The sequence below is a fragment of the Macaca mulatta genome, chromosome 14 (genome assembly GCF_049350105.2).
Source record: "Macaca mulatta isolate MMU2019108-1 chromosome 14, T2T-MMU8v2.0, whole genome shotgun sequence".
NCBI classification, from domain to species: domain Eukaryota; kingdom Metazoa; phylum Chordata; class Mammalia; order Primates; family Cercopithecidae; genus Macaca; species Macaca mulatta.
In genome coordinates, this window is record NC_133419.1 from 1,118,658 (window position 1) to 1,188,705 (window position 70,048).

Genomic DNA, 70,048 nt, shown 5'->3' on the forward strand with positions numbered 1-70,048 from the left:
TTCTCGGAGCAACCAGAGATCCAGGGCACCTGCCTGGCCCAGGCGCAGAGAGATGGACGCTGCAGTGTCAGGGATGCCAGCTGAAGCCCTGGGAACAGAGAGACCTGAGGATGATTTTAAGGAGGCTGGGGCCAGCGTGGAGAAGCAAGGCAGCTGCCCCGGGGCTGGCCACTCACCTGGGCACAGCTCCTGCTGGACGCTGGACACGCATCCTGCCCCCAGGTGTGCCTGAGTTCAGGACGGGTACCGACTGTGTGCCTGAATGTCCCTAGGCAGGACCCGGAACGTGTCTGACCCAGGGGCAGCCTTGTGGGGGACAAAAGACTGCAGAAGAGATAACCCCCTATGTAGAGAATCCAATTGAACCAACAGAGGAGCCTCGGGCGCCGACGGGACAGCCCCACAGAGCCCTGGCTAGAGCGGCCGGAAGTCAGCGCCGCTCTTCCACACGCTGGACCACCACCGGAAAACGACCACGTCCCCGGCTGTGTTGAAGCTGCGCGGTGAATACCCACGTCTCCAGCAGCGGGCTGGAGGGATGCAGAGGAGGACTCAGAGAGGGAAGGGGCGTTGCACACACAGGCGTGGCTCCCCCAGGCTGACGGCAGCTGGTGAGAGCTTTAGAGGAAGTTGGCAAACTCATTGTAGAATCTACCCGGAGTGAAAAAGGTCCTCAAATATCCAGGTGGATTTGGAAAGGGATGAGCAAAGAGTGCAGTGCCCTGCCACCCAGGAGGGCTTGCCAGCAACCATCGCAGGGAAAGCACCCCTCCCCCCAGGTCACAGTGGCTTCCGGCCGCCGTGCTGTGTGGACCGGCCCACGCAGGCCAAAGAGACCCACTGAGGGGCCGGTGAGGTGCCCGTGTCCCTGGGGCCTCGCCGTGTTGCAGGAGCAGTGTGCAGGGCTGTCGACGCCTGAGCATCTGCCGGGAGGCCTGCAGGGTTTGGGGGCTGATTGTTCACGCCCAGAGCCCAGGGATGGAGCCCGGCCCTCACAGTGAGCAGAGCAGAGGAGATTACCTGGTGGAAGGCACAAGCAGAAAAGGAGAGTTCAAGATATTGGGGCTAGAACCGTGGGTGTGCTGACCAGAGGCCGCGGGAGCCCGGGGTGCGTGTGGGGCCGGGGATGACGGGACAGACAGTCCCGCTGGGCGCGGGGCTGCGAGGGAGCCTCCGGCCAGGGTGGCTGGACCAAGGTGGGCCAGCAGGGGCGGATGGAAAGGTGGCCGGGCCAGGCTGCGTGCGGGGGGCTTTGGAGGTCCCGGCAGAGGCACCTCGAGGTCTGCCTCAAATCCTGCTGCCTCTCACTCACCCTGGGGCTTTCTCAACGCTCATAAAACCCAGCCGGAGGTCACACCCAGGCGGCTGCATTTTTACAGAATAGAATAAAAAATAAAACGTCAGAGGTGACCGTGAGAGAGTGTGTGCGTCCTGGGCCCTGGAGAGACGTTTTATGACCGAGGTTCTGGGAGGCGCAGACGCGGCAGCCCGAGGACGTGGAGAGCCGCAAGTCCGGGTCAGAAAGAAGGTGCCTGCAGGCGGGACTGCGTGGCTGGGAGGCTGCGGCGTGTCCGGCGGCCCCGACACAGGCCCGGTGGGAAGGACGCACCGGTGCTGCACTCTCTGCTCTCATCCACCATTGTCGTCCGGACTGTTTACCCGAAGGTGACATGCACCCCTCACGGCACTCACCCCACTCCCTTCCTTGCACAACCATCCCTGCCCAGCCCGCCCACTTCTCCAAATGTGGGGCTCCTCAGCCCTCGGAGCCCACCCCTGGGATCCCCCAGCCTCGGGGCCTTAGTGGGGACTGTGGGGTGGGGGCTCCTGTGCTGGCCCTGCCCTCACCAGATGAAGGTAGACAATGAAGACTGAGCCAGCTGAGCTGTGGGGCCTGGGGGACTCAGAAGCTCCTGGCTGGGCCCCTGCCAATGGTGGGGGCGGCTCTGTCACTTCCGGGAGCTCGCCCTGCTCACGACCCACCACATGCCACCCTAGTCCCAGACCCTGCAGGGGCCCCGAGGGCAGTGCTTACCAAACCAGAGGCAGAGGTCCTGCACCCCAAACCATCCAGACCCGTCCCAGGCCAGCGCCCACTGGCTCCTCCCTGGCTGGGCTAAGCCAGAGGCTCATTCCCACCCGGGCAGGGTTGGGGACTGCTCCTCTGACCGTCCTGCCCAGAAGGGGGCCCAGCCCTGATGCACCACCCCTGCAGGCCCCGGGGCTCAGGACCCTGCCTCGCCCAGCACCCACCCGGGGGGCCTCAGAGGCCAAGCAGAGGCTGCCTGGGCGGGGGCTGGCAGGAGGGTGCCGGGGAAGGGACCCCAAGCTGATGTCCCCAGCCAGTGGCTCTCAAGCTTCCACCCTCCCACAAAAGGATGGTTCAGAATTGAGTGAAAACCGAGAACCCACGTCCTGCCGGGAGGGGCCCTGGCAGGCCGGCTCCAGCTCACAGGGTCCAGGAAGAAGCCCCTGGGGGCAAGGAGGTCACCAGGCCACACCCTGCTGGCAGGATGTGCCTTAGGTCCCCAGAGCCAAGAGGCACGATGGCCTTGCTCCCGGCACCCCACTCCCCTGCCGTGGACCTGTGCACCTGTGCCCAGCTCAGGAAGCCACTGGTAGCTCCACTGAGACCAGCCTCCTCGCCCGGGGTGTCTCAGCTGTCCCCAGGGCCATGTCCCCCACCCCATACTTGGGTCTCCACAGCAGTGCTGGCCGGGCTGGTTTGCAGACTCTGCTTCTGGAGAATCGTGCGGTGGCTCCTGTTTGCCTACGTGATGCTGCACGGACAGAGCTGCAAGGCCCTGGGCGGACATGCGGACATACGGATATGGACACACAGAGGCTTGGAAATGCCTCCTTCATCCCTGCTAAGAGCTGGGCCTGGGGCTTCGCCCCTACCCTGGAAGCAGAGGGTGGGTCTGCTCAGCTGGGCAGAAGCCTGTCCATCCAGAGGCTCAGTAACTTCAGGGTAATGCCCCTGCCAACCCCAAGCCAGTCTCACCACCCTCCTGGTGATAAAGGGTCGGTGCTGAGTGACCTTAAGTTCTGAGAAAGGGGCCTGGCAGCAGCTCTCACCCAAGCTCTGCCAAGGCCTCAGGCCGGCCATGAGCGAGTCTGCCCCTCGTGTCCCCACAGCTGGGCAGAGCCGGGCACGAGGCCTTGGTCAGACCGCCAACCCCCCCGCCACAAACAAGTCCTCATTGTGCCCCTTGAGGCTTTCTGACCACCCTGACCTCTGAATGGGGTCGTAGGTCAGAGTTCAGAGTTCACTAACCACTGTTCTTGGAGCAGCTCAGACTCTGTACCCCACAGGGGTGTGGGCACGTACGCCGCCATCTGCTCAGACCACACAGGCTGTTGGGACATCACCTGCATCCCAGATGTGGGGCAGGCAGGGCCCTGGTGAGGCTGAGTGCACAGACAGGGCAGCAGGGCCCGAAGGTGCAAGGGGCAGGGATCACGCCTGGGCCTGTGGTAGGCTGCCCCTCTGCTGCTCGGCCTGCCCCATCCCAGCACCAGAGCCAGGACCGCAGTGAGTCCCTTGGGCTGGGCCTGGATCTCCCTCTCCCAGTTCCTGCAGGGGCCCTGGGGCCAGGTGGGGCAGGAGCCAGCGGTAGCAGGAGCCTGTAGGGCTTGGGTGTGAGTGCTGGCCTTGGTATCAGGTGCCTCACCCAGCACCGGGCCACTGGGGAAGGTGGCGTTGGCCACAAGAGGCCATGCTGGCCCCTCTGCCAACCCCGTAGGCGCTAAGTCAACATCGGGGTTCCTGGAGGGAAGGGAGGGCCTGTTTGCCGCGGACACTTGGCAGGGAACCAGAACAACGTGCACCCCACTCCTGTTTGCTCTGACTCCAGTTGTCTTAATCCTGAGCAAACGCGGCCAAGGGGCCTCTGCCTTGTCCTCTGTCCACACCTGCCCGCATCCTCGCCTGCCCGCCACGCTGAGGCCACGCCTGCCTGCCACTGCGAGCCACCCCAAGACTCTGGCCCTGCATGAGGGTGTCGCTTCCCCAGGAGACTCTCAGGGCTAGGGAGCCACGAAGCACCCACAGTGCAGGGGCCAGGACCCCTCCCGACACTGGCCTTAGCATCTGGCCACGGCGTGCCTGCCCCTTGCATCCCTGTTGCCTGCTCAGGCTGGCTCTGCCATGTCCCCCTCCTCCTCCTCCTGCACGTGTGCCCTCTACTTCTCCCTTTTCCCTTTTGTCCCCCTTCACTACTGCACCCCTGCATCCAGGCCCCACTGGGCTACTGCAGAGGACCCGCTCTGGCAGCATCATGCCTCTGGGGAAAGTCCTCCTTTGCTGTGGTTCTGAACTCACAGGTAAGTTGAATGAGTGGAGCAGAGACCTCCTCCATGCCCTTCCCCAGGCTCTGGGGCTTGCATTTTGTTCCAGGGACTTTGCTATTTGCTCTCTGTAGCTACATATTTTTCTGAACCTCTTGAGTTTGAGAAGCATGTCCCTTCACCCTTATATACGCAGACATGTCTCCCAGAAACAGCAGGGGTCGCACCCAGATGGGTCGGTGACGTGACATCACAGCCCAGAGGCAGACCCCTCCGCTGTCCTGCCCATGTCCATCACAGCTCTCAACTTTCCCACCCCAGGATTTGGCGCAGGACCACCTGTCCCACCATTGCCTGCTTTTCAGTCTCCTTGTATCTGGAACCCGTCCTCAGCTTTTCTGTTTCTTGACCGTGGTCTTTTGAGGAGCACAGGCTGGTTATGTTGCATGGCACCCCTAAGTCTGTCTGAGGTTTGCTCGTGCTCCAGCTGGGCTGTACCCTGGTAGGGTCACCACAGGGAAGCTGTATGTGTCTCCAGAGGATGTGATGCCGGCTGGACCCAGCACTGGGACGCCAGCCTTCATCACTTGGTTCAGGGGTGTCTGCCAGTTTTCTCCACTAGAAAGTTGTTGGGAACAGACCCCCCCAAATCTGGCCATAAACCAGCCCCAAAACTGGCCATAAACAAAATCTCTGCAGCACTGTGACATGTTCGTGATGGCCATGACACCCACGCTGGAAGGTTGTGGGTTTACTGGAATGAGGGCAAGGAACACCTGGCCCACCCAGGGTGGAAAACCGCTTAAAGGCGTTCTTGTTTTTTTGTTGTTTTTTGAGACGGAGTCTCACTCTGTCGCCCAGGCTGGAGTGCAGTGGCGCAATCTCCACTCACTGCAAGCTCCGCCTCCCGGGTTCACGCCATTCTCCTGCCTCAGCCTTAAACCACAAACAACAGCATGAGCGATCTGTGCCTTAAGGACATGCTCCTGCTGCAGATAACTAGCCCAACTCTCCCTCTATTTTGGCCCATCCCTTCATTTCCCATAAGGGATACTTTTAGTTAATCTAGTATCTATAGAAACAATGCTAATGACCGGCTTGCTGTTAATAAATATGTGGGTAAATCTCTGTTTGAGGTTCTCAGCTCTGAAGGCTGTGAGACCCCTGATTTCCCACTCCACACCTCTATATTTCTGTGTGTGTGTCTTTAACTCCTTTAGCACCGCTGGGTTAGGGTCTCACCGACCGAGCTGGTCTCAGCAGAAAGTTGCCATCTCCTCCCTTGGAGCTAAGGAGTGTCTTGTGGGAGATGCTTCAGGACCACGTAGTTATTCTATTCTTCCCTGGCTGCTGTGCCTTAACTAGTGTCAATATCCATCAATGACTCTAATTCCTCCCACTTTTCTTAGTCTTTCTCTCTAAAAGCTGGGAGAGCTCAGGGCATTCAAGGAAATCTCTGTCAAAACCTTAGCTGAACGCAAGCTAAAGGAACAGAGACTTTGTGATCACACATGACAAGAAACAGTCTTTTCCAGCCAGGCACGGTGGCTCATGCCTGTAGTCCCAGAACTGTGGGAGGCTGAGGCAGGCGGATCCCCTGAGGTTTGCAGCTCCAGACCAACCTGACCAACGTAGCGAAACCCACCTCTACTAAAAATACAAAAAAGTAGTCAGGCGTGGTGGTGGGTGCCTGTAATCCCAGATACTTGGGAGGCTGAAGCAGGAGAATTGCTAGAACTCAGGAGGCAGAGGTTGCAGTGAGCATGCCATTGCACTCCAGCCTGGACAACAGAGCAAGACTCTGTCAAAAAATAAAAATAAAAACAAAAATAAAAACACCAAGAAATAGCCTTTGAAAAATTCACTTAAAAACATCTCAAATGGATCACTACAGGCTTCAGTAATAAAAAAAAGAAGAAACAAAAACCCAGCCAACACTAGAAAAAGGGGGAAATCTGATTTCTAGAGTTACCACATTATAATAGTTAAATCCCCAATTTTCAACAACAAAAAAATAAATCACAAGACTTACAAAGAAACAATACAGCCCATTCAAAGGAACAAAATAAACTGGGAGAAATTATCCCTGGGTAAATTCAGACATCAGTCTTACTAGCCAATGATTTTAAAGCAACTGTCTTAAGTTGCTTAAAGAGCTAAAGCAAAAGATGGACAAAGAACCAAAGGAGGTCAGTAAAACAATGCCTGTGCCTAAAGATAATACCCACAAAGAGACAGAAATCATTTTTAAAAAGAACCGAACAGATATTCTGTACTTGGAAATTATAAAAACTGAAATGAATAAAAATCACTAGAGGGGTTCAACAACATATTTGAGCAGTCATAAGAAAGGCTCAGCCAAACTTGAAGACAGGGCAATTGAAATGGTCAAGTCTGAGGAGCAGAAAGAAAAAAAAGATTGAAGAAAAGTAAATAGAGTCTAAGGTAGTTGTTGACAACCAAGTAGGACTTACAGGAGGAGAGAAAGGGGGAAATTATTCAAAGAAACTCAAAAAAATTCAAAGGAACAAAAATGGCCAAAAACTTCCTAAGATTGATGAAAAACATGAATCTACAAATCCAAGGAGTTCAAGAAACTCCAAGTAGGATAAACTCAAAGAGATCCACACTGAGACACATTATAATCCAACAGTTGAAAGACAAAAGCAAAGAAAGAATCTCAAAAGCAGCAAGAGACGTGACTTGTCACAGTCAAGGGATCTTCAGTGAGACTGGCAGCATAGTTACTATCAGAAACCTTAAAGGCCAACAAGGTAGTGGATGATAATATTTAAAGTGCTGAAATTAAAAAAACAAAACAAAACACTGTCAACCAAGAATTCTATATCTGGCAAAACTGTCTTTCAAAACTTAGGGTGAGATTAGGACATTACTAGATAAACAAAAGGTGAGGGATTTGTTGCCACTAGCCAAGCCCTGCAAGAAATGCTACATAAATAAAAGGACACTAGACAGTAACTCAAAGCTGTAAAAAGAAACAGATCTTCAGTGAAACTACATACATGGACAAATATAAAAATCCAGTATTACTGTAAATTTGATTTTACTCCACTTCTTCTTTTCTACAGGATATAAAAGGCAAATGCATACAAATAACTATAAATCTATGTTATTGACTACACAGGTATAAAGATGTAATTTGTGACATCAATGACATAAAGGGAGGGAGTGGAGCTGTGTAGAAGGAGGGTTTTGTGTGCAATTAAAGTTATGTTGGTATCAATTCAAACTAGACCGTTATGACTTTAGAATGTTATATGTCATCCCCAGGGTAACCACAAAGAAAATGCTATAGAATATACACAAAAGGGAATGAGAAGGGAATAAAAATTTGTCACCCCAAAAAATCAACTGAACACAAAAGAAGGCAGTGATGGACACAATGAGAAACAAAAAAATTAGAAGACATACCAAAAAAAATAGTAAAATGGCAGTGGTAAGTGCATCCTTATCAGCAATTACTTTAAATGCAAATAGACATAGACTTTCCCCTTAAAATGCAGAGACCGGTTAAAATCAATTTTTAAAAAACCATGATCGGCTGGGCATGGGGGCTCACACCTGTAATCCCAGCACTTTGGGAGGTTGAGGTAGGTGGATCACGAGGTCAGGAGATCGAGACCATCCTGGCTAACATGGTGAAACCCTGTTTCTACTAAAAATACAAAAAAAATTAGCCAGGCATGGTAGCGGGTGCCTGTAGTCCCAGCTACTTGGGAGGCTGAGGCAGGAGAATGGTGTAAACCCGGGAGGTGGAGCCTGCAGTGAGCCGAGATCGCCACTGCACTCCAGCCTGGGTGACAGAGCGAGACCCTGCTGTCTCAAACAAAATGAAACAAAAAAGTCATGATCTAGCCATATGCTGTCCACAACAGAGTCACTTTAGAACTAAAGATACAAATATGTTGAAAGTGAAAGGATGGAAAAAGATATTTAATGCAAATAATAATCAGAAGAGAGCTGGGGTGGCTATACTGTAAGACAGAACTATTTATATTTTAGAAAGTTTACAAGACTGGGCATGGTGACTCATGCCTGTAATAATCTCAGCACTGTGGGGGGCCGAGGCAGGTGGATCACCTGAGGTCAGGAGTTTGAGACCGGCCTGGCCAACATGGCAAAACTCTGTCTCTACTAAAAATACAAAAATTAGCCAGGTGTGGCGTCAGGCACCTGTAATCCCAGTTACTTGGGAGGCTGAAGCAGGGAGAATTGCTTGAACCCAGGAGACGGAGGTTGCAGTGAGCTGAGATCACACCACTGCACTCCAGCCTGGGCAACAGGAGTGAAACTCCATCTTAAAAAAAAAAGAGTTTACAAGAGACAAAGAAATACATTATATATTGATAAAAGAAGCAATTTTGGCACTTTGGGAGGTTGAGATGGGCAGATCATCTGAGGTTGGGAGTTCAAGACCAGCCTGGCCAACGTGATGAAACCCCATCTCTAATAAAAATACAAACATTAGTCAGGTGTGGTGGTGCACACCTATAATCCCAGCTACTCATGAGGCTGAGGCATGAGAATTGCATGAACCCAGGAGGCAGAGGTTGTAGTGAACCAAGATCATGCCACTGCACTCCAGCCTGGGCAACAGAGTGAGACTCTGTCTCAAAAAAAAAAAAAAAAAAAAGTCAATTCAACAAGAAGATATAACAACTATAAATATATATGAACCAAACAACAGAGCCTCGAGATATACGAAGCAAACATTGACAGAATGAAGGGAGAAATAAATAGTTCTACAACAAATAGCTGAAGACTTCAGTACCACACTTTCAATAATCAATACAACAACCAGACAGATCAATAAGGAAACAGAGGACTTGAACAACACTAGAGACCAATTAGACATAACGTACATGCACAGAACACTTCACCTACCAACAGCAGAAGACACATTTTCTTCCAAGTGCACATGAAACATTCTTCAGGATAAACTATATGAGAGGATCCAAAACAAGTCTTAATAAATTTTAAAAGATTGAAATCACACAAAGTATTATACAAAGGAATGAAGCTAAAAATAAAAAATAAAAGAAAAACTAAAATGTACAAATATGAGGAAATTGAATATCACACCCTTAAATAACAAACAGGTCAAAGAAGAAATCACCAAAGATATTAGGCATTCTTAAAGCTTGAATGAAAACAAAACCACAACATATCCAAACATATAAGACACACAAAAGCAGCAATGAGAGGGAAATGTATAGCTAGAAGTAACTAAATCAAAAAAGAAGAAATACCTTAAATCGATAACCTAATTGTATACCTTAAGGAACTAGAAAAAGAAGAGAAAACTAAACCCAAAGCTACCAAAAGGGAGGACATAATAAAGGTTAGAGTAGACATAAATAAAATAAGGAATTTAAAAAAATAATAGGAAAAAAAAAAGCCTTCAATGAAACCAAAAGTTGGTTCTTTAAAAAGATCAACCAAATTGACAAACTTTTAGCTAGATTGGCTAAGAAAAAAGGGAAGATTCAAACTGCTAAAATCAGAAATGAAAAGGATACTACTACAAATTTTTACAGGAACAAAAATGATTATAAGAGAATGCTATGAATGATTATCTGCCAACAAATTTGATAACTTAGAAGAAATAGGCAGATTCCTCAAAAGCACTCTATCCTAGCAAAACTGCCTCATGAAGAAATAGGCAAACTGAGTAGATGTAGAAAAGGAAGTTAAGTCAGTAATCAAAACCCTCCTAACACAGAAAATCACAGGACCTGATGGCTTTACTGGTTAATTCTAACAGACATTTAAAGAAGAATTAACACTGATATGTATCAAATTCTTCCATAAGATTGGAGGAAAAAAGGGCAACACTTTTGTATTAGTTCATTTTCATACTGCCAAAGAAATACCCACGACTGAGTAATGTATAAAGAAAAAGAGGTTTAATGCACTCACAGTTCCACATGGCTGGGGAGGCCTCACAATCATGGTAGAAGGCAAAGAAGGAGCAGAAGCACGTCTCATATGGCAGCTGGGGAGAGAGTGTGTGCAGGGAAACTGCCCTTTATAAAACCACCAGATCCCTTGAGATTTATCTGCTGTCCTGAGAACAGCACCCATATCAACTTCCTAAGTCATTCTATGAAGCTAGCACCACACTGATACCAAAGCAGAGAAAACAAAGAAAACTAAAGACCAATATCCCTTAAAAACATTGATGAAAAAAATCCTCAGCAAAATACTAGCAAACTCAATTCAGGAACTTTTTAAGAGGATTCTATGCCATGATCAAATGGGTTTTGTTCCTGGACTGCAAGGATGGTTCGAGATACGAAAAGCAACCATTGAAATACACCACATTAATAGAATGAAGGGGAAAAAAACCCATGATCATTTCAATTGATGCAGAGAAAGCATTTGCCAAAATTCAACACCATTTCATGGTTAAAAATAAACCAAACCCAGACAAAACAACCAAGTAGAAATAGGAGGAAACTACTTCAACATAATAAAGGCCATATGTAAAAAGCCCACAGCCAACCCCATATTCAACAATGAAAGACTGAAAACTTTTCCTCTAAAATTGGGAAAAAGACACCAAGGCTTGTGTTCACCATTTGCATTCAACATAGTGTTATTCAACATTGTTCTAGCCAGGGCAGTAAGGCAAGAAAGAGAAATAACAGAAACTAAAATTGGTAAGGACGATGCAACATTACTATGTTCACAGATGACATGATATTATATATAGAAATCCCCCAAAATTCCACCCCAAAACTATTCAAGCTGATTAAAGCATTCAGCAATTGCTATACACTAGCCATGAACATTGGGAAAAGGATATTAAGAAAAACAGTTTCCACTTTGGGAGGCTGAGATGGGCGGATCACGAGGTCAGGAGATCGAGACCATCTTGGTTAACACGGTGAAACCCCATCTCTACTAAAAAATACAAAAAACTAGCCGGGCGAGGTGGCGGTGCCTGCAGTCCCAGCTACTCAGGAGGCTGAGGCAGGAGAATGGCGGGAACCCGGGAGGCGGAGCTTGCAGTGAGCTGAGATCCAGGCACTGCACTCCAGCCTGGGTGACAGAGCGAGACTCTGTCTCAAAAAAAAAAAAAAAAAAAGAAAAAAAAGAAAAAAAGAAAAACAGTTCCATTTACATAGCATCAAAAAGAATAAAATGCTTAGGAAATAAACATAACCAAAGAGGCAAAACATCCGCACACTGAAAACTACAGAACATTGTTGAAAAAATTATTTAAAGACATAAAGTGGAAAGCCATCCTGTGTTCATGGATTTGAAGACAATGTTGATAAGGTAACGGCACTGCCCAAAGGTGGTACAGATTCCATGCAATCCTTATCAAAATTCTCATGGTACTTGTGTAGAAATAAAAAAATCCGCCGGGCACGGTGGCTCAAGCCTGTAATCCCAGCACTTTGGGAGGCCGAGACGGGCGGATCATGAGGTCACAAGATCAAGACCATCCTGGCTAACACGGTGAAACCCCGTCTCTACTAAAAAATACAAAAAACTAGCCGGGCGAGGTGGCGGGCGCCTGTAGTCCCAGCTACTCAGGAGGCTGAGGCAGGAGAATGGCGTGAACCCGGGAGGTGGAGCTTGCAGTGAGCTGAGATCCGGCCACTGCACTCCAGCCTGGGCGACAGAGCGAGACTCCGTCTCAAAAAAAAAAAAAAAAAAAAAAAATCCATGCTAAACTTTGTATAGAATCTCAAGGGACCCTGAAGAGCCAAAATAGTCTTTCAAAAGAACAAAATTGGAGGACTCATACTTCTTATGTTTAAAACGCATAACAACGCCACAGTAGTCCCTGTACTGGCGTAAGGACAGATATATGGACCAATGGATTGGAACAGAGAGCCAGGAATAACCCTTGGCATATATGATCAATTGATTTTCTTTTCCTTTCTTTTTCTTTTTTTTTTTTTTTTTTGAGACAGAGTTTCGCTCGGCTACCCAGGCTGGAGTGCAGTGGCACAATCTTGGTTCACTGCAACCTCCACCTCCTGGACTCAAGTGATTCTCCTGCCTCAGTCTCCCGAGTAATTGGGACCACAGGCACCTGTCACCACGCCTGGCTAATTTTTTGTATTTTAGTAGAGATGGGGTTTCACCATGTTGCCCAGGGTGGTCTCGAACTCCTGAGCTCAGGTGATCCACCGGCCTCAGCCTCCCAAAGTGCTGGGATTACAGGCGTGAGCCACCGCGCCTGGCCTGAATGGACATTTTTTCCAGAGGAAATGTACGAATGGCCCATAGGCACATACAAAGACACTCGACATCACTAATTATTAGGGATGTGCAAGTCCAGACCACATGGAAATATCAGGTGGTAATTTTTTTTTTAAAAAGATAACAAGTGTTGGTGAAGATATAGAGAAATTGGAACCGCTGTGCACGGCTGGCGGGAGTGTAAAACAGCACAGCCGCCGTGGGGCAGTCCAGCAGCTGCTCAGAAAGCCAAACATAGACTGACCGTGTGACCCAGCCATTCCACTCCAAGCCAGAGGGACTCTTACCTGAGGAACTGGAGACAGGGACTCGGATTCCTGGGCACATTGCAATGTCCATTGCAGCTTTATTCACAAAGCCAAAGGCAGAAGCAACCTGAGGGTCCATCGACGGGTGAACGGATGAACCCAGCGGGGCCCATTCACGCAGTGGAAAGTGACTCTGCCTTCAACAAGGAAGGAGACCTGGACACAGACAACGACACGGATGAGGCTTGAGGACATCGTGCTCCGTGAAACAAGCCAGTCACGCCAGAACGGGTCTTGTGTGAGTCCATTTATACGAGGTCCTCTAGAGGACCAAACTTACAGAGAGAGGTGAGGCTGGTGGATGCGTGGGGCTCGGGGCGGGGAGTGGGAGCTGGTATTTCATGGGGACAGAGTTTCAGTGCAGGACTATGGGAAAGCTCTGGGGGTGGGTGGTGGGGATGGTTGGAAGAAAATGTAAGTGGACTTAATGCTCCTACATTCACTTAAAAATGGCAAAATGGGCAGCACAGTGGCTTACTCCTGTCATCCCAGCGCTGTGGGAGGCTGAGGCAGGCGGATCACGAGGTCAAGAGATTGAGACCATCCTGGCCAACATGGCGAAACCCCCCGCCTCTACTAAAAATACAAAAATTAGCCGGGCGTGGTGGTAGGCACCTGTAGTCCCAGCTACTTGGGAGGCTGAGGCAGGAGACTCACTTGAACCCAGGAGGCGGAGGTTGCAGTGAGCTGAGATCGAGCCACTGCACTCCAGCCTGGATGACAGAACAAGACTCCATCTCAAAAAAAAAAAAAAATTGCAAATTGGGTTGTGTGGTGGCTGACTCCTGTCATCCCAGCACTTTGGAAGGCTGAGGTGGGAGGATCGCTTGAGGCTGGAAGTTCATGACAGCCTGGGCAACAGAGTGAGACCTCGTCTCTACAATAAATAAATAAACAAACAAACAAACAAGGCTAAAATGATCAATGTTAAGTCACATACATTTCACCACTGTTTTAGAAAAATGCCCTATAGCTTTCCTGCTTTAAATGATCCAATCAATTCGCCCCACACCCCCAGGCTCCTCCCCACACCTGACCCTGCCCTCACCTCTGGCTCCTCTCAGCCCCCTGTGTCCCAGCCACACCAGGTGCATGCGGACCCTCCAGGGGGCCGAGTCCATCCCTGCCCCGGGGTCTCTGCACCTGCTGTTCCCTGGTTTGCAGCTCAGCCGTCATCCCCCCCACCCCACCCAGAGGACCATCCTCTCTCTTTCCTTGGAAGCTGGTGCTGCTGCTGCAAAGGCCACGCTACTGGAAGCCTCAAAGTGGGGGGGGACTCTGTTCTAGTCCTTGTCAAATCCCACTGCCCAGGGCAGCACCAGGACCCAGCTGGGGCTCCTCGGAACTGGCAGGAATGAAGCGGGTGGGGAGACAGGCAGAGAAGGGGGTCTGTGCAAAGACCAGGAGAAACCAGAGACAGGTGGTGGGGGAGCCGAGGCCTTCACACAGGGCAGGGGCTGTCCTGGGGGGTCTCCGTGTCTTGCAGCCCCTGTGCAGGGCATCCTTAGAGCAGGGGCAGCTCAGGGCACTGGAATGTCCAGGTCCTGCCATCCCGCAGCTTCACTCCTGCCAGGTGATTCGGCGCCCCCAGTTGTGCCTGTCGCTCAGTGGGCCAGGGTCTGAGGGCCGTGAAGACCCAATGTGCCCCCACCTGCTGCTTCTGGACACCAGGCACTGGTTCTGAGACCCCTGGGCTTTGCTGGACACCTCCTCAGGTGTACTGGGCCAGGGGCCAGGGGCCTGGCCATCCCAATACCCAGGAGCAAGCAGCCCGTCACCCGCCAGGGGCCCCGAGGCCTGGAACACACTGGGACCCTCGGCCTATCAGCAGGTGCGCCCCCAGGAGCGTGGGTGTGGCCAGGAGCCGGGGGAGGCCCCCGTGCCAGGGAGCAGGAGGCTGCCGAGGTGGAGAGTCCCACACAGCCACCACCCCCTGTCCCCAGCACAGCCTGGGGCCTGGCTCTGAGCAGACCAAGAGTCCATCCCTGCTTTGTGACCCCCTGGACTGTGCCTGACACCCCAGGTGTCCAGCGTGGAGCTGGGGCCTGGCTCAGTGCCTGGGAGCTGACGGACCCTAGGGTCTGGCTCAGTGCTTGGGAGCTGATGGACACTAGGGCCCAGCTCAAACCTGCATCGCTGTGGTTGGGGGAGGGGAAGGCTGAGCCACCTGGGGACCCCAGCCCCAGGGATGACTCTTTGCAGTGGCCAAGCCCCCCAGGTGGCCCCCCAGGGCTGAGGGGCTGGGCTTGGGACAGCTGGTGAGAGCAGATGGTGGCTCTGACCACTGGTGCCTGGACGGCCTCTGGAGGGGTCTGTGAGGTCCCAGGTGGGTCCTCATTCATGGCGGGATTAATCCCCCTTGGGTTCCATGTCACCCAGGCCGCCCCTTTGTCCCCACTACCCCCTGGCCAGATGATGGACAGTGACCCGCCCAGGGCTGGTCCTGGCTCAGACCCCGTCAGAGCCGCAGGGCAGGTTCTTGGCACATCCGAGGTGGGAGGCTCCTCTGCGCTCCAGGAGGCTGTGCCCGGCCCCCCTTCCTGGCAGGAACCGGCTGCGTCCCTTTCCTTCCTTTATCTCCTGTTTTCAGCGCCTTCAACTGTGAAGACGCAAACTCTTCAAACACACTGAGCAAACAGGCCGGACTCCCAGGGCCGCATCCGGGATGTCTCAATAGCTGTGGCCTTGACGTCCACCTCGGACCCCTGCCCCGGACCCAGCCCAGTCCCCAAGGGAGGACAGCCTAGTGGGAGGCACTGCCCGGGGAGGTGCCTAGTGGGAGGGACGAGGACAGAGTCAGGGCCCCCACTTGTTTGGTGTCACTGCGTGCCAGTGGCCACAGGCGGGCGAGGCTCTTCCAGGGTGGAGGCGGGGAGGGTTGGACCACAGGCACTGAGCTGGGACGGGGAGCCGCTGAGGGTCCCAGCTCTGCCACGGAGAAAACGCCATCTCGCTGATGCAGAGGTGCCCGGCATGCTGGAGCCGGGGGTGAGGGGACTGCTCCCCAGTGGGCCGCCAGCCCCCATGAAGGCCACAGGCACTGGCCGTGGTCAGGGAGGGCAGGGGACAGGCAGTAGGGGCCAGCAGGGGAGACCCCAGGCTTGGCCCCAGCACCCAGGTGGGCATCAGCTTGTAAGCTGGAGCCGTGGGCACGGAGTGGGGAGGCCACAAGGGCTAGTGGCCAAGGTGGGAGACCCGGGTGGGTGTGTCGTGGGGACGTCTGCAGTAGAGGCCCGGGCAGCGGGCACACCCCTCCCCCCGGGTGCGAGGGACAAGGTGCCACAGCGTCAGGGAGCCCCACATTTGCCCAGCCTGGCCTGGAGCAGGCAGGTAGGCCAGGGAGAGGGGTCTGGCTGGGGCCTGGGCGCAGTCACAGTCATGAGCCAGGGGTGGGGGCTCTGGCCCACCCTCCAGACCGTCCTCAAGGCCCCCTGGCCCAGGCATTCCCTCCCACCCCTCCTGCCGTGCCGCAGCGGGGACTCCCGGCCTGGATATGAAAGGGAGCTTGGAGACCCCAGAGACCTCGGAAACTTCAGCTTTGGAATTGATGTCGGTGGGGTGGGGGGAGCACAGGCCCCGGAGTCCCTGAAGTGAGCGGGGAGCAGGGGTCTGCACTGTGCTGAGATCTGGGAGACCCTCCTCCAGCCCAGGTACAGGGCCAGGCAGAAGCCCAAGGTGTGCCCTGAGTTAAAGAAACTGCCACAAAGGGAGAAGGCAGGTCCCAGCTTCCGCCACAGGCCTTGCGCTCTGAGGAGTCGCCTGGGGGCCTCAGCCATGAGGGGGTGACAGATGGCAAAATGGGCCAGGTCCATTCACGTTGCTGTGCAGGTGTCTCCGCCCTCCGTTTCCAGAATGTTCTCATCTTCCCAAGCTGAAACCCTGTCCCCATGAAACACCAGCTCCCCATCCCCTCTGCCAGCCCCTGGCGCCCACGGTCCATGCTCCGTTTCTGTGGGTTTCATGACTCCAGGGGCAGCACACGAGCGGCCCCTTCTGCCTTTGTCCTCTGTGTCCACCTACCTCACTGGGCACAGCGTCCCCAGCTTCCCTCGTGGAGCAGCCTGGGCCAGCCTCTCTTTTTCACGGCTGAACTCTATTCCACCGCACGGATCGGCCTCACGACGCTGGCCCAGTCCTCCATCCAGGACACATGAGCAGCTTCTGCCCTTTGTCAGTGATGCTGCTGTGAACATGGGGGTGCAAATGTCCCTCATGACCCGCCTTCAGTTCTTCCGGTGACAGACCCAGAGTGGAGGTGCTGGTCACCCCCACCGGCAGGGCACAGGGCGCCAGGTCTCCACGTCTCTGCCAACACTTCTTACTTCCTGTGTTTCTGGATCCCCGCCGTCCTACTGAGTGTGAGGCAGGTCAGAAGCTTTGAAGATGGGCTTTCCTCTTGCCCCAGAAATTCTACCTCTAAGAATTTAACTTCAGAAATACAAACGCGGGGGAGCTGGCGCAGGGCCCCCGTGGCGGGGACTGTTACGCAAACAAAACAACAGACCTGGAGGCCAACCTAGGGTCCCCGTGGGGTCGGACGAGGTCACACCACCCGACCTGGTGCTTCCCGGAAACCTAGGGTCCATGTCACGGAGCGTTCAGGACGCTGGTGGCCAGGGAGCCAGAGGGTGGGAGCGTCTCAAGTGCAGGGCACACGGGCAGGAGGCGTTTGCAGGAGGTGTTTGCAGCGCGGACGGAGTGTCCTGTAGATGACACTGTCTGCCCCGTAGATGACGTTGGTTGGGGAGGTGTACCACGTGGCCCCAGGGAAGCCCACCCAGCCCCAGTGTGAGGTGCTAGGCTTCCGCGGCTCCCACCTGGGGCAGGCTGAGGACCCCGGGCAGGTCCAGGACCTCCAGGAGCCGCTGCTTCCTCAACCCTGCCAAGGTTAATGAGGGGCCCAGAGTGAGGTGGAGGCCAAATGGGACTCAGGGCTGGAGCCTCTGGCCTGGCTGGACCAGGGCTGGCATTGGACGAGCACGGCTGACTCCCGATGTGCATGGCCAGGGGACACTCTGGGCTTCAGTTTCCCCTTGAACATGAACCTTGAAACAGATGAGCCCAGAGACCTCCCATGGTCTTCAAGGGGTTCTGGTCAGCTGGGCTGGGATCTCCAGAAATGGGGCCTCCTCCAGGGACCCCCACAAGCCACCCAGCCTGAGCATCCTGGCCACGTGCACGCCTAAGCTGAGCAGGAGCCTCCCGGCCTTCCCGCTGGCTGAGCAGTGGCCGGAGAGGAGCTCCAGCCTCGTGGGCCCTCCCCGGGCCTCGGGCACCCATGGTGAGCGGCTGGGGGAGCTGCCCAGAGGCTGGGGTTCCCTCCCAGTGGAGCGGAGTGGGGCCGAGTGTGAGACAGGCTGGCTGACCACCGTTTCCAGGGACCCTGTGCCCAAGGCCAGCCCTGCCCTCCAGCAGCTTTGCCATCTAGGAAGGTGCCAGGCGGGACGGGCCCTTCTCCTCTCCCTTCCGATTCTCAGAAGCTGCTGGGGGTGGGGGCGTCCTGGGCCTCAGGGCACAGAGCTGCAAATCCTTCCTGATCCAGGCCTCTCCCCTGCCACAGCCCCTCCCCGAGAGCAAACACACGTGGCGGGCGCGGGAAAGAGCAGGGTGCCCTGCGTGGCCTGGCCTGGCTTGGGGCCAACACTCCCTGCTACATAAGCTGGGGCCCCCAGGGGAACAAGCACCCGGCCCAGTTCCCTCCCTGCCCGTCCGCGCCCCCCACCTGTGCCAGTCCCCAGGATGGGTGCCCTGAGCACGTGCCGGACGCTGGTGTTGGCTCTGGCGGCCGTGCTCCTGGTGCAGCAGGCAGGTAAGAGCCCCCCGACTCAGCCCCCTCTAGGATGCCGTCTTCACGGTGGGGATCTCTGCAGGCCGCTTGCCTGGGAGCTTCTCCTGCAGAGTGGACGGGCAGATCCCCTAGGATCCCGAGTGTCCTGGATGGGACCCTATGTGTCCCCAACACAGAGCTCGATAGGACCCTACGTGTCCCCAGCACAGAGCTCCCTGGCCCCATGGGCCCACAGTGTCAGGGAACTCAGGGACTGGCTTGGATGGGATGTCCAGGGGAAGTTGGGCCCCTGACTGCAGGGCAAGGACCCTGGGAGACCACCGAAAGGGTCTTGGTCTTGGGGGTGAGACAGGAGTGGGCAATGGGGGAGGGGGCCACGGCTGCGGGTCTCTCTGGAGCCCTGTGAGGCCCAGGCATCACAGTAAGCAGGGGTGGGCTTAGTGTGGGCCCCTGCCCAGGACCGGCTTTGCCCTTCACGACCAGCCTGGGGATCACAGCTGGCAGGGCAGGTGAGGGCACCACCCTCAAGGGTTACACAGCCAGCCGCGAGAGCCCTGGCCTCAACCCACGCGTGACTCCCACAGGTCATCTGCGGGCATCTCAGGCCGCACGGGCTGCCTGGCTCTCAGCCAAGCATTTTCCCTCGTCTGCCATCTCTTGGCCAGAGCCGCAGCTTTAATACTTACTGTCAACAGAGAAAGATGCGGCCCCAGGGGCCACCTGGAGACACCCAGCCGGGCTGGCCAAGAGGCAGCTGCAGTCCCTCCCTGCCCTGCTGTCCACCCCCTCCCAAGCTTGGGGTCTGGGCTGGGCAGGCGAGGCTCCCCGGGGGCTCTCTCTGTCTGTGGAAGGGAGGCTGGGTGGTCAGCAGGGCTGGAGGTAGGCGGCTTCCCCCAGTGGCTCCCAGCCTGGGCCCGGGGGGAGCTGCCTCTGACCACAAGGTTTGGGTGCTGGTTTGACCAGAATAGCCACATCCTTGCATCTAGTTCTTCCAGGCCATGCAGCCTGGGCTCCCCTCACCCGAGCAGGCAGGGCCCAGGGACTGTCAGCCCCCACGTCCTCTGGTCCTCCATGCACATCCAAGTTGGGGAGATCAAGCCCTCGGCAGGGACTGTGCTTTAGTCACAAGATGCACGTCCTATGGCCGGGGCAAGGTGGGCCCTGCACAGAGCGGCTTCACGTTAGGGGACACACCCCAGGGTGATGGGAGGGCTGGTGGCGGGCACTTCTCTGGCCTCAAGATGGAGGCCCAGGTGGCCCAGTCCAAAGAGGGCACGGCATGGAGCAGATGACCAAGGGCGGTCAGCCTGGGTGGGGAGGGGCTGCCTGGGTGGGGAAGGGCTGCCTGGGGCTAGGCAGGGGCTGCTGGGGTGGGGAGGGGCTCCCTGGGATAGGGAGGGGCTGCCTGGGGTGGGCGCCAGTGCGTGGGAGTGGCTGAGTGGGCCGGCACACGTGGGCAGGGCTGTGGGCTGGGGGTTGGGGTGGAGGACACAGGGAGCGGCTGGCCTTCTGGGAAAGGCAGTCAACCTGGACCTCTGGAGGCGGCCCCTGCTGTGGTTCCCAGATGTCAGCAGGACCTGACTGGAAAAGCCAGGCAGGGCCAGGCCAGAGCGCAAACCACAGGGGCCAGCCCCTCGCTGAGCCCTGACCGTGCTGTGGGGGCTGGGGCCTCACCTCCCGCCTCCCCAGGAAGCACAGGTTTGGGCTGGGCCATCTCTGATCAGGCTCCAGGGAGGAGTTCTGGGGCCCGGTGAAGGGGGCACCCCAACCCAAACCGAGCAGACAATGGCCTGGGGGCCAGGGGGCCTCAGAGTCCTGGGGGTTGGAGCTGCCTCTTCCCAGGCTCTCAGCCCAGAGTCCAGCCTCCATGGGACTGGTGGGTGAGGCCTTGCCCGGAGGCGGTGGTCAGCCTGGGGGACCTTGGCGCCATCCCAGTATCTACAGCCTCACAGCCCTGAGGCCTGCCCCCACCCCGCCCCACTCGCCCGGACTTAGGGATCGAAACTGGTTCTGGGCTTAGGTTTCTGCTAAGTCACGCCTGGAAGGTTCCAAGTGTGTCCTCCCAACAAAGCTGGCCTTTGTCCTTCTCCAGGGGACGTGTGGGATGAGGCGGAATCCCCCCTTGGGCGGCCAACGCCTTTTCCTGATTCCATTTTCTCCCCCATCACTTCAGAAGGAGGCACCATCCCCGCATGTCAGTTGGGGAGGGCTGGGGTCTCTGGACAGATGCAGGTCGTGCCGGGGGCAGCTCAGGGCTCCCTGCTGGAAGCTTCCATCCCACAGGCTTTCCATAGCATTGAGTGGCAGGGGAGGCATCTGTGGTTGACGGTTGCGGTGGCCTGAGCGGCTGGGGAGGAGTCCCGGCCTTGGCCAGAGTGTGCCGTGAGGGTGACCCTGCAGAGCGTGGAGACCGTCACCGTGGACCCCACATGAGGCTGCCGCACCAGGGATGTGGCCGGGTCCACGGTCAGGTTCGTGGCCGGCAGCCACACCTGGTTCCTCACTGACTCCCATCCCCTCTTCCCACAGAGACCCAGGGCCCTGCGGAGCCGAGCTGGGGCAGTGCAGGGCACACCACAGATGGCGGTACGTGGCCAGGCTCGGGTGGGGGGTTCCTGACCAGGCTGGAGGTGCTGGGATTTGGCCTGGGGCAGACAGAGGCTTCTCCGAGCAGCCATGCGTCCGACAGAGACCCTCCCTGGGTCCCCTGCCCAGGACAATGCCCGGCACCTGAGGCGGAGCTGGACGCTCCAAAGAAGAGGAAAGTGCAAAGCAGAGAGACGTGCACACACACACGCACACACGTGCAGGCACACATGCGCCCACACTTGCACCAGCACACACACGTGTGCACACAGGCCAAAACACAAGGCAGCAGTGTTTGTGAGCAGACAGGGCCAAGGGTGAAGGGGCTGCCTTGCCCCTAGCCCATCAGTTTCGGGCTCCCCTTCAACTCTGGTGGCTGGCGAGGAGGGTGGGACCCGGGGAGGGTGTCTCTGCTGCCCCTTCCCGGCCACGTTCCTGGGATGACCGGCCTTCGCCCACAGGTGCCCCGATGGCCTCGCCCACCCGGCGTGTGAGCTTTGTTCCACCCGTCACTGTCTTCCCCAGCCTGAGCCGTAAGCAGACGCCGTCCCTGCCGGCTGGGAAGGGGGTGTTTGCCAGCCCCAAAGGTGGGGGCCCAGATCTAGGGGTGCAGCTGCCACCAGGTGGGGCCATTGGGCCAGACCCAGAGTCCTCCCTCTGGGCGGTCTCCTGATCACTGGCCGCCCTGGGGGATGGGGACGGGTCAGGGGTCTTCGAGCGAAACAGAGGCAGCCCAGGGTGAACCAGGCAGGGCACAGCCAGCAGCCGACCATGGGCTTTTCTGCTCCAAAAACCAGGGCACCTCAGCCCAGGGGAGGCTACCCCGTGGGGGGCTGGCATGGGGGTGGGCCTCATCCCACGCTCCCCACAGCCCTGAACCCGGCACACAACGGGCGGGTGTGCAGCACCTGGGGCGACTCCCACTACAAGACCTTCGACGGTGACGTCTTCCGCTTCCCCGGCCTCTGCAACTACGTGTTCTCCGAGCACTGCGGCGCCGCCTATGAGGACTTCAACGTCCAGCTACGCAGAGGCCTGGTGGGCTCCAGGCCTGTGGTCACCCGTGTTGTCATCAAGGCCCAGGGGCTGGTGCTAGAGGCGTCCAATGGCTCTGTCCTCGTCAACGGGCAGCGGTGAGCTGGCCACCCTGGGGAGAGGCGAGGGCCGGGCCACGTGGTGTGACCTCCCCACACAGCCGTGTCTGACCTGGGCCAGGGCTGGGGTGGGGTTGGGCGGGCAGGCAGCCAGGGCCCAGGGAGAGACCCAGCTGTCTGTGCAGGGAGGAGCTGCCTTACAGCCGCACTGGGCTCCTGGTGGAGCAGAGCGGGGACTACGTCAAGGTCAGCATCCGGCTGGTCCTGACCTTCCTGTGGAACGGAGAGGACAGTGCCCTGGTGAGGAAGCCCTCTCGTCCCTTGCCCCTCCAGGCCTGGCCACAAAACCCCCACAGGGGTCGAGGGATGCCTCCCTGGGCTTGGGGTCCCAGGGCTTGGGGCAGGTTGCCAGTGGGGGGATCAGAAGTCCTGAGGCTGGAGCTGCTCCTCCCCTACCCTCAGCTGGAGCTGGACCCCAAATACGCCAACCAGACCTGTGGCCTGTGCGGGGACTTCAACGGCCTCCCAGCCTTCAACGAGTTCTATGCCCACAGTGAGTGCCACCTGGGCGAGGGGGCAGTGACCGATTATGTCAGCCAGCCAAGGGTCACAGTCCCATGGAGGCTGGGAGGGGTGAAGTGGAGACCGGGCACCGGGCAGGGAGGGGTCACAAGGGCTGTGCCCTACATGGTGGGAGGAGCGCCCCTCGGGCACATCGGGCCCTAGGCAGGAGTGGGAGTCCTCTGGCCTGGGCTCAGGAAGTGGGAGCCCATACCCTGTCCCCAGGATCCCCTCAGAGCCACCACACTCCTACTTTCTTCCCGGCAGATGCCAGACTGACCCCGCTCCAGTTTGGGAACCTGCAGAAGTTGGATGGGCCCACGGAGCAGTGCCCGGACCCGCTGCCCTTGCCAGCCAGCAACTGCACAGATGAGGTGAGTTTCCCCCCAGCCCCCAGCTTCTGGGCAGGGACGGCCTCCAGAGGTGAGCCCCTCGCTCCTGGGCAGGGACGGCCTCCAGGTCCAGGGGGAGCCAGGCCGAGGTCTGAGGAACGTTCCCAGCTGGAAGAGAGATGGTGGTGTTGGAGGGAGGCCTGGCAGCCACCCTCTGTGTGCTCAGTTCCATGGTACACACTGTCCAAGTGTGGTGATGTGTGTGTTCCTCAGGCCACGCGTGTGACAAGCTGTGCGAGCAAATATAGGCCCGTGCTGCACGGGCTGGGCTGAGGGTGGGTACTTGGGGAGCCTGGAGCCAGCTCTTCCCACCAGCAGGGGGACTCAGAAGGGGCCTGGAGGCTCCAGGATCCCTAAATCAGCAGAATCTCTGAGCCTAAATTGGGCATTGAATGACAGCAGCAGCCCCTCTGGGAGCTGGGCCCCACAGCCAGCAGCCCGGGGCCTGGGAAGGGACGACACTCAGCACTGGACTGCCCTGAACTTGCCAGGCTACCAGGAGAGGCAGGGCCTCCACCTCCCCTCCTTGGCTCTGCCTCCTGGGGCGGGGCCTGCACCTGCCCTCCTTGGCTCTGCCTCCTGGGGCGGGGCCTGCACCTCCCCTCCTTGGCTCCGCCTCCTGGGGCAGGGTCTGCACCTTTCTTCAGAGAGGCGGGGCCTCCACCTCCCCTCCTTGGCTCCGCCTCCTGGGGCGGGGTCTGCACCTTTCTTGAGCGCTCACTCCGTGGGCAGCCACATCCCAGGTAGGGGATTCAGAGTCATGGGTCACCCCCCAAGGGCCAAGCAGAGCTCTGCACCGGCAGCTACATGGCCACAGTGGGTGGAAGGGATGGGGCTGGGTACAAGAAACCCTGATGAGGAGAGGGCTTCCCAGCCTGGCCTGCCATGGGTCCTGTTCCAGCACTATGGCAGCCCCCATGGAGGGCAGGGGTGACCAGCCTGGCCCACTGTGCTCCCCAGGAAGGCATTTGCCACCACACCCTGCTGGGGCCGGCCTTTGCGGAGTGCCACGCACTGGTGGACACTGCCCCGTACCTGGCTGCCTGCGCCCAGGACCTGTGCCGCTGCCCCACCTGCCCGTGCGCCACCTTTGTGGAATACTCACGCCAGTGCGCCCACGCGGGGGGCCAGCCGCAGAACTGGAGGCGCCCTGAGCTCTGCCGTGAGTGCTCCCAGGGCCTTTGCCAAGGATTGCGCTGGAGAGAAGGGGCAGGGGGAACGCTTTGGGGGCCATAGGCGGGTGGGGAGGCCTGGGGGACAGGGATGGAGGGCAAAGGACACACCCCAGGCATAGTGGGCAGAGGCCACCCCAGGACCCCAGGAGGGGATGGTGCCTCCGGGGGCTGCAGGAGAAGAAGAGGCTGTGCAGGTGGCGGGGACTGGGACTGGAGGGAGGAGCTGCCATGATGAGGGGCATCAGGGCCACCCTGAGGCCCAGCTCTGGCTTCTTTGGACTTGGCGGCAAGTGGAAGGCGGTGGAAGGTGGCTGGGGCTGACCACGCGGGCAGTACAGGGCCCTTCCCCTGGCCCAGCTCCGCCTCCTTTTGTGCAGCCCGGACCTGCCCCGTCAACATGCAGCACCGGGAGTGTGGCTCACCTTGCGTGGACACCTGCTCCAACCCCCAGCGCGCACAGCTCTGCGAAGACCACTGCGTGGACGGCTGCTTCTGCCCCCCAGGCAGGTCTCTCGTGCCCTGGGCCCCCTCAGGGGGCTTTCAGGTCCCTGTTCCCAGCCCCGCCCCCAGCCTCATCAGGCCTGGAAGCAGAGCCCCTCATGCCAGAGGGTCCCACCAGAGGGCCCAGGGTGGGAAGGGCACTGGCTGGGAGGGTGCCGGAAGACCCGACGATGCGTGGAGGGAGGCAGAGCAGTGCCATGAGCCAGTTGGGTCTGGTAGGGAAACTGAGGCCCAGAGGTGCTTGGTGTTCATCCAAGTGGGTGGGGCTCAGGGCAGGGGTGGTGTCCTGGAGCAGGAGTTCCTCCCCGAGGGAGGTGGCTTGTCCCCAAGGCTGGGGTCTTCTGACCTTGGTGTCCCCCGTGCATGGGCCGGTCCTGCCTCACGCCCTGCCCCACAGGCACGGTGCTGGATGATGTCACGCACTCTGGCTGCCTGCCCCTCGGGCAGTGCCCCTGCACCCACGGCGGCCGCACCTACAGCCCGGGCGCCTCCGTCAACACCACCTGCAGCTCCTGGTACCTATGAACCCACCAACCTCTGCCTGGGGTGGGGTGTGGAGCTCCTGGTGTGCACCTGCCAGCCTCTGCCTGGGGTGGGGGTGTGGAGGGTGGAGCCCACCTCCTCCTGACATGCCTGTTCTGCTCATGGCCTCCCTCCCCAGCACCTGCTCTGGGGGGCTGTGGCAGTGCCAGGACCTGCCGTGCCCTGGCACCTGCTCCGTGCAGGGCGGGGCCCACATCACCACCTACGACGAGAAACTTTACGACCTGCATGGCGACTGCAGCTACGTTCTGTCCAAGGTCTGGGCACAGGGCCGGGTCTTCGGACACCCAGGTCCTCCCGGGATCCTCACGCCCCTTCCGCCCAGGGGAGGCCTCCACGATGGTCATAGAAGGCCGGATGTTCCTGCTGGGGGGAAGCCCTGGGTCCCCATGATGGTCATAGAGGGGTGGTTCTCCCTGCTGAGCATCACAGGGCCAAGAAGCCCCCAGGCCCTGAGACAAGGGGCTGGGAGGTGACCAGAGGTGCCAAGGGACACCTCCTCACAGAGCCACATCCCCCACATGAGCGTCCCCAGCACGCTTTTGGGGGGCCCCCACATCATCGAGCCAGGCCCAATGCACGCGTGGGTCCTTCCCCCAGAAATGTGCTGATGGCAGCTTCACCGTGCTGGCCGAACTGCGGAAGTGTGGACTGACGGACAACGAGAACTGCCTGAAGGCCGTGACGCTCAGCCTGGACGGCGGGGACACGGTGAGTTACTTTTAGCATGGACGGCGGGGACACGGTAAGGGCCTGGCTGGGGCCCTAGGCTGGGACAGGAAGGGGCGTGCGAAGATGTGCAGGGAGTGAGCACGGTCAGGTCCCCCCTCCCGCCCCGAGGTGGGGTCCCCCCTCCCGCCCTCAGGTCAGGTCCCCCCTCCAGCCCCAAAGTCAGGTCCCCCCTCCAGCTCCAAGGTCAGGCCCTCCCGGGAGGGAAATGCAGAGCCCACCGCAGGTCCAGGCCTGAGCTTCTTGTGGGCTGTCCCCAGTGGGGGCCCCTGAGCAGGCCACCCCCTCATTTGAGAGTCGGGAACAGGTTCCTCCGCAGAGCTGACCTCCTGCCCGCCTCCTCCCACAGGCCATCCGGGTCCAGGCAGACGGCAGCGTGTTCCTCAACTCCATCTACACTCAGCTGCCCCTGTCGGCAGGTACGTGGCTCTCCCAGGATGGCTGGGCCGGGTGGCGCCTCCTAGCAGGGGCAGCTCCCACGATCTGGGCAGTGTCCGCTCCATCCCCTGCTAGCTCTCCGTGGCCTTGGGCAGCTCCAAGAGCTTCCTGTGCTCGGTTTCTCATCTGCAGAGTGGGAATGCCAGGCTCCCATCCAGGTAGCTGTGGGGAACCCACATCCAGCTCGCTCAGTCCCACTCTGTCGGGGAGCCTAGAGTCTCCACCTGAGCCGGCTTGGTGGCCACAGGCCTGGGACAGGGAGCATGAGGGCTCCTGGCCACTCCTGGGTCTCATTCCCGGGTCTCAGTGGGGTGGCCCGGCCCACTGGATGCCCTGCCCCTCCAATCTGGCCAGATCTGGCCCTGCACCCCTGACCGGCCTCTCTCCCACACTCCCGGCAGCCAACATCACCCTGTTCACACCCTCGAGCTTCTTCGTCGTAGTGCACACAGGCCTCGGGCTGCAGCTGCTGGTGCAGCTGGTGCCGCTCATGCAGGTGTTTGTCAGGCTGGACCCCGCCCACCAGGGCCAGATGTGCGGTGAGGCTGGGCAGGAGCCTTCGGGGACAGGGCCAGTGGGGACGGGGCCTGGACTAGCGCCAGGCTGCAGGGAGGGGCAGGCAGAGGCGGGCAGGGGACAAGGGAGAGGGCTGCTCCCAGAGCATGGCGGAGACCCTGGCGCCGCCAGCACAGGACGCCAACATCTGACTGGCGGCCCCGGAAGCAACCAGCCGGGAGGATGGAGCGGGCAGCCCTGCCCTGGCTCAGGCCAGCTTTGCACAGGGGCTGCCCCCCACTGGGGCTTATCTGCAGAGGGTTCTGGAAGCAGAATCCTGGGACAGAGCTCCCAGCCGTTCCACCCTGTGTGGTGCCTGGAGGGATGGCAGGGGCGGGAGCCGGGTGGGCCCAACCGCGGCTGCTGACATCCCCCAACCCTGGCTCGCAGGCCTGTGTGGGAACTTCAACCAGAACCAGGCTGACGACTTCGCAGCCCTCAGTGGGGTGGTGGAGGCCACAGGCGCAGCCTTCGCCAACACCTGGAAGGCCCAGGCCGCCTGCGCCAGTGCCAGGAACAGCTTTGAGGACCCCTGCTCCCTCAGTGTGGAGAATGGTACTCCTGGCCCCCACCCCCACAGTCACCCCAGGCTCAAGTGCCACCTAGCACCTTCCTGTCCCCTGGGCCACGGGTGGGATTGGGGACCCCATGGAGGCGGGTGGGAGGCATCGGGACGAGGTGCTTGGGACCAGGCGGCCAGAATCCCCCAAGGCGCGGCAGGTAAGCCCCAAATTCCAGCTCACTGTTCCCCAGGCTGAGGGGGTGCAGGCCTGTGTGTTGGGGGTGTGGGCTTTGTGGCAGGGCATGGAGATGGGGCCGGGTCTTCCCCACAGAGAACTACGCCCGGCACTGGTGCTCACGCCTGACTGACCCCACCGGCTCCTTCTCGCGCTGCCACTCCGTCATCAACCCCAAGCCCTTCCACTCGGTAAGAGGCCGTGAGGCCAGATCCCTACCCCTGGGTGGGATGGGTGGGGGAGCCCTGGCGGGCTGGGGTCCCTGACGCCCCGACGCCCGCCCACCTCCGCAGAACTGCCTGTTTGACACCTGCAACTGTGAGCGGAGCGAGGACTGCCTGTGCGCCGCGCTGTCCTCCTATGTGCACGCCTGTGCCGCCAAGGGCGTGCAGCTCAGCGGCTGGAGGGACGGCGTCTGCAGTGAGTGCCTGCACTGGAGGGGGGATGTGTCCACGCTGCGTGGGGTGCGGGGGACCCTGGCCGGCAGCAGCCGTCACTCACACGGTTCTCAGCCCAGAGCTTTGTGCCTCCTCATCCCAGCCTCGCAAGAACCTTGTATCCTTGCGATCACCACATCACAGACAGGGATGCTGAGTTGAAGATGGGGTGGGCGGGGGCTGGCCAGGCTGCTCGGCCGCTGACCTGTCCTCCCTGGCCCCACCGACCATAGCCAAGTACATGCAGAACTGCCCCAAGTCCCAGAGCTATGCCTACGTGGTGGACGCCTGCCAGCCGACTTGCCGAGGCCTGAGTGAGGCCGACGTCACCTGCAGCGTTTCCTTTGTGCCTGTGGACGGCTGCACCTGCCCCACGGGCACCTTCCTCAATGACACGGGCGCCTGTGTGCCCGCCCGGGAGTGCCCCTGCTACGTTCACGGCACCGTGCTGGCTCCTGGAGAGGTCGTGCACGACGAAGGCGCTGTGTGGTAAGGGGCTGGGCAGGGGGGAAAGCAGGTCCCTGAGTGCTCCTCAAAGCCACCTCCCGCCCTCCCCGAAGGCTTCTGTGCCTCCCCACGAGGGTTCTGAGACACGAGGGGCCAGGCTGGGGAGGGCGGCGCAGGGTGGACCCAGCACATTCTAAAGAGAAAATTCCCGGCTGGGAAAGAGGCCAGGAGTGGAGGTGGCCCTGGGAGGACGCCTGCTGGCTGTTCTCAGCTGGGTCCAAACAGCAGCCCCTGCCAGGAAAGGTGGGTGGCCCCCACTCCCACCCTGGGTTCAAAGGCTGCTGCTAACCGCAGGGTCCTGGCTGCTTTGTCGCCCACCTGTGTGTATTTACCCACGCGCCTCCCAGCGAACAGTGGCAGGCACTGTCCGGTCTCACGAGGAGGAAGCCAGGCTGGGGAGGCCCAGCGCTCTGTGGGTGCTCGGGAGCCTGGGGGTGGGGTCTGTGGGGTGAGGGCGGCAGGTCCAGGCCGGGCCGTCCATCTCTTGTAGTTCGTGTGAGGGTGGGAAGCTGAGCTGCCTGGGAGCCTCTCTGCAGAAAAGCACAGGTAGATGGCACCCCGCCCCACACTGCCCAGCCCCGCCCCGCCCCGCCCAGCCCCGCCCCGCCCCACCCAGCCCCGCCCCGCCACGCACAGCCACGCACAGCCCCGCCCCGCCTCGCCCCGACTCGCCCCACCCCACCTGAGCCCTGCCGGACCAGGTCAGTCCTCACCTGGGCTCTGCCACAGGCACCCATGCCCCGACACGCCAGGGACAGAGGAGCCAATGGGTCTCTGCCCCGCAGTGTGGCCGGGGTGTCCTGGGGTTGGGGGCTGCAGGTTTCATGGAAGCTTTGGCTCGGGGGCTGCTAGCTTGGCCAGCAGGACAGGCTCAGGGCTGCCCAGGGTCAGTCGAGGGCTGCCCTTCCCCAGAACCCCTCCCACCAAGCTCTGCCCCCAGGGTGTGTGGCCCCCATGGTGTACCTGAACTGCAGCAACAGCTTGGCGGGCACCCCTGGGGCCGAGTGCCTCCGAAGCTGCCACACGCTGGACGTGGGCTGTGTGAGTTCCTGGCCCCGGCTGTCCCGTGCTTCAGGGAGGGGTGGGCAGGGAAGGGGTCCCAGCTTTCCCAGCTCCCGAGCCCAGGGATCTGGTGGTCCTGGAGACACTTACCCACCCGGAAGCTCCGCCCCGGCCCGTGAATTGCCCTGGGGGCTACTGGGTGCGCCTGTCCCAGAGGGTGAGTGGCATCTGCCTACCCTGGTGTCCGGCCCTGACTGGTACCTGCCTGGGCCCCACAGTTCAGCACACACTGCGTGTCCGGCTGTGTCTGTCCCCCGGGGCTGGTGTCAGATGGGAGTGGGGGCTGCATCGCCGAGGAGGACTGCCCCTGCGTGCACAACGAGGCCACCTACAAGCCTGGAGACACCATCAGGGTCGACTGCAACACCTGGTGGGTCGTGGGTCCCTCGGAGGCAGCGGGCAGTGAGGGCAGCGGGCGGGGAGGGAAGGGCTCAGGGAGGGCAGTGGGTGGGGAGGGCAGCGGGCGGGGAGGGAAGGGCTCAGGGAGGGCAGTGGGTGGGGAGGGCAGCGGGCAGGGAGGGAAGGGAGCAGGGAGGGCAGTGGGTGGGGAGGGCAGGGGGCCAGCTGGCCAGGGCAAGATGGGGTCATAACAGGAGACAGAGTTGCTGGGAAAGCCATGGGCCATCCTGTGCGTCCTCTGGAAGGTGGCCTAGGGCCAGTGGTGCTACCAGGAGCCTGGTGAGGCTGCGTGCCCTGCATTCACAGTGGGGAACGCCACCCCTTCCACCGAGGACGGGTCAGACTGGGCCTGGGGAGGCTGAGGCCGTGTGCTGACCTGCACAGGCCTGGGTGCCGGGTCTCAGGAAGGCCAGGAGGGCAGGCCCCTGTGAGCAGGCACCGCCCCTGGCCCCTCACAGCACCTGCAGGAACCGGAGGTGGGAGTGCAGCCACCGGCTCTGCCTGGGCACCTGCGTGGCCTACGGGGATGGCCACTTCATCACCTTTGATGGCGAGCGTTACAGCTTTGAAGGCAGTTGCGAGTACATCCTGGCCCAGGTACGCCGCCCCCTCGCCCGCTCCTGCAGGCTGGGCATGCTCCGGCCCGCGGCCAGCAGCTTGTCTCTTCCTGGCCCAGGACTACTGTGGGGATGACGCCACCCACGGGACCTTCCGCATCGTCACCGAGAACATCCCCTGTGGGACCACCGGCACCACCTGCTCCAAGGCCATCAAGCTCTTCGTGGAGGTGAGAGCGGCCCCGGCTGTGAGCCCCCTGACCCTGCAGCCAGCGAGCCGGCCCCCAGGGAAGCTTCGTGAGGCTTCAGCTGCACCCACAGGTTCTCAGCAGTGTCCTGGCCCCGGGATGCTGTTCCAAACAGCCACAAACCAGGGGGCTTAGACAATAGAAATGCATTCTCAGTCCTGGAGCCGGAAGTCAGAGATCCAGGCGGGTAGGACCACACTCCCTGTTGAGGGTCTGAGGAGGTCCTTCCTGCCTCTCCCAGCTTCATGGGCTGCAGGCGTCCCTGGGCTGCGGCTGCCTGTGACCTCCCGCTGTGTCTGTGTCTGTCTTCTCTTTTTGTTTTTGTTTTTCTCTTCTGTCTCTTGTAAGGACACTGGTCCTTGGATTTAGGGCCCCCCAGGTAGTCCAGGACGACCTCATTTCAAGATGCTTCACTCAATCCCATCTGCAGAGACGCTTTCTCCCAATGAGGCCCCAGGCCGAGGTTCTGGGACTTTGTATGTGGACAGACATTTTCAGGAGCCACCATTCACCCTGCCACACCCAGAGACACCCACCCCAGCAAAGGGGGGCCAGAGCTCCCCGAGAGAAAGAGCCACTGGCTGGGACACTCCCTGCACATGGCGAGAGGGGCTGAGGACCACAGCGGATCGGGGAGGCTGGCGTGAGGGTGTGGGGGCTGCATGCAGGGCTGGATAGGGAGCAGGGTGGGATGGAGCCGGCCCACTGCGGCCTCTGCTGCTCCCGTGCGGCCCCAGCATTCCCAGGCAGCCCCTGTTCCCAGCACTTCCTGGCCAGCCTCTTGCCAAACCTCCGCTGAGGGTCTCGTGGACCCAGCTCGTTCCTAATGACAGCCCCTTGTGCCAAGAGCCCGTGCGCACCTGCAGGGCCCTGTACTGGGTGGGGCATCCCTGGGTCTCAGGCCCCTCCCCGGGGGCCACAGGGTCAGCTTCTGGCCGCCTCTGCCTCCCCTGCAGAGCTACGAGCTGATCCTCCAGGAGGGCGCCTTTAAGGCAGTGGCGAGGGGGCCGGGCGGGGACCCGCCCTACAAGATCCGCTACATGGGGATCTTCCTGGTCATCGAGACCCGCGGGATGGCTGTGTCCTGGGACCGGAAGACCAGTGTGTTCATCCGACTGCACCAGGACTACAAGGTGAGCTCGGGCCGTGCACTCCTCGGCCCTGCAGGACCCTCTCACAGCAAGAGAAACCCCAGTGCCTGGTGGGGCCTGTGGGACTCACTGACCTGTGGGTACATGAGCCTGGCTGGTGAGGGCCCTGCCTGTGGCCTCCACAGTGGGCAGAGGGTTTTACAGGGGAGCAGGTGCCACCCGGCAGCCCACGCACAGATCCACTGCACACCTGTCCCCTGCAAGTTCACCGGGCACTGCCTGGGGAACCGGCTGTCCTCCCTCCATCCCCCGAGGGCTCTGGACCCCAGGGCAGGCTCTGTGCTGCCTCCCACGGGTGCCTGTGGCCCCAGCTCCAGGGCCCCACTTTCTTGCTGCCTCTGCAGGGCAGGGTCTGCGGCCTGTGCGGGAACTTCGACGACCATGCCATCAATGACTTTGCCACGCGTAGCCGGTCCGTGGTGGGGGACGCACTGGAGTTTGGGAACAGTTGGAAGCTCTCCCCGTCCTGCCCAGACGCCCTGGCGCCGAAGGACCCCTGCACGGCCAACCCCTTCCGCAAGTCCTGGGCCCAGAAGCAGTGCAGCATCCTCCACGGTCCTACCTTCGCCGCCTGCCGCTCCCAGGTGGGGCTCTGGTCTTGGCAGGCAGGGTCTGGTGGGGACGGCAGCTGCTTCCTTCCCGCCGAGAACTGGGTCTTCTGGGCACACAGCAGGGCTCCAAGGAGGGTCTGACCATGTCCCACGGCACACGGTCCTGGATGTCAGGTCCCAAGTCTGGATCTCTCATCAGCCCCGCACCTGTGCCTCCTGCCCCTGGCACGAAGCCATCTCGGCTGTTTCCCAGCCACTCCCTTGACCACAGCCTCAGCCGCACCCAGAGGCTCTCAGGGAGGGGTAGCCCTCGATGTGGCCCCAGCCACCCTCCTCTGTGATCCCTAGACCTGCCCAATCCTCAGCACAAACTGGAACGCCAGCCTGGCTCCCCGCCCAGCCCGGGAGGAATCACAGATCAGCCTTAAGCAGAGACTTCCAAAAAGCAGTTTCCTGACTGGGCGCAGCGGCTCACGCCTGTAATCCCAGCACTTTGAGAGGCTGAGGCAGGTGGATCACCTGAGGTCAGGGGTTCGAGACCAGCCTGGCCAACATGGTGAAACCCTGTCTCTACTAAAAATACAAAAATTAGATGGGTGTGGTGGTGGGTGCCTATAATCCCAGCTACTCGGGAGGCTGAGGCAGGAGAATCACTTGAACCCGGGAGGAGGACGTTGCAGTGAGCCGAGATCGCGCCACTGCACACCAGCCTAAGCAAAAAGAGTGAGACTCTGTTTCAAAACAAAACACCAAAAAACCAAAAAGCAGTTTCCTGTCATCTTAAGGAAGACTTGAGTGCCCACTTAGGCACACAGCATGGCGGTTAGGAGCTGAGGTGAGGGGCTGGCATAGGGGCAGCAGTGAGCACACTTGCTCGTGGGAGGCCCTGAAGATTCTCATGTTGGCCGCCGCTTGCCCTCTTGAGAAGGCAGCTGGTGTCCCCTTGGAAGGTCCTGTGGCCTGACAAAGCTGAGCCAGGTTCAGATGGGGCCTGGAAGGGGTGTGGGCTGCCTCGAGGAAGCAGGCAGCTCCCAATGGTCAGGACAGGTTCACAGCTCAGCTCCCTACGTGGCTGGTCTGGAAAGGAAGTGACCGCTCCTTCCTTAGTGCACGTTCACTGGGTGCCTGGAAGAGCCTGGCATGTTCTGGGCTCACCCCAGTGACCCCTCGTCACCCCAGGGGACAAGGCCGACCCTCATAGAGCTTCGAGAGGAGACAGCAGTGTGGTGGGCACTGGGTGGTTGGATACTCGGACTTGGAGGGCCCTGGGTGGGGGTCACCATGGGGTTGGGTCGGCTGGAGGGAAGGCCCCCAAGTGGAAAGGAGGCCAGTACAACTGCAGCGGAGGGAGGTGGGGGTGAGGGCAGAGGGTGAGCAGGGGTGCTATCCTCCACGTGGGTTTGAAACCTGTGGGCCACATGACCAGATCCACGTGATAGAAACATCCAAAGAGCACATGTGAAGGCAGGCAGATGGACAGGTGCACAGGTGGGCATATGGGCAGGTGCACAGGTGGGCAGGTGGACAGATGGGCAGATGGGCAGGTGCACAGGTGGGCATATGGGCAGGTGCATAGGTGGGCAGGTGTACAGTTGGGCAGGTGGGCAGGGATATAGCTGGAAAAGGGCACAGGTGGGCTGGAGAAGTGGTGCTGGGGCAGCTCCGATTTGGGGCATGCTCTGAGGTATTCCAGAACCCAGGAGTCAGGGAGCTCAGAGAGCTGCCATGGGGGGTGTTGAAATACAAATGGTTCCAGCAACTGGCCCTGGGCCAGCCGCCCCCTGGCCTGGGGGGACCTTGGCCCAGCTGAGCTGCACCTTGGCCTCACCCCCAGGTTGACTCCACCAAGTACTACGAGGCCTGCGTGAACGACGCGTGTGCCTGTGACTCGGGTGGTGACTGCGAGTGTTTCTGCACGGCTGTGGCTGCCTACGCCCAGGCTTGCCACGACGCGGGCCTGTGTGTGTCCTGGCGGACTCCGGACACCTGCCGTGAGTCGGGCTCTGTCCGTGGTGCTGAAGGGTGGAGCACCCGGGGCGGGGGAGGAGGTGTGGCAGCCTCTGTAGGTGCATTGACCTGGGCCTGAGCCGCACACAGACATCCAACACGCATGTGCCTCCATGTGAGTGCACACGTTCCTATGCACAGAGACAGACCTGTGCAAAACCACCAGACAGGTCACCCCAGCACGAGATGGCTCCTGGGGGACAGGAGTTCCAAGGGCAGGGCTGGGGAGTGAGGGGAAGGTGAGGCACCACCTGGCCCAAGACCCTGCATGTCAGGGACAAGCCTGGGTCTGGCCCTGGGGACACCGGCCCCCACACCCGGGGTGGGGGCTGCCCTTCACAACAAGGGTGAGGGCCGGTGGGCGCCTCCTTAACCTCCGCCCTCTGTGCCCCAGCTTTGTTCTGTGACTTCTACAACCCACACGGGGGCTGTGAGTGGCACTACCAGCCCTGCGGGGCACCCTGCCTAAAAACCTGCCGGAACCCCAGTGGGCACTGCCTGGTGGACCTGCCTGGCCTGGAAGGTGAGGGGAACCTTTCTTGGATGGAGCCTCCTATCCTTGGGGTCCCGAGTGTATGTGGGGGGCCGGGGTTCCCCAGGGACGGGGTGTAGGCTCCCTTAAACTGTACAATGCAAGCCTTGGGGGCAGGCCCCTGCTGGCTGGTAGGGGGCGGCTACTCCCTACAGCATGGCGCCCCTGGCTGGAGAGACCTAAGGGCCCTGGTGAGTCTTCTGCTCACTCTGCCGGCCCTAGGCTGCTACCCGACGTGCCCACCCAGCCAGCCCTTCTTCAATGAGGACCAGATGAAGTGCGTGGCCCAGTGTGGCTGCTACGACAGGGATGGAAACTACTATGACGTTGGCGCAAGAGTCCCCACAGCGGAGAACTGCCAGAGCTGGTGAGGGGGTGGGGAGTGGGTGGCGCTGGGGGTGCAGGGCTGGGGAGCAGGCCCCTCAGGCTGCCCCCCAGGCCCTCAGCTCACCTCTCCCCCACCCCCAGTAACTGCACGCCCAGTGGCATCCAGTGCGCTCACAGCCTTGAGGGTAAGGAAGGGCCAGGGGGGTGGGGGAGTGGTGAGGGCCGGGGCCAGGGGCTCGAAGGCACCGGGTGACTCTGCTGGGTCCATCCCCAGCCTGCACCTGCACCTATGAGGACAGGACCTACGGCTACCAGGACGTCATCTACAACACCACCGATGGGCTTGGTGCCTGTTTGATCGCCATCTGTGGAAGCAACGGCACCATCGTCAGGAAGGCTGTGGCATGTCCTGGAACTCCGGCCACAACGCCATTCACCTTCACCACTAGCTGGGTCCCCCACTCCACGACAAGTAAGCCCTGCCTGGCTCTCCTGAGGCCTGGTCATGTCTGGGTGACAAGGAGGGAACCCCTGGGCTCTTGATGCAGGTGCCCTGAATGGTAGCAACAGTCCCAATCCACTGACCTGCCGAGCTCTGTCTAGGGGTGCACAGCCCCCACAACACCCTGCGTGTCTTCAGGGGCTCCCCAGGAAGCCTCTGCACGATGATTGATGGGATAACCCAGGGGGGCAGTAAAGCTTTCCCAGACTCCGTCCCATCCCTCAGCATGGCCTATCCCAGCTGGCCGACTCCCTCAAGGCCAGGCTGCCAGGCTCCAGTCCCTCATATAGAAACGGCTCTAACCAAGGCTAAGGCAGGCACCTGGGGTCCCCAGTATCCCACAGGGGCAGGGCCAGCCCTGGGACAAGGGTCCTCTGGGGCCCCTCCACCTTGTGAGGCCAGGACTGGAGGATGCTGAGCCAGGACCCCTCTCCCACACCCGTTGCAGGCCCGGCCCTCCCAGTCTCCACTGTGTGTGTCCGCGAGGTCTGCCGCTGGTCCAGCTGGTACAACGGGCACCACCCAGAGCCTGGTCTGGGAGGCGGAGACTTCGAGACATTTGAAAACCTGAGGCAGAGAGGGTACCAGGTGTGCCCTGTGCCAGCCGACATCGAGTGCCGGGCAGGGCAGCTTCCCGACATGCCACTGGGAGAGCTGGGCCAGCAGGTGGACTGTGACCGCGTGAGGGGGCTGATGTGCGCCAACAGCCAGCAGAGCCCCCCGCTCTGTCACGACTATGAGCTGCGGGTTCTCTGCTGTGAATACGTGCCCTGTGGCCCCTCCCTGGCCCCAGGCACCAGCCCCCAGCCCTCCCTCAGTGCCAGCACGGAGCCTGCTGTGCCTACCCCTACCCAGACCACAGCAACCGAAAAGACCACCCTGTGGGTGATCCCGAGCATCCGGTCAACAGCAGCCCTCACCTCACAGACTGGGTCCAGCTCAGGCCCCACGACGGTCACCTCCCTGGCCCCAGGTACCACCACCTGCCAGCCCCGGTGTCAGTGGACAGAGTGGTTTGATGAGGACTACCCCAAGTCTGAACAACTTGGAGGGGACGTTGAGTCCTACGATAAGATCAGGGCTGCAGGAGGGCACTTATGTGAGCAGCCTAAGGACATAGAGTGCCAGGCCGAGAGCTTCCCCAACTGGCCCCTGGCTCAGGTAGGGCAGAAGGTGCACTGTGACGTCCGCTTCGGCCTGGTGTGCAGGAACTGGGAGCAGGAGGGCATATTCAAGATGTGCTACAACTACAGGATCCGGGTCCTGTGCTGCAGCGCCGACCACTGCAGGGGACGAGCCACGACCCCACCACCGGCCACATCGCTGGAGACGGCCACCACCACCACCACCACCCAGGTCCTGTTCTCAACACTGCAGTCAACGAGTAGCCTGGGGGTGACCAGCACCACAGCAGTCCCCACCCTCTCAAAAGGACTGACATCCCCCAGATACACGGGCACCCTTGGTACAGCCACCACAGGAGGCCCCACGGTTCCTGCAGGCTCCACAGAACCCACTGTCCCAGGGGTGGCCACATCCAACCTTCCAACACACTCAGTCCTGCCAGGGACCACGGGGAGTTCGGGCACATGGCGTCCCTCACAGCCACCCACGCCAGCCCCAACGACAATGGCAACCTCCAGAGCTCACCTGACAGGCACAGCCAGCTCCAGCTCCAAACAGCCGCTGACCACGAGCCTGGCGCCGACACTCTCGAGCGAACTGTTCACCTCTCAGGCCGAGACCAGCACCCCCAGGACAGAGACGACACTGAGCCGCTTGACTGAGACCACCACTAGCCATAGCACTACCCGCTGTCAACCGAAGTGTGAGTGGACAGAGTGGTTTGACGTGGACTTCCCAACCTCAGGGGTCGCAGGCGGGGACATGGAAACTTTTGAAAACATCAGGGCTGCTGGGGGCAAGATGTGCTGGGCACCAAAGAGCATAGAGTGCCGGGCGGAGAACTACCCCGAGGTGAGCATCGACCAGATCGGGCAGGTGCTGACCTGTAGCCTGGAGACGGGGCTGATCTGCAAGAATGAGGACCAGACAGGCAGGTTCAACATGTGCTTCAACTACAATGTGCGTGTGCTCTGCTGTGACGACTACAGCCACTGCCCCCACACAGCCGCCCCCACGCCCACCTCCTCCACACAGGCACCCAGACTCACCTCCATGGGGGCCACCAGCCCCACAGTGACTGCCTCCACAGCCATTGCAACCTGGAGCACCAAGTCACCAGCAGTAACAGGATCCTCAACTCTGGCCACCACTCAAACTGGCCCCAGCTTCTCCAAGACCACAGAGAGGGTGTCCCTCCCCAGTCCCTCTGCCCCTTTACCTTCCACCGCCAGCCTCCTCCCTACCAGGGAGCAGCAGACCTCCCAGGCTCCATCCATGCCCACCAGTCCAATTGTGACCAGCACCCCCACAACGTCCCCCGTGGTGACCGCCCGTGTGCACACAACCCTGCGGACTTCCAGCTCTGGGCCCACCATCAGGACGACCCTGCCCTCTGGCCCCCCATCTCCCAGCACGGGCTGTGTGCCTCGCTGCACCTGGACAGACTGGTTTGATGAGGACTACCCCAGCTCTGACCCTGATGGCGGGGACTTTGAGACCTTTGGGGTCATCCGCTCTGCTGGCCATACCTTCTGCGAGCATCCATGGGACATTGAGTGCCGCTCTGAGAAGGAGCCCAACCAACCCCTGGAGGCCCTGGGGCAGGTGGTGCAGTGTGATGTGAGCATTGGGCTGGTGTGTAGGAACCGTGACCAGTCTGGGCCCCTGTGGTACTGCCACAACTTTCATGTGCGGCTGTTGTGCTGTGATGACAGCCACTGTGCCAGCACTCCCACGAGCACCGGATCCATGGCTACCACTCCCACGAGCACCGGATCCACGGCTACCACTCCCACAAGCACCGGATCCACGGCTACCACTCCCACGAGCACTGGATCCACGGCTACCACTCCCATGAGCAGCAGATCCATGGCTACCACTCCCACGAGCACCGGATCCACAGTTACCGTACCCATGAGCACCGGTTCCATGGCTACCACTCCCACGAGCACCGGATCCACAGTTACCGTACCCATGAGCACCGGATCCACGGCTACCACTCCCACGAGCACCGGATCCACGGCTACCACTCCCACGAGCACCGGATCCACAGTTACCGTACCCATGAGCACCGGTTCCACGGCTGCCACACCCAGGAGCACAGGCACCACAGCCAGGCGCTCCTCCACCCCAGGAACAGCTCACACTGTGAAAGTGCTGACCACCACAGCCATCACAACCCAGGCCACCAGCTCCACAGCCACCCCCTCCTCCACCTCAAGCACTGCTCAGAGCCCCAAAGGGTTGACCACCACAGCCACCACAACTGTGGCTGCCAGCTCCACGGTGACTTCCCACCCCCCAGCAGGAACCACCGGTACCACCCTGGGTGGTACCACCTTGATCTTCACAGAGCCAACCACTAAAGCCACCATGACCACGCCCACCAGCTCCATGGCCACCGCCTCCTCCAGCCAAGGAACAGCTCACACCCCAAAAGTGCTGAGCACCACAACCATCACAACCATGGCCACCACCTCCAAAGCCACCCCCTCCCACACCCCGGCAACTGCTGCCACCCCAAATGTGCTGACCACCATGACCACAACACCCACAGTCACCGGCTCCAAAGCCATTCCCTCCTCCAGTCCAGGGACTGCACCCACCCTTCCAGCACTGACAAGCACAGCCACCACACCCACAGCTACAAGCTTTACAGCCATCCCCTCTTCCTCTCTGGGGACCACCTGGACCCTCACAGCACAGACCACCACACCCACAGCCACCATGTCCACAGCCAGACCCTCCTCCACTCCAGAGACTGCCCATATTTCCACAGTGCTTACCACCATGGCCACCACAACTGGGGCCACTGGCTCCATGGCCACCCCCTCCTCCAGCCCAGGAACAGCTTACACTACCAAAGTGCTGACTACCACAACCAGGGGCTTCACAGCCACTCCCTCCTCTAGCCCAGGGACTGCACCCACACTTCCAGGGCGGATCGGCACAAACACCACACCCACAACCAGCGGCTCCATGGTGACCCCCTCCTCCATCCCAGGGACCACCCACACCCCCACAGTGCTGACCAACACCACCACAACCGTGGCCACTGGCTCTATGGTAACACCCTCCTCTAGCCCACAGACCACTGGTACACCCCCAGCACTGGCCACCACGGGCACGACAATCACGGCCACAGGCTCCACCACCACCCCCTCCTCCGCTCCAGGGACAACTCCCATCTCCCCAGTGCTGACCACCACGGCCACCACACCTGCAGCCACCAGCACCACAGTGGCTCCCTCCTCTGCCCTAGGGACCACCCATACACCCCCAGTGCTGTCCACCATGGCCACCACACATGGGCGATCCCAGCTCCCTGAGAGTCCCCGCACGGTACCCACAGCCCGGACTTCCATGGCCACCTCGGGCGCCACCCACATCACAGAGCCATCCACGGTGACTTCCCACACCCCAGTAGGAACCACCGGTACCACCCCACACTCGACTCCAGCCCTGTCCAGCCCTCACACTCACAGCAGAACCACTGAGTCACCCCTTTCTCCAGGGAAGACCACCCCGGGCCTCACCACGGCCACCTCCAGGACCACGGCCACGGCCACAACCAGCGAGACCCGTGCCTCGACCCTGCTGTCCAGCAGCCCCACATCGGCCCCCACGACCCCGGTGGTGTCCACAGGCTGTGAGCCCCAGTGTGCCTGGTCAGACTGGCTGGACTACAGCTACCCCATGTCGGGGCCCTCTGGCGGGGACTTGGAGACCTACTCCAACATCCGCGTGGCTGGAGGGGCCGTCTGTGAGCAGCCCCTGGGCCTCGAGTGCCGCGCCCAGGCCCAGCCTGGTGTCCCCCTGCGGGAGTTGGGCCAGGTCGTGGAATGCAGCCTGGACTTCGGCTTGGTCTGCAGGAACCGTCAGCAGGTGGGGAAGTTCAAGATGTGCTTCAACTACGAAATCCGTGTGTTCTGCTGCAACTACGGCCGCTGCCCCAGCACCCTGGCCACCAGCTCCAAGGCCACACCCTCCTCCACTCTGGAGACAACCGGGATCCTCACAGAGCCAACCACTACAGCCATCACAACAGTGGCCACGGGCTCCACAGCCATGCCCTCCTCCACTCCAGGGACCACCGCGATCCTCACAGAGCCAACCACTACAGCCATCACAACAGTGGTCACGGGCTCCACTGCCATCCCTTCCTCCACCTCAGGGACTACTCAAATCACCAAAGTGTTTCCCACCACAACTGCAACGACTGAAGCCACTGGCTCCACGGCCAACCCCTCCTCCACCCCAGGGACCACCGGCTCCACAGCCACCTCCTCCTCCACTCCTGGGACCACCTGGATCTTCACAGAGCCAACCACAACATTGACCACGAATGTGGCCACCAGCTCCACAGTCACCCCCTCCTCCACCCCAGCAACTGCTGCCACCTCAGAATTGCTGACCACCATGGCCACGAAACCCATAGCCACTGGCTCCAAAGCCACTCCCTCCACCAGTCCAGGGACTGCACCCACCCTTCCAGTTGTGCTGACAAGCACAGCCACCACACCCACAGCTACCAGCTTTACAGCCATCCCATCCTCCTCCCTGAGAACCACTTGGAACCTCACAGCACAGACCACCGCACCAACGGCCACCCTGTCCACAGCCCACGCCTCCTCCACTCCAAGGACCACCCACACCTCCACAGCGCTAACCACCACGGCCACCACAATCCAGGCCACTGGCTCCACGGCCACCCTCCTCACCTCAGGAACAGCTCACACCTCTAAAGTGCTGACCACCATGGCCATCACCACAAGCTCCACAGCCACCCCCTCCTCCAGCCCAGGGACTGCAAGCACCCTTACAGCACTTATCACCACAACCACCACACCCACAACCAGCAGCTACACAGTGACCCCCTCCTCCATCCCAGGGACCACCCACACCCCGACAGTGCTGACCAACACCACCATAACTGTGGCCACTGGCTCTATGGCAACACCCTCCTCTAGCCCACAGACCACTGGTACACCCCCAGCACTGGCCACCACGGGCACGACAATCATGGCCACAGGCTCCACCACCACCCCCTCCTCCACTCCAGGGACAACTCCCATCTCCCCAGCGCTGACCACCATGGCCACCACACCTGCAGCCACCAGCACCACAGTGGCTCCCTCCTCTGCCCTAGGGACCACCCATACACCCCCAGTGCTGTCCACCACGGCCACCACACATGGGCGATCCCAGCTCCCCGAGAGTCCCCGCACGGTACCCACAGCCCGGACTTCCGTGGCCACCTCGGGCACCACCCACATCACAGAGCCATCCACGGTGACTTCCCACACCCCAGTAGAAACCACCGGTACCACCCCACACTCGACTCCAGCCCTGTCCAGTCCTCACACTCACAGCAGAACCACTGAGTCACCCCTTTCTCCAGGGAAGACCACCCCGGGCCTCACCACGGCCACCTCCAGGACCACGGCCACGGCCACAACCAGCAAGACCCACACCTCAACCCTGCTGCCCAGCAGCCCCACATCGGCCCCCACAACCCCGGTGGTGTCCACGGGCTGTGAGCCCCAGTGTGCCTGGTCAGACTGGCTGGACTACAGCTACCCCATGTCGGGGCCCTCTGGCGGGGACTTGGAGACCTACTCCAACATCCGCGCGGCTGGAGGGGCCGTCTGTGAGCAGCCCCTGGGCCTCGAGTGCCGCGCCCAGGCCCAGCCTGGTGTCCCCCTGCGGGAGTTGGGCCAGGTCGTGGAATGCAGCCTGGACTTCGGCTTGGTCTGCAGGAACCGTCAGCAGGTGGGGAAGTTCAAGATGTGCTTCAACTACGAAATCCGTGTGTTCTGCTGCAACTACGGCCGCTGCCCCAGCACCCCGGCCACCAGCTCCAAGGCCACACCCTCCTCCACTCTGGGGTCAACCTGGATTCTCACAGAGCCAACCACTACAGCCATCACAACAGTGGCCACGGGCTCCACGACCATCCCCTCCTCCACTCCAGGGACCACCGCGATCCTCACAGAGCCAACCACTACAGCCATCACAACAGTGGTCACGGGCTCCACAGCCATTCCCTCCTCCACTACAGGGACTACTCGAATCACTGAAGTTTTTCCCACCACAACCGCAATGACTGCAGCCACTGGCTCCACGGCCAACCCCTCCTCCACCCCAGGAACCACCTGGATCTTCACAGAGCCAACCACCACTGCCACCATAACTGTGGCCACTGGCTCCAAGGCCACGCCCTCTTCCACTCCAGCATCAACCTGGATTCTCACAGAGCCGACCACTACAGCCGTCACAACAGTGGCCACGGGCTCCACGGCCACGCCTTCCTCCACTCAGGGGACGACCGGGAGCCTCACAGAACCAACCAACACTGCCACCATAACTGTGACCACCAGCTCCACAGCCATGCCCTCCTCCACTCCAGGGATGACCTCGATCCTCACAGAGCCGACCACTACAGCCATTACAACAGTGGCCACGAGGTCCACGGCCACGCCCTCCTCCACTCCGGAGACGGCCAGGATCGTCACAGAGCCGACCACCACTGCCACCATAACTGTGGCCACCAGCTCCACAGCCACGCCCTCCTCCACTCCGGGGACGACCGGGATCCTCACAGAGCCAACCACTACAACCATCACAACAGTGGCCACAAGGTCCACGGCCACGCATTCCTCCACTCCGGGGACAACCGGGATCCTCACAGAGCCGACCACTACAGCCATCACAACAGTGGCCACGGGCTCCACGGCCATCCCCTCCTCCACTCCAGGGATGACCTCGATCCTCACAGAGCCAACCACTACAGCCATCACAACAGTGGCCCCGGGCTCCACAGCCACGCCCTCCTCCACTCCGGGGACGACTGGGATCCTCACAGAGCCAACCACCACTGCCACCATAACTGTGGCCACTGGCTCCACGGCCATCCCCTCCTCCACTCCAGGGATGACCTCGATCCTCACAGAGCCAACCACTACAGCCATCACAACTGTGGCCACAGGCTCCACGGCCACGCCCACCTCCACTCTGGGGACGACCGGGATCCTCACAGAGCCAACCACTACAACCATCACAACAGTGGCCACGAGGTCCACGGCCACGCCTTCCTCCACTCCGGGGACAACCGGGATCCTCACAGAGCCGACCACTACAGCCATCACAACAGTGGCCACGGGCTCCACGGCCATCCCCTCCTCCACTCCAGGGATGACCTCGATCCTCACAGAGCCAACCACTACAGCCATCACAACAGTGGCCCCAGGCTCCACAGCCACGCCCTCCTCCACTCCGGGGACGACTGGGATCCTCACAGAGCCAACCACCACTGCCACCATAACTGTGGCCACTGGCTCCACGGCCATCCCCTCCTCCACTCCAGGGATGACCTCGATCCTCACAGAGCCAACCACTACAGCCATCACAACAGTGGCCACGGGCTCCATGGCCACGCCCACCTCCACTCCGGGGACGACCGGGATCCTCACAGAGCCGACCACCACTGCCACCATAACTGTGGCCACTGGCTCCACGGCCATCCCCTCCTCCACTCCAGGGATGACCTCGATCCTCACAGAGCCAACCACTACAACCATCACAACAGTGGCCACGAGGTCCACGGCCACGACTTCTTCCACTCCGGGGACAACCGGGATCCTCACAGAGCCGACCACTACAGCCATCACAACAGTGGCCACGGGCTCCACGGCCACGCCCTCCTCCACTCCGGGGACGACTGGGATCCTCACAGAGCCAACCACTACAACCGTCACAACAGTGGCCACGAAGTCCACGGCCGTGCCCTCCTCCACTCCAGGGAAGACCTCAGTCCTCACAGAGCTGACCACTACAGCCATCACAACCACGGGCTCCACGGCCACACCTTCCACTCCGGGGACGACTGGGATCCTCACAGAGCCGACCACTACAACCATCACAACAGTGGCCACAGGCTCCACAGCCCTGCCCTCCTCCACTCCGGGGACTACTGGATTCCTCACAGAGCCAACCACCACTGCCACCATAACTGTGGCCACTGGCTCCATGGCCATCCCCTCCTCCACTCCAGGGATGACCTCAATCCTCACAGCGCCGACCACTACAGCCATCACAACAGTGACCACAGGCTCCACGGCCACGCCCTCCTCCACTCCAGGGAAGACCTCAATCCTCACAGAGTTGACCACTACAGCCATCACGACAGTGGCCACGGGCTCCACGGCCACGCCTTCCACTCTGGGGACAACCAGGATCCTCACAGAGCCGACCAGTACAGCCATCACAACAGTGGCCCTGGGCTCCACAGCCACGCCCTCCTCCACTCCGGGGACGACCGGGATCCTCACAGAGCCAACCACTACAACCATCACAACAGTGGCCACGAGGTCCACGGCCACGCCTTCCTCCACTCCGGGGACGACCGGGATCCTCACAGAGCCAACCACTACAACCATCACAACAGTGGCCACAAGGTCCACGGCCACGCATTCCTCCACTCCGGGGACAACCGGGATCCTCACAGAGCCGACCACTACAGCCATCACAACAGTGGCCACGGGCTCCACGGCCATCCCCTCCTCCACTCCAGGGATGACCTCGATCCTCACAGAGCCGACCACTACAGCCATCACAACAGTGGCCCCGGCCTCCACAGCCACGCCCTCCTCCACTCCGGGGACGACTGGAATCCTCACAGAGCCAACCACCACTGCCACCATAACTGTGGCCACTGGCTCCACGGCCATCCCCTCCTCCACTCCAGGGATGACCTCGATCCTCACAGGGCCAACCACTACAGCCATCACAACAGTGGCCACGGGCTCCACGGCCACGCCCACCTCCACTCCGGGGATGACTGGGATCCTCACAGAGCCGACCACCACTGCCACCATAACTGTGGCCACTGGCTCCACGGCCATCCCCTCCTCCACTCCAGGGATGACCTCGATCCTCACAGAGCCAACCACTACAACCATCACAACAGTGACCACGGGCTCCACGGCCACGCCCTCCTCCACTCCAGGGAAGACCTCAATCCTCACAGAGCTGACCACTACAGCCATCAAGACAGTGGCCACGGGCTCCACGGCCACGCCTTTCACTCTGGGGACAACCAGGATCCTCACAGAGCCGACCACTACAGCCATCACAACAGTGGCCCCGGGCTCCACAGCCATGCCCCCCTCCACTCTGGGGACTACCGGGATCCTCACAGAGCCAACCACTACAACCATCACAACAGTGGCCACGAGGTCCACGGCCACGCCTTCCTCCACTCCGGGGACGACCGGGATCCTCACAGAGCCAACCACTACAACCATCACAACAGTGGCCACGGGCTCCACGGCCACGCCCACCTCCACTCTGGGGACGACCGGGATCCTCACAGAGCCGACCACCACTGCCACCATAACTGTGGCCACTGGCTCCACGGCCATCCCCTCCTCCACTCCGGGGATGACCTCGATCCTCACAGAGCCAACCACTACAGCCATCACAACAGTGGCCACGGGCTCCACAGCCACACCCACCTCCACTCCGGGGACGACCGGGATCCTCACAGAGCCAACCACTACAACCATCACAACAGTGGCCACGAGGTCCACGGCCACGCCTTCCTCCACTCCGGGGACGACCGGGATCCTCACAGAGCCAACCACTACAACCATCACAACAGTGGCCACAAGGTCCACGGCCACGCATTCCTCCACTCCGGGGACAACCGGGATCCTCACAGAGCCAACCACTACAGCCATCACAACAGTGGCCACGGGCTCCACGGCCATCCCCTCCTCCACTCCAGGGATGACCTCGATCCTCACAGAGCCAACCACTACAGCCATCACAACAGTGGCCCCGGGCTCCACAGCCACGCCCTCCTCCACTCCGGGGACGACTGGGATCCTCACAGAGCCAACCACCACTGCCACCATAACTGTGGCCACTGGCTCCACGGCCATCCCCTCCTCCACTCCAGGGATGACCTCGATCCTCACAGAGCCAACCACTACAGCCATCACAACAGTGGCCACGGGCTCCACGGCCACGCCCACCTCCACTCCGGGGACGACTGGGATCCTCACAGAGCCGACCACCACTGCCACCATAACTGTGGCCACTGGCTCCACGGCCATCCCCTCCTCCACTCCAGGGATGACCTCGATCCTCACAGAGCCAACCACTACAACCATCACAACAGTGGCTACGGGCTCCACGGCCACGCCCACCTCCACTCCGGGGACGACCGGGATCCTCACAGAGCCGACCACCACTGCCACCATAACTGTGGCCACTGGCTCCATGGCCATCCCCTCCTCCACTCCAGGGATGACCTCGATCCTCACAGAGCCGACCACTACAGCCATCACAACAGTGGCCACGGGCTCCACGGCCACGCCTTCTACTCCGGGGACGACTGGGATCCTCACAGAGCCAACCACTACAGCCATCACAACAGTGGCCACGGGCTCCACGGCCACGCCCACCTCCACTCCGGGGATGACCGGGATCCTCACAGAGCCAACCACTACAACCATCACAACAGTGGCCACGAGGTCCACGGCCACGCCTTCCTCCACTCCAGGGATGACCTCAATCCTCACAGAGCCAACCACTACAGCCATCACAACAGTGGCCACGGGCTCCACGGCCACGCCCTCCTCCACTCAGGGGACGACCGGGATCCTCACAGAGCCAACCACTACTACCATCACAACAGTGGCCACGAAGTCCACGGCCGTGCCCTCCTCCACTCCAGGGAAGACCTCAGTCCTCACAAAGCTGACCACTACAGCCATCACAACCACGGGCTCCACAGCCACACCTTCCACTCCGGGGACGACTGGATTCCTCACAGAGCCAACCACCACTGCCACCATAACTGTGGCCACTGGCTCCATGGCCATCCCCTCCTCCACTCCAGGGACGACCTCGATCCTCACAGCGCCGACCACTACAGCCATCACAACAGTGACCACGGGCTCCACGGCCACGCCCTCCTCCACTTCAGGGAAGACCTCAATCCTCACAGAGCTGACCACTACAGCCATCACGACAGTGGCCACGGGCTCCACGGCCACGCCTTCCACTCCGGGGACAACCAGGATCCTCACAGAGCCGACCACTACAGCCATCACAACAGTGGCCACGGGCTCCACAGCCTCACCCTCCTTCACTCCAGGGACAACCGGGATCCTCACAGAGCCGACCACTACAACCATTACAACAGTGGCTATGAGGTCCACGGCCACGCCCTCCTCCACTCTGGGGACGACCGGGATCCTCACAGAGCCAACCACTACAGCCATCACAACAGTGGCCACAGGCTCCACGGCCATACCTTCCTCTACTCTGGGAACGACCAGGATCCACACAGAACCAACCACCACTGCCACCATAAGTGTGGCCACCAGCTCCACAGCCACGCCCTTCTCCACTCCGGCGTCAACTTGGTTCCTCACAGAGCCGACCACTACAGCCATCACAACTATGGCCTCGGGCTCCACAGCCACCCTGACCTCCACCCCAGGAACAACGTACTCTCCCAAAGTGTTGACCATCACAGCCACCACACCCACAGCCACCAGCTCCAAAGCAACCCCCTCCTCCACTCTGGGGACGACCTGGATCCTCACAGAGCCGACCACTCTAGCCACCCCGACTGAGGCCACTGGTTCCACAGCCACCATACCCACAGTGCCCAGCTCCTCAGCCACCCCTTTCTCCAGCCCAGGGACTGCAGGCACCCTTCCAGTGCGGACCACTACAGCAACCACGACCATGGCCACTAGGTCTACTGCCATCCCCTCCTCCACTGTGGGAACAGCTGGCACCCCCAAAGTGCTGACCACCACGGCCACCAGGCCCACAGCCACTGGCTCCACGGTTCCCAGCTCGTCCACCCTGGGGACCACCCACACCCCCGCAGTGCTCCCCAGCAGCCTGCCAGCCTTCAGCATGTCCACTGTGTCCTCCTCAGTCCTCACCACCCTCAGACCCACTCACTTCCCCAGCTCCCACTTCTCTACTCCCTGCTTCTGCAGGGCATTTGGACAGTTCTTCTCACCTGGTGAGTGGACGTGGATAATGCTCCTGTAGCCTTTCCCCGCACGCTATGCTAACCTGGGTCTGCCTGTCCTGGGAGCCAGTTGCTTTCTCCCTGCCAGCCATGCTTATTCCCACTGGCCTCACTTGGCTCCCCCTGGCCACACCTGGTCCCCACTGGCCACGCTCAGTCTCTGACCTCCACGGTCCCTCCCTGGAGCAGCTGCTCCCTTCTGCGTGGCCTCTGCCTTCGCTCCCCCAGGACGCTGGCTTGCCGGTTGCTGGGAGTGGCTTATCTTCCTACGGTGTTGTTCTTCACAGGGGAAGTAATCTACAATAGGACAGACCGAGCCGGCTGCCAATTCTATGCCGTGTGCAACCAGCACTGTGACCTCGACCGCTTCCAGGGCACCTGCCCCACCTCCCCACCACCAGCGTCCTCCACCCTGCTGCCCTCGCCCTCCCCTGCCCCTGGCTGTGACAATGCCATCCCTCCCCGGCAGGTGGGCCCCGCCTGCCCTCTATCTTCCCTGCTGTGTGCACAGGGTCTGGGTCGGCTGGAGGCACAGCCAGTGCCCAGCCCCTGAGGCCCAACTCAGTGACCCCCCCGCCAGTAGCTCCAGCTGGTGGAGGCACACAGGGTCTGGGGGCCAGGCTAGCACGGGGGCCGCCCTCCCCAGGCAGGCTCTTGTGGCCACCGGGGGCTGTGGGCCACGAGGGGTGGGATGGGCAAGGGATGGGTCCCGTGAGCCGGTCCAGGTGAGGACGTGCATGTTCCCGGCTGCAGGTGAATGAGACCTGGACCCTGGAGAACTGCACGGTGGCCAGGTGCGTGGGTGACAACCGTGTCGCCCTGCTGGACCCAAAGCCCGTGGCCAATGTCACCTGCGTGAACAAGCACCTGCCCATCAAAGTGTCCGACCCGAGCCAGCCCTGTGACTTCCACTATGAGTGCGAGTGTGAGTGCGTGGGCAGCCGCGGGACTCCTCCGGGGGCAGGTGGAGCAGAGGGTGCCGTCAGCCAAGCTGGCAGGATGGGGCATGGTGGGGCACAGTGGGGCATGGTGGGGCATGGTGGGCATGGTGGGGCATGGTGGGGCGTAGTGGGCATGGTGGGGCGTGGCGGGCATGGTGGGGCATGGCGGGCTGTGGTAGGGTGTGGTGGGGCACGGTGGGGCACAGTGGGGCATGGTGGGGCACAGTGGGGTGTGGTAGGATGTGATGGGGCATGGTGGGGTACAGTAGGGCATGGCGGGGGTGGTGGGGCATGGTGGGGTGCAGTGGGGCATGGTGGGGCATGGTGGGGCACAGTGGGGTACGGTAGGGTGTGATGGGGCATGGTGGGGTGCAGTGGGGCATGGTGGGGCGTGGTGAGGCACAGTGGGGTGCGGTAGGGTGTGATGGGGCATGGTGGGGTGCAGTAGGGCATGGCGGGGGTGGTGGGGCATGGTGGGGTGCAGTGGGGCATGGTGGGGCATGGTGGGGCACAGTGGGGTGCGGTAGGGTGTGATGGGGCATGGTGGGGTGCAGTAGGGCATGGCGGGGGTGGTGGGGCATGGTGGGGGTGTTTGGCAGATCGGTGGCATCCCTTCAGGAAACCATCTTGTACCATGCTGTCTTGGGCCTCAGTGGTGCACGCTGTGTGAGCTCTTAGCGTGCAGGCTCTGTGTCCACAGGGCTGAAAATGCTGACACAGCCCAGAGGAGAGGGAGCGGAGGCCAGGTTGCTGAGCTTGTCTGCACATCAGCCTGTGTGGTTTGAAAGGGACCCCATCCAGGGGCTTCTGGGGCCTGGAGAAGCTCAGGATGGAAGTGGGAGCCCAGAGGAGCTTTTGTCTCCTGGGTCCTAACAGTGGCTTCCATCACTGTGCGGGACCCGCCGCTAAGAGGTGACGGCGTTCTCTCTCCTCCGCACGTCCTTGGCCCAGGGCTGCTGTTCCAAACCACCACAAGCTGGGGAGCTTAGACAGCAGAAACTCACTCTCCGTCCTGGAGCTGGAAGTCTGAGATCAGGGCTACGCTCCCTGCTGAGGGTCTGGGGAGGTCCTTCCTGCCTCTCCCAGCTTTGGGGGCTCCAGGTGTCCCTTGGCTGTGACCGCATCCCTCCAATCCCCGCCTCTGTCTCTCTGTGGCCTCCCCTCTCTGTCTGTTCTCTTCTGTCTCCTGTGGGGACACTGGTCATTGGATTGAGGGCCCACCCAGCTAGTCCCCGATGATGTCACTTCAAGATGCTTCCCTTAACCCCATCTGCAAAGACGCTTTCTCCCGGCAAAGCCACATGCAGAGGTTCTGGGGTGGCCATAGATTTTGGGGGACACCATTGCAAGCACTGGACCCATTTTATAGACAAGGCAGTTGAGGCCCTAGGGCTTCAGTGGCTCCCCGAGGCGGCAGTCACGGTGGTGACGCTGGCTGCCATGGCGCCTGGGGAGCGAGGGCACCACCAAGGAGCCTGCCAGCCCATCCGTCTGTGTCCCGCAGGCATCTGCAGTGTGTGGGGCAGTTCCCACTATTCCACCTTTGACGGCACCTCTTACACCTTTGAGGGCAACTGCACGTATGTCCTCATGAGAGAGATCCACGCACGCCTCGGGAATCTCAGCCTCTACTTGGACAACCACTACTGCGCGGCCTCTGCCGCTGCCGCCAGCTGCTCCCGCGCCCTCAGGCTCCACTACAAGTCCATGGATATCGTCCTCACCGTCACCACGGTGCATGGGAAGGAGGAGGACTTGGTGAGTCCAGGCGGCGGGCGGCACAGTGTTGGCCCAGTCCCAACCACACTTGGCCAGGCCGACTGCAGGCCGGGGGACCCAGGTGCCGCAGCGATGGCCCTGTGCCCAAGACAGCTCCCAGGGGGCAGGGAAGGCCTGTGGGGCTGCCTTAGGCCGAGCACACTTTGTGGTCTAAATGCAGTCAACGGGAGACCCCAGGCCCTCAGGGAAGATCTGGGCTTTGGGGTGAGGGATATACAGGGGGGTCTCTGCACGTCGAGGCAGAGCCCTAAAGGCAAGCCCCACTCCCCGAGCCCACCTGGCACTGCCTCCCAGCTCAGGGATTCCCCGGATTCCCCCAGATCCTGTTTGACCAAATTCCGGTGAGCAGCGGTTTCAGCAAGAACGGCGTGCTTGTGTCTGTGACGGGGACCACCACCATGCGCGTGGACATCCCTGCCCTGGGTGTGAGCGTCACCTTCGATGGCCACATCTTCCAGGCCCGGCTGCCCTACAGCCTCTTCCACAACAACACCGAGGGCCAGTGCGGTGAGTGGGCGGCGGGTCCTGCCCCAGCCAGGGCTGCTGCTGGGCCCGACGACCCAGTGAGCATAGGGGAAGCCTGGGGAGGGGAATGAGGGGGAGGCAGGTGGGGGCTGTGAAAGGCTCCCCAGATTCCAGCCCCGCGGTGACACCCTGCCCGCAGGCACCTGCACCAACAACCAGAGGGACGATTGTCTCCAGCGCGACGGAACCACTGCCACCAGCTGTAAGGACATGGCTAAGACTTGGTTGGTCCCTGACAGCAGAAAGGACGGCTGCTGGGCCCCGACCGGCACGCCCCCCACGGCCAGTCCCCCGGCCCCGGTGTCTAGTGAACCCACCCCCAGCCCGTGCCCGCCGCAGCCACTCTGTGATCTGATGCTGAGCCAGTGAGTCCTCCCCTCGGGGGTTGCAGGCCCTGGGGCACCCCCGCCTGCCCCCACACAGGCAGCTCCCTGGGGCCGGGCTGAGGCGTGCTAATTGCTTTGCCCCACAGGGTCTTTGCCCAGTGCCACGACCTTGTGCCCCCGGGCCCATTCTTCAATGCCTGCATCAGCGACGGCTGCCAGGGCCACCCCGAGGTGTCCTGCCAGAGCCTGGAGGCCTACGCAGCTCTTTGCCGTGCCCGGGGAGTGTGCAGTGACTGGCGAGGTGCAACCGGCGGCCTGTGCGGTGAGTGGGGGCGGCCCTGGGCCCCAGACTCCTCAGCCTCTCTGAGTGTCCTGTGTGGTCAGTGGGGGCGGCCCTGGGCCCCAGACTCCTCGGCCTCTCTGAGTGGCCTGTGTGGTGGCCCTGGGCTCCCCAGACCTCTCAGCTTGTCTGACACCTCTCTGTGCCCACAGATCTCACCTGCCCACCCACCAAAGTGTACAAGCCGTGCGGCCCCATACAGCCTGCCTCCTGCAACTCCAGGTGAGTACAGGGATGGCTGGTGCTGTCCCCACCACCCAGGCCTGCCTGACTAGTTGGGGGGAGCAGGAGGAGGCCAGAGGGTGTCCCGCTGGGAGTCACAGATCTCTGGGGTGCCCCTGAGCCCAGGACTCCTTGGAAAACATCCCCTGCTGCTCCCAGATGCCTTAGAGAAAAGAGTCAGGCAGGGGGCACATCCCTGGCTAGGCCTGGCCCCCCATCCCCACCTGGCCCCGCCCCCGAGTCCCACCCATCCCAGACTACCCTTAGCCCCACCCAGCCCCGCCCCCAGCCCTGCCCACTCTGAGTCCCGCACTCCACCCATTCATCTCCTTCCCCGCTCCCCACTGCCCATCCTGGGGACTCCTGTGGATGACAGTACTGGGAGGCCTCCTGGATCTCTGGGTCCCAGGGCCTCTCTTGTCGCCCTGCAGGAACCAGAACCCACAACTGGAGGGGCTGGCGGAGGGCTGCTTCTGCCCCGGGGACCAGATCCTCTTCAGCGCACACACGGGCACCTGCGTGCAGGACTGCCGTAAGCTCCTCCACCTGCCACGGGACACGACCCTGGGCCCGACCCAAGCACACGCAGGGTGGGAGGGGCCGCCCAGGCCCACGACATGCTCTCCCCTCTCCCCAGCGGACCCCTGTGACCTGTTCTGCGCCCCCAGAGGCACAAGATGGCCCTATTGTGGCCCTGAGCCCTGTAGAGTCCCCACGGTCCCCTGAAGCCCCACTGGGAGGCTCCGTCCTTGTGTGATCCTGCGGTGGTCCCTCGCCTGAGCCCTGCCTCCCACCACCATGGCCGAGGCTTCCATGCACTGACAGCTGGGCTCACGTTGCCCTGGCCTGAGCTCCAGCCACATCTGACACCCTGAAAGTTCTCCAGGGCCTTCCATCCCACGGGGGAAGCAGGCGCCAGGCCTGAGAGCACCTCCCGTGGCCAGAGGCCCCTCTGCCTGCAACCTCAGCACCCTCAGTGACACCGTGCTGTTTCCTTTCCAGCCTGCGTGGGACCTGATGGGCTTCCCAAGTCTGTGAGTGGCTCCACCCCCACCTGCCCTACCCCACCCTCTTGTGAGCTTAGGGAGGGAGCGAAGGAGCATCTCCACCCCACAGGGCAGCTGTGGGGCACCCGAGTGTGACATGGACGTGTCGGTGGCTGGTGTGGGCTTCCTGCCCCCCCAATCTGGGCCACTCGGGTACCAGCCCAAGGGAGGGGGTGGCCGGACAGATGCCCAGGGTTGACCTGTGCCTGTCCAGGAGCCCTCAGGGACCCCCTCAATCCATTCCAGCCCGGGCAGCAGTGGATCAGCAACTGCCAGTCCTGCGTGTGTGATGAGGGTTCAATGTCGGTGCAATGCAAGCCCCTGCCCTGTGAGGCCCAGGGTCCCTCCTCACCATGCAGCCACCCCGGTTTCGTGACCGTGACCAGGCCCCGGGCCAACAACCCCTGTTGCCCCGAGACGGTGTGCGGTAAGACCCTGTGGAGCAGAGGTGCCCAGCATAGGGTGACGGGGGACAGAGCCGGTGCCCACCAGGGGCCCGTGGGGTGGGCACAGGAGAGCAGAGGAGTGTCCTGGTGTGACCGCGGCAGGGCCACTCGGCAGAGATGGCCTCCAGGTGCATTATTCTCCTCCTAAACATGAGGCTGGTGACCTCAGGCCTGCCCAGGAGTGGCCCGGGGATGTGGGAAGCAGCGAGGAGGTGGCCAACCAAGGGGCCTGGAGGAGCCCCGAGGGGCCGTGAAGCAGTCAGGTCCTCAGGGAAGAGCACACCTGCGACTTACGCTGGGAACAAGCGGTCGGGAGGAGGAGTGAGCAATGCCCAGACAGAGCCCTCCGTCCTCCCGCAGTATGCAACACAAGCACCTGCCACCAGAGCCCACCCGTGTGCCCGCTAGGGCAGGAGTTGATCAGCACCCAGAAGGAGGGCGACTGCTGTCCCACCTTCCGCTGCGGTGAGCGGGGCTGGGGCGGGACTGGGGCCGGGCTGTGGGTGGCCTCTCACCCGGGGGTTGGGGGTGCAGGATGGTGGGGGTGCTGGGGCACGTGCTCCCTGCCATCGGTCGTGGGCTCAGCTCCCTTTCCTTCCAGGACCTCAGCTGTGTTCCTACAAGGGCATCTTCTATGGGGTAAGGGCACAGCAGCGGGCGGGTGTGGCCCTGGGACTTGAACATGTGTGTGGGATGCCCCGGGGCCCTCTGAGCCCCACTCCTTGTCTTGACATTCCTGCCATGAGGGCAGATCTGCACAGGGACCCTGGGCAGGTCAGAGCTGGGACATGCTTGGGACTCAGGGGCACCTGACGTCGACAGCTGTGAGTTCCACACCTGCTGCCTCGGAGAGGTCCCTTCAGGGGCTCCCAGCAACGGCCTGGGGGCAGCACACGCCTGCCCAGGGTCCCTGCCCACCCGGATTCCTGCCCGCCGGATTCCTGCCCCCACGGGGTCTCTGCCCACCAAGATTCCTGCCCATATGGGGTCTCTTCCTGCCTGGATTCCCTGCCCACCTGTGGTCCCTGTGTTGGTCTCTGTGTGCATCGGCTCCCTGCCTGCCTGGGTCCACGTTCAGCCAGGGGTGCATCCACGCTCCATCTGAGGAAGGAACAACTCCCTGCGGGCCCCAACGGGTCATGGGGAGGAGTCCTGGCCCTGGTGCCCCACCGGTGCCCTCAGTGCCACCCTCCCACCCATTGCAGGTTGGTGCAATCTTCCCAGGGGCCCTTCCCTGCCACACGTGTACCTGCCTCTCTGGGGACACCCAGGACCCAACGGTGCAATGTTGGGAGGATGCCTGCCACAATACTACCTGCCCCCAGGTGAGCCCACAGCTGCTGGGCAGACCCAGCCCCGAGTCACTGTTATCCCGGCTCCCTGGGGTTCTCTAGCTTAGCCATTGCTGGGGTCTTGTTTGTTCCCAAAGGGAGGGTATGAAGTAGGAGGATGACTGAGGGGGGCTGGGGGTGGGACAGGACCTGCAGGCTGCTGGGGACAGGGTCTGGGATCAGGTTCCAGGAAGGCAGGGGTAGGTAGAGAGAAGGTGCTGGAAACTGGGGTGAGGCTGAGCCAGGATAACTGGGTGGGGGCAACTTCTTTGGGTATAGACCCAGGCAGGGACAGGGCTAAGGACCCCTGGGCCACTGGGGTATAGACAGGAGGGCAGGCTGGGCTGGGGCATGCACTGGAGGAGAGGGTTAGGGCCCGATGCCCCTCCTGTCCCCACAGGGCTTTGAGTACAAGAGAGCGGCCGGGCAGTGCTGTGGGGAGTGCGTGCAGACTGCCTGCCTCACGCCCGATGGTCCGCCAGTCCAGGTAACATCAGAGGCATGTGGGGGCAGGTCTCAGCTCCCTCCCTGGAGACCCTCACCCCCAACAGGGCTCCGCACAAGAGATCATCGATACTCAGCTTCCACTCTCACCCTTGCATTTCAGCTGAACGAAACCTGGGTCAATAGCCGTGTGGACAACTGCACCGTGTACCACTGTGAGGTCGAGAGCGGAGTCTATTTGCTGACCCCACAGCCTGCATCCTGCCCAGAAGTGTCCAGCTGCAGGGTGTGTGCTGGAGGCCCCACCCCTGCCTGGGAGGCCCCGCCCCTGCCTGAGAGGCCCCGCCCCTGCCTGAGAGGCCCCACCCCTGCCTGAGAGGCCCCATCCCTGCCTGTGTGGCCCCACCCCTGCCTGGGAGGCCCCGCCCCTGCCTGGGAGGCCCCGCCCCTGCCTGGGTGGCTCCCTCTCCCCAGGAGGGAGGCCCCGCCCACAGCCCTGCCCCCTGTCTTTGGCCCCCCAGGGGAGCCTCAGGAAAACCGGCTGCTGCTACTCCTGTGAGGAGGGTAAGTGGAATCCACCTGCCCACACCAGCTCCAGCTCCAGCTCCAGCCCGTCGCTGCCCATCCATTCCTGCCCAGACGTCTGCACTGGGCAGTAGTGTGATGCCAGCGTCCAGACTCCACCCTTGGTCCTGGAGGGCCCTGGGAGGGGTGGTCCTATGGGGAGGGTCGGCCCAGCAGGTCCAGGCCCTCAGAGTGAGGGTCCGGTGGGGCTCTGCATCTGCCTTTCCTCCTCCCAGACTCCTGTCAGGTCCGCGTCAACACAACCATCCTGTGGCACCAGGGCTGCAAGACTGAGGTCAACATCACCTTCTGTGAGGGCTCCTGCCCCGGAGAGTCCAGGTGAGTGCGGTGGGTCCGCCCTGGCCTGTCAGTTGGCTGGCACCCTGCTCTGGGTCAGGGGGGCCTATGCCAGCTCCAGGAAGGAGAGAAGGAGCTCCCCAGCAGGGCTCCCCCTCTCCACGTCCATCGGTAGAAAGCCTGGGGCCGCTCTCCCCAGCAGGGCTCCCCGCTCCTCCGTCCATCGGTAGAAAGCCTGGGGCCGCTCTCCCCAGCAGGGCTCCCTGCTCCATGTCCATCAGTGGAAAGCCTGGGGCAGCTCTCCCCAGCAGGGCTCCCCTCTCCACGTCCATCGGTGGAAAGCCTGGGGCCGCTCTCCCCAGCAGGGCTCCCCGCTCCTCTGTCCATCGGTAGAAAGCCTGGGGCTGCTGTCCTCAGCAGCGCTCTCCCTCTCCACGTCCATTGGTAGAAAGCCTGGGCCTGGCTGAGCTGAGCCACATGGCACAGAGCTCCCAGCTGCGAACCCAGGTTCAGGTGTCCCCCCGGGGAGAGTGGGCGGAACCAGAGCCTTCTGTAGAGCCCTCCCATGACTTGCCGCTGTGGCTGGCTGTCAGCAGGAAGGGCCAGGAGGGTTGACCCTTAGCTAGAAGAGGCAGGAGGAAGGGTCAAGGACTGCTCAGAGTCAGCAGGATTGGAGGAGCTGGTTCAGAGAGGCGAAGAGCAGGCCACAGAAGACAGCCGGGAGCCAAGGGACCCTGGGGCCCAGAGCTGCCCATTCTGAGAAGGTGGAGCCCCAGGTGCCTACAGAGCAGGCCACTGTGGACAGAAGGGGACGGCCGTCTGGCCCAGGACCCCAGAGGCCCACGCGTCAGTGTGCCTGGGCAGAGAAACGGCAGGGCCAAGGTGGCCGATGTGAGGGCCCCCTGCGTCCACAGGTACTCGGCAGAGGCCCAGGCCATGCAGCACCAGTGCACCTGCTGCCAGGAGAGACGGGTCCACGAGGAGACGGTGCCCTTGCGCTGTCCCGACGGCTCGACTGTCCTGCACACCTACAACCATGTGGATGAGTGTGGCTGCACGCCATTCTGTGTCCCTGCGCCCATGGCTCCCATATACCCCCCCGGCTTCCTGGCCCAGGAGGCCACTGCCGTCTGAGGATGTTCTGCCTCCATCCCCATGCTCTGTCCACCTGGAGCCAGGACGTGCATTGCCTGATCATGAAAACCTTGGGCCTGCTCTGCGGAGCCCCCTGGCCTCTGTGTGTGGCACCCCGTGCCTCTGTGCTCCTGCTGCCCACCCTGTGGGTAAAACCGGACCCTGGAAGGGTGAGGGGCCAGCAGGACCCCTTTCAGGAGGGCACCACTCAGGAGTCATGTCCTGGGAGAGCCTGTGGCCCACCTTGGCCTTGCCCCTCCTTGATGTCACTGGGACGCCCTGGAACAAGCTAAGCGTGTGCGGGCCTGTGTGTCCCTGCCATGGCCAGAGTCCCCAGGCAGCATGGATTCTGGCTGGCCACATCCGGCCACTGGGGCACAGACAGGCTGGTCCAGGCAAGGCCGGCTGTTGCCAGGAAGCTGCGCTAGACCTGCCTGCTGCAGGGTACCTCGGGGCTGAGGTCACAATGGCCAGGTCAGAGAGAGGTCGGCATCCCAAAGCCCCCTCTGCTCAACCCAGCCCAGTTTTGCAAATAAACGCTGAGCATCGAGTATGTTTCCTGTCCTGATGTCTTTTCTTGCCTACCATCTCTCCCAGGCTGTCCGGGTCCCCTGTGAGCTGCTTGCCTGGGGCCTGCAGGCTGGAGGCCACATCTAGGGGACAGTGCAGGACGCCCAGCAGCCACTGAGGGGCCAGGAAGCCTCTGGGAGGGCCAGGCAGGGTGGGGGACAAGGAGCCGCTTGGTCATCCACATGCGCCTGTGGGCACCCTGGGAGTCACTCTTGGGCTGTGGGAGTACTGCCCAGGGGACGAGGGGCAGGGGGCCGCCAGGACCCAGAGGTCACCCCGGCTGTTATTTCCAGTATGGTGGATTGTGTGAGGAAACTAGCTCATGCAGGAAGATGGAGGCAGTCAGTGGGGCAAGCAGGCAACCAGGCCTGGTCAGCGGGGAGGCAGCCACCCGCCAGGGCAGGTGCATGGGAGCCGGGCGCAATGCTGCCAGGCTGGTGCTGGGCCCTGCGGGGCCACTTTTCACCCCGTCCCATGCACACCTCCCCGGGAATGCTTTCCTTGGGCCACTTGCTACACGAGCCACACGTGAGCTTGCTCGCCTCCTGTCCCGCCTCCACATGCACAGGCAAGGCTTTCTGCCCTTCCTTTCCATTGCTCTGCCCAGAGCAGAGAGCACCCGGTGCAGACGGTAGGGTATCGGGGAGCCTGTGGGATGGGTGGAGTTGGCAGCTGGGGCTGCAGGTGTGGGCAGGGAAGACAGTGAAGGTGGTACCAGCCAGGACCTAGACACAGTGGGATGTAGGGAGCTTTGGACACAAAATGACCTCCTACTGGGCAGGGGGCGGTTACAGGCAGACCATGACCTGGGGAGACAAGAGCAATGCTCATGCCTGGCTGCGGAAGCCTCTGCTGTGGGTGCAGAGTGGGGCCTTCCCCACACTGGGGCCTGCCTCTGCCCTCTGCCCTCTGCCCTCTGCCCTCTGCCCTTGGGTGGGTCCTGCCCTGCCCAGGAAGTGATGCTATCATGCTGTACATTTACAGAGCTCCCAGCTCCTAGGGGCCTGGCCAAGCCCCTGCCAGTGCTCCAAAGCTCCAGCCTCTGCTGCCCTCCTGGGCGAGGCCCAGCAGGGCCGGCCACCCCAGGACTGGGCTGGAGATAGTCAGGAGCCTGACAAGGTTGCAGGTGGGCTCCGGTGGGTGGTGGGCTAGGATGGTCACCACTGGGGTGAGCTTCTGTAGGTTTACCCTGCGTCTCCGAGGCTGATTCCCTGGAGGTTGCGCCAGGTCACTGCCTGACCTGGGTCTGCATTCAGCCACGTGTAACCGAATGGTTTCCTAAACCTCAGTCATTCCCACGGTGCGATGGTTTCCTTAGACCCATTTACGTCAGCGTGTGGGTACAAGCACCCCCCTCAGAGGCCCGTGCTGTGCTGTCCCTGTGCCCCAGAACCGTATCATTCGATCCTGACAATACCCTGTGTGGTGTCTGCTATTGTGTCTCCCACTCCACAGGTGGGAACACTGAGGCACAAAACAATGAGAAGGTCCTGTCAGGGGGAAAGCTGGGCTCACACCCAGGCAGCCCGAGTCGAGGCCACACTCAAAACCACAGGGCTCTGCTGATGCCCCAGAGCAAGGAACTACAAAAATAAACACAGTGAATACAAACCAATGTTACTTAGACTTTAAAGATGTTTTAAAAGGGATTTCTGGTTTCCAGATGGAAAAGTGGGCATGTCTTCCCCCACAGACACAAAATCATGACAATGATAGAAAGAAACTTTAAAATAGCAGCAACTGAAAGCAGGAAAGTAAATCATCCGCACCGCCGGCAGATACCCTGAAAAGGAGACATTTGGAAAGTGCTGAGGGGGGGCCCAAAGCCTTTTGTAGGAGGCTGTTCTCACCCTGCTATGAAGAAATACCCGAGACTGTGTAATTTGTAAAGAAAAAAGGCCTAACTGACTCACAGTTCTGCCTGGCTGAGGAGGCCTCAGGAAACTTACAATCATGGCAGAGGGCGAAGCAGAAGCAGGCACTTTCTTCACAAGGTGACAGGAGAGAGAATGAGATCTAGCAGGAGAGATGCCAGATGCTTAGGAAACCATCAGATCTCGTGAGAACTCACTCACTATCATGAGAACAGCCTGGAGGAACCACCCCCAGGATCCAGTCACTCCCACAGTGTCCCTCCCATGACATGTGGGGATTACAGGGATGTATTAGTCTGTTTTCACACTGTCTTCATACCCAAGACCGGGAACAAAAAGAGGTTTAATTGGACTTACAGTTCCGCATGGCTGCGGGAGGCCTCAGAATCACGGTGGGAGATGAAAGGCACTTCTTACATGGTGGCGGCAAGAGAAAATGAGGAAGCAGCAAAAATGGAAGCCCCTGATAAACCCATCAGATCGTGTGAGACCTATTCAGTATCACAAGAATAGCACAGGAAAGACCAGCCCCCATGATTCAATTACCTCTGCCTGGGTCCCTCCCACAACGTGTGGGAATTCTGGAAGATACAATTCACAGTGAGATTTGGGTGGGGACATAGTCAAACCATATCATTCTGCCCCTGGAACCTCCAAATCTCATGTCCTCACATTTCAAAACCAATCATGCCTTCCTAACAGCCCCCAAAAGTCTTAACTAATTTCAGCATTAACCCAAAAGTCCACAGTTCAACATCTCATCTGAGACAAGGCAAGTCCCTTCTGCCTATGAACTTGTAAAATCAAAAGCAAGTTAGTTACTTCCTAGATACAGTGAGGGTACATGTATTGGATAAATACAGCTGCTCCAAATGGGAGAAACTGGCCAAAACCAAGTGGTTACAGGGCCCATGCAAGTCTGAAATCCAGTGGGGCAGTCAAATTTTAAAGCTCCAAAATGATCTCCTTTGACTCCAGGTCTCATGTCCAGTTCATGCTGATGCAAGAGGTGGGTTCCCATGGTCTTGGGCAGCTCCACCCCTGTGGCTTTGCAGGATACAGCCTCCTTCCTGGCTGCTTTCATGGGCTGATGTTGAGTGTCTGTGGCTTTTACAGGCTCATGGTGCAAGCTGTTGGTGGATCTACTTTTCTGGGGTGTGGAAGAGAGTGGCCCTCTTTTCATAGCTCCACTAGGCAGTGGCCCAGTAGGGACTCTGTGTCGGGGCTCCAACCTCACATTTCCCTTCTGCACTGCCCTAGTAGAGGTTGTCCATGAGGGCCCCACACCTGCAGCAAGCTTCTGCCTGGACATTCAGGTATTTCCACACATGTTCTGAAATTGAGGCAGAGGTTCCAAAACCTTAGTTCTTGACTTCTGTGCACCCACAGACTCAACACCATGTGGAAGTTGCTAAGCCTTGGAGCTTCCACCCTCTGAAGCCACAGCCTGAACTCTACATTGGGCCCCTTTCAGCCACAGTTGGAGAGGCTGGGATGCAGGGCACCCAGTCCCTAGGTTGCACACAGAACAGGGACCCTGGGCCCAGCCCACAAAACCACTTTTTCCTCCTGGGCCTCCAGGTTTCTGGCGGGAGGGGATGCCGTGAAGGTCTCTGACATGGCCTGGAGACACTTTCCCCATGGTCTTGAGGATTAACATTAGGCTCCTTCCTACTTAAGCAAATTTCTGCAGTTGGCTTACATTTCTCCTCAAAAAATGGGTTTTTCTTTACTACTGTATCATCAGGCTGCAAATTTTCTGAACTTTTATGCTCTGTTTTCCTCTTTAACAAAAAAAAATTTTTTTTTTGAGATTGAGTCTTGCTCTGTTACCCATGCTGGAGTGCAGTGGTGCAATCTTGGCTCACTGCAACCTCCACCTCCCAGGTTCAAGTGATTCTCCTGCCTTAGCCTCCCTAGCTGGGATTACAGGCATGAACCATTATGCCCGGCTAATTTTTGTATTTTTAGTGGAGACAGGGTTTCTCCATGTTGGCCAGGCTTGTCTCAAACTCCTGACCTCAGGTGATCCACCCGCCTCAGCCTCCCAAAGTGCTGGGATTACAGGCGTGAGCCACCATGCCCGGCCTGTTTCCCTTTTAAAATGGAATGTTTAACAGCATCCAAGTCAGCTTTTTAATGCTTTGCTGCTTAAAAATTTCTTCTGCCAGATACTTTAAATCATCTCTCTCAAGTTCAAATTTCCACAAATCTCTAGGGCAGGGGCAAAATGCCACCAGTTTCTTTGCTAAAACATAACAAGTGTCACCTTTGCTCTAGTTCCCAATAAGTTCCTCATCTTCACCTGAGACCACCTCAGCCTGGACCTTATTGTTCATATCACTATCAGCATTTTTGTCAAAGCCATTCAACAAGTCTCCAGGAAGTTCCAAACTTTCCCACATGTTCCTGTCTTCTTCTGAGCCCTCCAAACTGTTTCAATCTCTGTCTGTTACCCAGTTCCAAAGTCACTTCTACATTTTCAGGTATCTTTTCAGCAATGCCCCACTCTAGGTACCAATTTACTGTATTAGTCCGTTTTCACACTGCTGATAAAGACATGCCCAAGACTGGGAAGAATAAAAGGTTTAATTGGACTTACAGTTCCACATGGCTGGGGAGGCATCAGAATCACGGCAGGAGGCAACACGCACTTCTTACATGGTGGCAGCAAGAGAAAAATGAGGAAGATCCAAAAGTGGAAACCCTGATAAACCCATCAGATCTTGTGAGACTTAGTCACTATCACAAGAACAGTGTGGGAAAGACTGGCCTCCATGATTCAATTACCTTTGCCTGGGTCCCTCCCGCAACACGTGGGAATTCTGGGAGATACAATTCAAGGCGAGATTTGGGTGGGGACACAGAGCCTGACTACATCACGTTTCTTTTTTTTTTTTTTTTTGAGACGGAGTCTCGCTCTGTCGCCCAGGCTGGAGTGCAGTGGCCGGATCTCAGCTCACTGCAAGCTCCGCCTCCTGGGTTTACGCCATTCTCCTGCCTCAGCCTCCCGAGTAGCTGGGACTACAGGTGCCCGCCACCTCGCCCGGCTAGTTTTTTGTATTTTTTTTTTTAGTAGAGACGGGGTTTCACCGTGTTAGCCAGGATGGTCTCGATCTCCTGACCTCGTGATCCGCCCGTCTCGGCCTCCCAAAGTGCTGGGATTACAGGCTTGAGCCACCGCGCCCGGCCCATCACGTTTCTTTATAGAAAATGGGCATTCAGCCTGAAACCACCAAGCAGCTCAGAGATGCCAGCATCCTGAAAGAGAGCAAACACTCTGTCAGTAGAGAAAGACAAAGGCCATGCGCTCAAGCTATCAGGTTTAATAGGATGATTTTATTTTTTAAGATTAGAGGATATGGAGGACAGATCTGGAAATCTGAACACTTTTTCTAGTGAGCCCCAAAAGGAAAGAATAGAGAGTGGAAGAGAGGCCATAGTTTCAGAACAAAAAACATGAAGTCTTAGACTCAAAGATTCCAGTGAGTGCCAAGACAGACCAAGCAAAACTACGCCCATGAAAAAGAGAAAACCTCAAAGCTACCAGAAAGACAAGGCGGTTCACCTACAAAGGCGTGAGAACCAGACAGGCATCTGGTTTCTCATTAGTAACACTGGATGCAGCAAGATGGTGCCATGGTATTTTTCAAAGCACTGAGGAAAGGTAACTCAACGTAGAATTCTACACCCAACTAGACTGCCGTTTAAGAGTGACAAGGACATTTTTGACATACAGGGACTGAGACGGTCACCTCCCACAGATCCTCTGTGAATGAGCTACTAACAGAGGTGACCAGTGGCCAAGGGCAGTCACACACATGCAATAATGGTGAGCAAAGAAATGGGTGACATGCCCTGTTTTTCTATTGTTTGGTTTTGTTTTTTGTTTTTTTGAGATGGAGTCTTGCTGTGTTGCATAAGCTAGAGTGCAGTGGCATGATCTCGGCTCACTGCAACCTCCGCCTCCCAGGTTCAAGCGATTCTCCTGCCTCAGTCTCCCGAGTAGCTGGGATTACAGGCGTGCGCCACCAAACCAAGCTAATTTTTGTATTTTTAGTAGAGATGGGGTTTCATCATGTTGGCCAGGCTGGTCTCAAACTCCTGACCTCAGGTGATCCGCCCACCTCGACCTCCCAAAGTGCTGGGATTACAGGTGTGAGCCACCACACCCAGCCACCCCTTCTTTAATTCTCTTGACAAAGATGTCGTCTCCGCTTACCTCTAAGGCCACACCACTCCACTCCTCAAAGCCCCATGACGGTGACTCATTGTTACACATTGCGATGGTTCCTAATGCTCACGCTAGCATCAAAAACCCTCTCTCTGGCCTACCTCACGCTTATTCTTCTACCCATTTGCCCCCTACATTTCTCAGGTCTATTTCATGACTGATTGTCAGGTAGCCTTGGTCTGCTGAACACCTTCCTCCCATGTTTGGTCTGCCAAGTGGCTCTCCTTTCATCATGCAGGGTATCTCCTGACACCTCAATGACTGCTCCAACTTTCCAAGATGGATCGGAAGAGAGGCAACCGTTTTTCCTGATTTTATCCTTTCCAAACATGATGTAGACACTGAATTCATCAAATATGTATTGGATTAATTCCACTAAGAATTGCTTTTTTGTTTGGCATAATGTAGAGGTCCAAATGGATTTTTTTCATACATACAGTCAATTGGTGTGGCACATATATTGAAAAATATTTCCTTTCCAAACTGCTCAACAGTGACAATAGTCTCATAAATCAAATATTCATGTTCTGTTGCACTGGTGAAATTTGTCTATCCCCATATCACAATGTTAATCATTATAGTTTTATAATACATTTTTATATCTCCTTTGACATTTTCCTTTCACTGCCTCTTGCTTCTCCTCTTTCTTTTATGTTTTGGTTATTACTCAGCCTTTGCTTTTGTTTTTGTTTTTGTTTTGTATCAATTTTAGAATCCATTTGTTAAATTCATTTTAAAAACATTTATGAAGTTTTAATGGAAATTGTTTTTTGCAGAACAATTTAGGGGAGAATTGACATACTTTTAATACTGACCCTTTCTATCCATGAATATGGTTTATAGTCCTCAATTTATTCAGGTCTTCATTCATGTCTTTCAGTAAGGTTTTATAGTTTTTCCTTCACACTTTTGCCCACTTAAAAAAAAAATCTTATTTTCTATGTTTTGTCCTTATTCGTGTTGCTTTTTTCAATGATATATTACAAAATTGTATCTTCTGATTATGGCTAATATTTGGATGCATGTGTAGTATAGTTTCTCAGTTCACTCTCTGTCTTTCTCTGCCTTTCTCTGTGACCCAGGAAGCTGGTGTCTAACAGACTGTATCACCTGGTTGGGCTAACGGGAGGCACCTGTAGGAGATGAGAGGAGAGAAGAAGGTCAGAGTTATCTATTTTCTGAGATCCCTCCTTGTAGGCCTGTGGTTTGGCAGTGATTTTATTCCTCTATGTAAGACCACAACTTCTGCCAAATAAGCCCCTTTCTCTGGTAACTATGACTTTCCTTTGTCCTTTCAAGGCCAGGAGTGGTAGCAGCTTCCTAAAGCTAAAAATGTCTTGGGGCTTCACCACACCTTGTTCTTTCACTTAACTCTGCCCCTCCTTTGTAAAGAGTCCATTCATTACAATCTTCCCAGTCATCTTTTCCAGCTCTCTTTATATTATTGGTTTCTCATTTCATTTAACTGCGGTCTGATCATACTGTATGATCGCTATGATTTTAAATTTGTGAAGGTGTGCTTCATGGCCCGGAATATGGTCTCTCTTAGTAAATGTTCCATGAGAGCTGGAGAAAAATGTGCATTTTGCTGTTGTTGGGTGATTTAATCTGCAGGAGTCCATCATATTCAGCGGATCGATGGTCCTGTGGAGTTCAGCTACGTCCTTGCTGATTTTCTGCTTGCTGTATCTCTCCGTTTCTGATAAAGAGTGTTGACGTCTCTGGAGTGTTTTCCTCAGTTTTAATTAAGTTTGTCGTTGTTGTTGTTTGCTTGTTTGTTTGTTTTTTGAGACAGAGTCTCACTCTGTTGCCAAGGCTGGAGTACAGCGGCGTGATCTTGGCTCACTGCAACCTCTGCCCCCTGAGTTCAAGCGATTCTCCTGCCTCAGCCTCCCAAGTAGCTGGGATCACAGGTGCCTGCCATTGTGCCCAGCTAATTTTTGTATTTTTAGTAGAAATGGGTTTTCACCACCTTGGCCAGGCTGGTCTTGAACTCCTGACCTCATGATCCACCCGCCTTGGCCTCCCAAAGTGCTGGGATTACAGGTGTGAGCCACCGGGTCTGGCCAATTAGATTTTTCCTCATGTATTTTGATGTGCTGTTTTTAGACACAAATGTTTTAACGATTGTTATATCTTCTTGGAAATATGAGTCCTTTAACATCATGTAACATCCTTCTTTATCCCTAATAATTTTCCTTGCTCTGAAGTTTGCTCTGTCTGAAATTAGTATAGCTACTATAGCTTTCCTTTTCATCATGGTATATCTTTCTCTTTCCACTTACCATTTATATATATATGTCTATTTATTTATTTATTTATTTTGAGACAGAGTTTCATTTATTGTTGCCCAGGCTGGAGTGCAATGGCATGATCTCGGCTCACCGCAACCTCCACTTCCTGGGTTCAAGCGATTCTCCTGCCTCAACCTCCCAAGTAGCTGGGATTACGGGCATGCACCACCATGCCCGGCTAATTTTGTATTTTTAGTAGAGACTGAGTTTCTCCATGTTGGTCAGGCTGGTCTCAAACTCCTGACCTCAGGTGATCCACCTGCCTCGGCCTCCCAAAGTGCTAGGATTACAGGCATGAGCCACTGTGCCCAGCCTATATATGTCTTTACATTTAAAGTGAGTTTCTTGTAGTCACCATATAGTTGGGTCTTATTTTTTAACCCGCTTTGACAATCTCGGTCTTTAATTGGTGTTTTTAGACTATTGATGTTTAAAATGATTATTGCTATAGTTGGATTAATATCTACCATGTTTGTTGCTATTTTCTATTTGTTGCCTGATATGGTTTTGCTGTGTCCCCACCCAAATCTCATCTTGAATTGTAGCTCCCATAATTCCCACATATTGTGGGAGGGACCTGGTAGAGTTAATTGACTCATGGGGGTAGTTTACCCCATACTGTTCTCGTGGTAGTGAATAAGTTCTATGAGATCTGATGTTTTTTTAGTGGAAACCCCTTTCACTTGGTTTTCATTCTCTCTCTTGCCTGCCACCATGTAAGATGTGCCTCTTCCCTTCTGCCACGATTGTGAGGCCTCCCCAGCCATGTGGAACTGTGAGCCCATTAAACCTCTTTTTGTTTATAAATCACCCAGTCTCAAGCATGTCTTCATCAGCAGCATAAAATCAAACTAATACATTGCCGTTGTTCTTTGCTACTATTTTTGTCTTTACTCTTTTTCTGTTTTTTGTGGTTTTTACCAATAATTTTATATTCCATTTTCTCTCCTTTCTTAGCATATCAATTATACTTCTTTTTAAAATACTTCTTTAAGGGTTGGCCTAGAGTTCACAATATACATTTACAACTAACATAAAAGTCCTCTTTCAAATAAAACTATACTGCTTCATGAGTAGTGCAAGTATCTTATAATAGCAACATAATTCTAATTACTCCCTCCCAGCCCTACATTATTGCTTTATTTTGTGTAATTACTTACACTTAAACTATGTCATCAAATATATTGTTGCTATTATTTTGAACAAGCTATTATCTGTTAGATGAACTAAGAATAAGAAAAAACTATTTACCTTCAATTATTTCTTCTCTGATGCTCTTCCTTTCTTTATGTGGATCTGAGTTTCTGACCTGTGTTATTTTCCTTCTGTCTGAAGAACTTCTTTTAGCGTTTCTAGCAAGGCAAGTGTACTGGCAACAAATTCTCTCGATTTTGTTTGTCTGAGAAAGTCTCTGTTTCTCCTTTACTTGTAAAGGATTTTCACAGGATACAGAATTCTAGGTTGGTGTAGTTTTATTTTCCTGTCAACACTTTAAATTTTTCACTCCACATTCCTCTTACTTGCATGGTTTCCGAGGAGAAGTCAGATGGAATCATTATCTTTGCCCCTCTATAGGTGTATTAGGGGAAATTATCAGGCATAATTACTTCAAAGGTTGCTTCTGTTTTTTGTTTTGTTGTTTTGTTTTGTTTTTGAGACAGAGTCTTGATCTTGTTGACCAGGTTGGAGTGCAGTGGTGCAATCTTGGCTCACTGCAAGCTCCACCTCCCAGGTTCAAGCAATTCTCCTGCCTCAGCCTCCTGAGTAGCTGGGATTACAGGTGCCCACCACCACGCCTGGCTAATTTTTGTATTTTTAGTAGAGATGGGGTTTCACCATGTTGGCCAGGCTGGTCTCAAACTCCTGACCTTGTGATCCGCCCGCCTCAGCCTCCCAAAGTGCTGGGATTACAGGCATGAGCCACCGCGCCCGGCCTCCTCTGTCTGCTTTTAAGAGTTTCTCGCCAGGCGCGGTGGCTCAAGCCTGTAATCCCAGCACTTTGGGAGGCTGAGACGGGCGGATCACGAGGTCAGGAGATCAAGACCATCCTGGCTAACATGGTGAAACCCCGTCTCTACTAAAAAATACAAAAAACTAGCTGGGCGAGGTGGCGGGCGCCTGTAGTCCCAGCTACTCGGGAGGCTGAGGCAGGAGAATGGCATGAACCCAGGAGGCGGAGCTTGCAGTGAGCTGAGATCCGGCCACTGCACTCCAGCCCGGGCAACAGAGCGAGACTCCGTCTCAAAAAAAAAAAAAGAGTTTCTCCTTGCTTTCTGT

General features: G+C 59.0%; 1 protein-coding gene across 1 annotated transcript; it reads left to right on the plus strand.

The window, feature by feature from the left end:
- Nucleotides 1–18,528: 18,528 nt before the first annotated feature.
- Nucleotides 18,529–59,352, plus strand: MUC5B (mucin 5B, oligomeric mucus/gel-forming). Its single transcript, XM_028833012.2, has 49 exons — nt 18,529–18,648; nt 21,157–21,213; nt 21,675–21,746; nt 22,085–22,346; nt 22,493–22,607; nt 22,770–22,860; nt 23,136–23,242; nt 24,221–24,422; nt 24,813–24,938; nt 25,334–25,451; nt 25,598–25,736; nt 26,080–26,190; nt 26,558–26,627; nt 27,048–27,185; nt 27,592–27,756; nt 28,035–28,129; nt 28,232–28,358; nt 28,609–28,864; nt 29,373–29,428; nt 29,823–29,923; nt 30,163–30,314; nt 30,802–30,940; nt 31,020–31,130; nt 32,105–32,281; nt 32,644–32,883; nt 34,685–34,841; nt 35,252–35,380; nt 35,612–35,756; nt 35,858–35,901; nt 35,991–36,188; nt 36,667–49,395; nt 49,692–49,873; nt 50,158–50,329; nt 51,850–52,103; nt 52,445–52,631; nt 52,789–53,014; nt 53,122–53,297; nt 53,468–53,537; nt 53,969–54,069; nt 54,540–54,571; nt 54,830–55,010; nt 55,390–55,494; nt 55,631–55,668; nt 56,235–56,354; nt 56,761–56,847; nt 56,968–57,090; nt 57,326–57,368; nt 57,605–57,707; nt 58,580–59,352. The coding sequence occupies exons 1-49, from the start codon at nt 18,579–18,581 to the stop codon at nt 58,797–58,799; spliced, it is 19,119 nt and encodes a 6,372-aa protein (XP_028688845.2). The 5' UTR covers nt 18,529–18,578; the 3' UTR covers nt 58,800–59,352.
- Nucleotides 59,353–70,048: the final 10,696 nt, after the last annotated feature.

Coding starts and splice junctions, on each gene's coding strand:
- MUC5B (XM_028833012.2), top strand. CDS start 18,579: ATGGGTGCCCTGAGCACGTGCCGGACGCTGGTGTTGGCTCTGGCGGCC. Junction 22,608..22,769: donor ACGGAGAGGACAGTGCCCTG/GTGAGGAAGCCC, acceptor CCCTACCCTCAG/CTGGAGCTGGACCCCAAATA. Junction 49,874..50,157: donor ATGCCATCCCTCCCCGGCAG/GTGGGCCCCGCC, acceptor TCCCGGCTGCAG/GTGAATGAGACCTGGACCCT.